General features: G+C 35.1%; 1 pseudogene; it reads right to left on the reverse strand.

Moving 5' to 3' along the window:
* Nucleotides 1-15,235: 15,235 nt before the first annotated feature.
* LOC126008576 (protein ELYS-like) lies at nt 15,236-33,652 on the reverse strand (annotated as a pseudogene).
* Between the last annotated feature and the right edge of the window lie 38,437 nt (nt 33,653-72,089).

Consider the following 72,089-nt stretch of genomic DNA (forward strand, 5'->3'; position numbering starts at 1 on the left):
AAATGTGAATGAAAAAAATCTATATGTGAATTCTAGAGAAAAGAGCAAAAAATAGTGAAGTGAAAACTGTATAAATCCAATGAATTAGCAAAGCCAAGAAAAGCAAAGAGCAGAATAAATATCACTAAATTTGTTTAATATTTCTAAGCTTTTATTTTTAAGAGAAAATATATTTCTTATGCAAAGAAATACCGATGACAATATAGAAAAGTAAATTGTTCAAATGGTCTTTCTTTCCATGTTATTCAAGACTTCTGGCAGTGTAAATTACTACAAATACTTAAAAGAAAAAAATGGCAACACTTATGAAAACTAAACATACATATCACTTGGGAAATGTTTTATCCTGCCAACATATCCATTAGAAATTAGTGTTTAATTTCATCCAGAGAAATAAGTAAAAAATGCTCCTTTATATCAACTCATGGTAAAATGGGTCATCAAATTTCAGACTAATCCTAGAATCAGACATTCAAAGCAATGAAAGAACAGCATCATTCTATGCAATATCATGGAGAAATCTCATAACTATGATATTAAGAGCATGCCATTTGCAAAAAAGGTAAAGATCTATATTTCTATTTGTAAGAAATGTAAAATTACATTAAACTAACGTATTGTAATTAGTTTAATCTAGAGGCCAGATTAATAGCCATGCTTGAAAGGAATGATTGACTATTAGGGAACATAAGGAGACTTTTGCTTGAAACGTTCTATGTCTAGATCCTGTTGTTAATTACATGGTATATACTTATATAGATTAAAATTCTACTGTTGTCCACATAAGATTTTTGACTTTTACTGTATGATCAATAATTTCAATTAGGAAGTAAAACTTATTGTGGTGGACTCTAATAAAATATAATAAGAATGTGAAAATACTATAGAGTTAATGGCACTTTAAACTATTATAATATTTGAATAAAATGCTACCAAAATTTTTTCAAATTAGCATTTCTGGATTCAAAAATTCTGAGTAATGCCACTTAAAATAGACCCCTACAGCACTCACTGTATATAAATTATAGTAATATTATTATCTAATAGTTAAAGTTTATCATCAGAAATTATCTTTTTAGACATTGATTATTGATTTGAGTATGCAATGAGTCAACTATTTAAAGTTTTATGACAATTTGGGGGCCGAAAGATAGCACAGCGGTAAGGCGTTTGCCTTAGACGCAGAAGGACGGTAGTTCAAATCCCAGCATCCCATATGGTCCCCCGAGCCTGCCAGGAGCGATTTTTGAGCATAGAGCCAGGAGTAACCCCTGAGCGCTGCCCGGTGTGACCAAAAATAAAAAAAAAAAGTTTTATGACAATTTGTGTTTTTATTTTTGGACCACACTAGTTACTTCTGATTCTGTGCTCAGGAAATACTCCTGGTGGTCCTCAGGGGAATATACATCAATTCAGGGATCAATCCAGGGTATGCCACATGCAAAGAAAGTATCTTTTTCTCTGTACTATCACACCAGCCCCAAACAAATTAAGAATTTGGAATCATTTCAGAATCTAAAGAATATGACTAATGGCATTTATATTGTTTAATAATCTGGCAAAGTTAACTTAAAAACAAAAGTAGTTATATTGTCCGGTTAGAAAACTTATTTCTATAGTTGATTTTAAAATGTTTCCCAAATTATGCAGACCATTCTTAGTATCAAGGTAGAATGTCATTAATAGTTTACCAAAGCCTAATGTATTTTCTTCTTGTTTGGTTGGTTTTTATGTTGTTATTTTGGGGTCACACCTGGCAGCTCTCAGAGGTTATTCTTGGCTCTGAACTCAGAAATTCCTTCAGGCAGGCTCGGGGGACCATATGGAATGCTGGGTATTGAACCCAAGTCCATCCCAGGTTGGCCAATGCAAGGCAAATACCCTACCACTGTGCTATCACTCTGGCCCCAACCTAATGTATTTTCATAGAGAGAAGGAACTAGAATATTAGAATAAACAGATATTCAAATCTAAAAACTAATTAGCTTCATATTTATTTCATAAATTTCTACAGATTTATCATTACATATTCTCTTTCTAATGAAACCTGCAAACTAATTGACTATAAATGACTGAAATAATCCTAGGACTTTTATTTCTAATTTAAAGGTATATTATCTCTCTTTTGAAGAGAAAAAGCTTTCTCTTTACTTTCAGGAGCAGAGTTTTAGTTTTATAGATACAATATAGAAGTAGCTTCATCTACAGTTTTTCCAAATCATATATTCTGCTTAATTAACTAAATGCATATCTTTACTCACATCTGTGGTGATTCTCTTACTCTTCTCATAAATCCAGAAAGCTAATATTTCCATTTTACTTTTTACATAGTAAAATTGAAAGAGATGGCTGATCTTTCTAAGTTTCAATTTCCTTTTTTTTTTCCTTATAAAATGATGATACTATAATATTATCTTGCCAGATTGCTGGGAAGTATTTATGGAGCATTTCTGGCTAAAGATCAAAAGAAAATCCCTTCTCTTTTCCAGTCCCTACATTAATTAATCTGCTCTTTTTATTAACGTTGAGAAAACACTTTAGAACTCCACAATGACATGAAAAGGATTTTCTCATGTTATTTTAGCTTTTGTTCAAGCTAATACTTGATATTATTTGTCTTCTTCTTACATTTGAGCCTTAGATTTAACTGTTAGGAGAACTTTTTTTCTTTTAATTATATCTAACAAATTATAGCAGTAAAGAGTCTCAAAAATATGATACAGGTACCATCTGGAATTATTTCTCTAGGGACTGAATGACTCACTACATCTTTTATTTTTGAATGACTAGCAGTGATTCCATTCAGTTTCATCTCCCTTCTATCTAGGGCCCTCAGATGAGAACTTTCTTTTATAATAGAAGTACAACAAAATACCAGCATGTAACAATTCTCATGACATAACAAATTATACATACTTTGATATACCTCTTGATTTCATGGTTTCTCTTTTATAAAACTAATATAAAGCATTTCTACTGCTGGAGAATAGAAGGAAGCAGTGCTCTCAAGAATATAATATTTTTTATTTCAGGATACTTAGCTAAACTATGTTATAGCATGTCTTTAATTTCCTGGGCATCTATATATCCAGGTCATCAGCTCAGAGACCACTTATCATTATACCACTTTTCATTATAAAGTTGCTTGTACATCTGTGCCTTATTTTTTAGAAGATTAAGAAAATCTATTATCTCTCCTTGCATTAGTTTCTTTAACAATATTAAGATTCATTCATGTTATTTTTTTCTAAGTAAACTCTACGCACAACTTGAGAATGTCCTATTTTGCCACCTCCTTTGAACATTTCAGCTATTACAATCCTCAAATCAAAACAACACATGCTGCTGTATGCCATCTTCCTTCCTATGAAAGTAAAATAAATGTATACTTATAGCTTTAAAAGCTCTAATAGGTTCTGAGAGACCATTAATGGGTTTAATTAAAATTGCACACATATAATTACCTTGATGCTGAAAGTACAATTTTTATACTCAAAACAGTGGTCTGATATAACATGTCATAATCTGATATAATAGACATCATAGCAGAAATCCTAAGATGATCCCAGATTTCTATTTGCTAGTTTTATTTTTTTATTTCATTTCTAACAAGAAATATAGTAGTTATAATTCTAGGAGTTTAGTATAAAGTAGTAAAATATACTTCTTTTTTTCTGCTCCCAGTAAAATATATTTCTGATTTAAAAACAAATACGAGCCGATAAATTAATCATCAAACATAACAAAATAATAAACTATAACATAATAAAAGGCAATGGAACTAAGACTTGTGATGATTGCTATTGAACAAATGAGCATTTTCTAGAATACTCACTTTTTCAGAGAATTCAAACACTTTCAAGCATATTATCCAATAAATCTGTAGGTACAGTTTTGTTTTACATATTGATTGTCTAGTGAGTATTAATTCTCTTTCTGGATGAACCTGCAAAATAAAAACTATGTTGAAGAACTTTTGTTCTTGTGTCTTATAAGATTGATCATTACTCTAGTTATCTGCTGTTTATGCACATTTTAACTTTTTTGAGAAACTATGGCTTTGGATTGATTACCCTATCATTATGTCACTGGATATGAAAGAGGGGGTACATTAAAATACGAGGCCAAAGACCTCCTCCATATCCCCATCAATACTGGGATGGAGCCCACTTTTTCCAGAGGAAATTATTAGTGCTTTATTTATTAAGAACCCTATTTATTTTATCCAGGGCTAGGAATATAGCTAAGAGGTAGAGCACATACTTTTGCAAGTTATAGACCCATAATTCATCACTACAATAACACTTCCCCCCCCAAAAAAGTTTTATTCATAAACTTAAAAAATTTGAACTATTATTTTACTTTTCAAGTGTCATATTTCTTGATCTCCAAAGGGCTCAAACTATTGATTTCTTTCACTCATAAAAATAGTCTAAATATCCAAGATTAGAATTAATGAAAATTTCCTTTAACTTCTTACTAAATACTTCACCATGTTAAAAGAAATTCTTGACATCCAACTAGCATTAGCATTTGTTCTAGTTCACTGATTACATAATTTAGTTAAGAGGACAGTTTTTTTTCCAAAAAGAGATTGTATTACCCTACAGTTCAGACTGTATTTACAGATATTGTCCAAGATCATAACTTATTTTATAGAAACATATATTGGCCAGATATGACCCCAAAGAAACAAGCAAAAATATAGTTAGGGAAAAACATATTGGAAGTCCATATCTATGCTATGATTTTATTTGCTTCAAGACTCCTCAATTTTCTACAAAAGTTAAGATGCAAATTGACTCAGTTTCCATAAGAGACTAAATTTTAGTTTCTAAATAATATAGAAAGACTGAGTGATTCTTGTTGTAACTCCAGTTTTTAGAAGTAATACTCCATGGAAAATGAGATTATGGAAACCAAATTAGAAAATGCTTGACTGTAGGTCTTAAGACTCCATGTCCCTCTGAGTTGTATTTCATTTAAGAACAAAAGACATCTAGTGCCAGAAAAATAGTAAAGGGATTAAGGCACTTGTCTTAAGTATAGCCAACCCCAATTTGATCCTGGCACTGTATATAATCCCTGAACACTCCTACAAGTGACTCACTACTACAGAGGAGAAAACGTTGGCATCACCAAAACCTTTGGTGTGGCCCTAATAATAATAATGATAAATAATAATTAAAAATAATAAAAGTGTTGTAGCAACTAAGTCTAGATAAATGCCATTCTAAAACTCTGTTTAGCTGGACACCTGAAAAACTTTCAAAAGTTCTATATCATCACATTCCATTAAGGACTATACCTTAAAGAAGTTCTTCTTGACTTGAGTGATATAACAAGTAGATATGAAGTTTAACAGAATGCAAAGGCAATTGATAGAACCAAATGAAAATTCTGATTCTTGTATAATCTCTATTCTCTTTTAGCAATAGTTAACTTTAAAACTAAAATCTGGGAAAGATTTAAATTGATGGTATACCACCTTTCAGACTTATATTTGATAAAAGAAAAATCTCCAAATATTCTTGCCTTTAACATTTTAGATCAATATGCATTTGATATTTTAAACAATATTAATATGTTAATCAAGTATAGGAGATATGCTTAAATTCCAGCATAAGGAGAAGGCACATTTAGAGATTAATTAAGAACCCAAACCAGGAAGGTTTGGTCCTCTTTCTTTTCTCTCAGAAAACATAACAGAGATCATATAAGTTTTTGCTAATTATGTAAAGGCACATCATTGAATAAATTGATATAAAGTCATAAGCTATTATGTGCTGGAGTGATAGCATAGTGAGTAGGGTGCTTGATTTGCATGCGGCAGAACCAGGTTAGATTCCTGGCATCCCATATGGTCCCCTGTGCCCACCCGGATGATTCCTGAGTGCAGAGCCAGGAGTAACCTCTGAACACCGCCAGATGTGGCCCCAAAACAAAAATAAATAAATATCATATTATTTTTTTTTGTGGTTTTTGGGTCACACCCGGCAGTGCTCAGGGGTTATTCCTGGCTCCAGGCTCAGAAATTGCTCCTGGCAGGCACAGGGGACCATAGGGGACGCCGGGATTCGAACCGATGACCTCCTGCATGAAAGGCAAACACCTTACCTCCATGCTATCTCTCCGGCCCCAAATAACATATTATTATCCTGAGCTTTTTTAATTAATTTTTTTATTTTTAATTATGAGAACAAAGATGCAAAGAAAGAGGACAAGGTAAAGTTACAGTGGAAGGACAATCACCCATAAACAGAATTCTCAGTAGTCCCATTGCCGATATCTTAACTTTGAACTTTCAGCCAAAGAACATTATTAAGAAAAATGAAACAGAACTTATGTACAATTACTTTGTCCCTCAAGTCCCCAGATTGTAGTACATAATATTTCTTAGCAGCACACAAAGCAATCTAAAGACATAAAACTTATGTAACTCCTTAAACATTGAAGGCAAAGTACTTTTTTACATTTCCATGCACATGCATATTAGTTTAAGTTAACCTCAAAAGTTTAAGTGGGTTGTTTTTCTTAAGGATTAGAGTCAAAGGAGCACAGTAAAAACGGTGTGAGAGTGGCAATTATTGTTTGCATAGGCCCACCAAAATATGAGGGACATGGAAAGGAAAAGCCTTGGCCTAAATACAAGGAGATCCTACCCCTGAAGTTTCCTGTCATAAGACCAACTCTAGGCTCCAGGCAAACTAGTTTGTCCAATTCAGGTCATTGTCTGTAGTGCCAATACACTTTTATTTTTCACACAGTCTCTGTTGTTGGTTGTTGGTATCACGTTTCTGTATTAAAGATCCTGGAATCTGCATATCTTATATTGCAGTCAGGATGGTGCAGAGCGTCCTCTCGTTTCACCTCACAATTAAAGGGCAATGCAGAGAACCCTGTCCTGTAAACAGGTCATTGTTGTTGTCAAGTCTTCTTAGTGTTAAGGGAAGTCTCTATTGAGCAAGTCGATGTCAGAGCCGTGGTAGGGTCTTCCCTAGTAGAGGATTGCTTCCAGGTTGTTGTTATAAAAAACCTTGGATGTTTCGTAGATAGCTTCCCTGGTTCAGGGGTGAATGGAGGATGACCATTCTTCTGAGGCCTGTGCCAGGTCATTATATCAATGTTCAGGGTGTAAGGCCCCATTGCACTACGAGATTTGTGTGTTCCAATCTCTATTAGATAATAACTTATTTGTATGTATAGTATTTTCCCATTTTAATGTGCCTATGCAAACAAGGAACAATGCCACATGGCGTTATCGGCACATATGGGGCCATAAGAACAAGTCCAACAATCCCCATGACATGGTTCAATCATAAGCATTAAACTGAGGGAGTCTTCCACCAAAATTCCTTATTGAACAGCTCACAAAGAGAAGACAAGATAAAAAGTGGGTAGAATCGTCACGGTAAAAGAATATTTAGAAAGAGTTATAGTTGTTAAAGAAAATACACATAAAATATTCGAAAGACATATGTGTCCATTTTATGTCTTTTGAAATAGTTGTGGGTTGTTAAATCCAATGCACAACTTTGGTCTGTGATTAGAACTGTGTTGTACTGAAGTTAAAAAGGGTAAATGTGAGGTATTGATGGTTGGGAGTGAGAGAGTTAAGGAGTGTTAATGAGCTTTGTAGGGGTGTGCGAAAGGACAGAATCTGTTGGGGCAGGAGGTCGGTCTTGGTGCGTAACAAATTAAAGAACTGAGGGTAAAGAGGGTTAATTAAGGGGAAGATAACAAATCCGGATTGGGAGATGTGGGAGTAGAAGGGGCTCTGGTGTGGAGGAGGGGAAATATATCAGAAGGGTTATATACATTATATAGATGAATTGTTTATGGATTAGGCTTGGCAGTCAGAGAGGACCACTGTATAGGAAGTCACCTCTACATATACATTGATTTTAGAGACCTATTTGAATATTATCCTCCAAATCTAGGGAATTCCATTTTTTTCCCTAAAAACAGTGGAGAATTAAGAATATTTTGGGATGTTGTTAAAAAGTATATATGTCATGCGGGCACATTTGTGCCTGCGTGCTTTTGAAAATGAATAATAGTAAGAAGAGAACTCCTGAATGGGGTCCAGTCTGGCGTGGGGGGATCTCAGTCCCCTAGCGGCCAGCCCAAGGGGCCTATGGCTAGCTGTCCTGCCCAGAGCCCCCAACATACCAGCTGAAGAGAAACAGAAGAACTGGCATGTGGAGTCTTCTGGGTGCAGCCCCTGCCTCTGTAGTTTGTGGATGCATAGGGGAGGAATTTCTCTCCCCCAACTTCCCCCCAGTGCCTGATTAACCAGGTGTGGCCCTGAAGACCTGTCTGGCATGGGGGGATCTCAGTCCCCTGGACTAAGTGGTCAGCCCAGGGGGCCTATGGCTAGCTGTCCTGCCCAGAGCCCCCAACATACCAGCTGAAGAGAAACAGAAGAACTGGCATGTTAACCTGAGCTTTTTTGTAACACTCTACTAAAATAATATGAGTAGTTGTTTACCAGTTTGCTTGGATTCATCAATTTCATATACTATTTAAGCAAAAGTTTGTTCAGGAAAACATGTGCATTAATGATCTGATATATATATATATAAAACTTATAAAATTGATGTATAGGGATGTTCATCAGTACATTGTATATTTGTAACTTGAAAAATTAAAATTAATTTTAGTTGTCTAGCAACTGTCTACTGGTTAAAGAAAATTATGACATAATTTTAAAGCATGGTAGAAATTCATATTTAATATAGTAAAATAATAATGATTTGTTTCTAAACAAGAAAATTTAATTGCAAAATAATAGATGAGGCATTATAAAGCATTACAAACATTAATGTAATGTAACCTGTGAAGGTTGTAAGTTGGGGCCAGAGATATAGTACAACAGGTGTGATATTTGTCTTGCATGCTGCTAACCTGGATTTGATCCCTGCCATCCAATATAATCCTACAAATCTACCGCAGAACCTGGAGTAACACTTGAATACTACTAGGTATGGTCCAAAAGTCAAAAATCAAGCAAAATTTTAAAATGATACATTTTTTGTTTTAGTTTTGGGCCATATCTGGTGGCATTCAGGGGCTTACTAGTGACTTCTAGAAAAGGTTAGTGGTGGTGAACTGAGGTGGTCAAGGGATAAAAACAGGGTTTGTCACATATAAGGCAAATGCTATATAGCCCAAAGATCTGAAGGTTTTACAAAAAATAAAATAAAAAGGTAAAATATAGATTTACATTTTTAACATCTTTACTGAAAAGTAAACTTTATCATCATTAGTACACATTGTTCTAGATAAGAAAAAGCAATTATTATGGATGAAAGGAAAATTAGTTAAACTGTTCATAAGATATTCTATAGGCAAGACACCTAATGACTGGATTTTTATTTTGCATCACTTATAGCTTCATTTGCCATTTTAGAAAACCTAGGAAAAAATTTATGTAACAGTAGCTGAGGTCTCTATTTTTTCCAATAGGTCCACTATTTATTCTTTTCATGATTTTTCAACCCAGAATTAGTTTCCAACTCAAACTATCACTTAATTCTAGGAAGGATTGCATGAACGTTTGTCATAGAAGTAGATTGGTGGTCTTAGTGGTAAGTGGTCTTAAGAAGATATCCGAGAATTCCAGATGTTAAAAATGATCCTTTATATCCTTATAATAGGGAAAATGCAGCCAGAGGGAAAAAAGTTCAAAGACAATTCCTACAGAAAAATACTATCCAGTCATCTAAAGAAAAATTCCAAATCATTCTTTGAACATCATAGAACTCAATACTCTAAACTAGTAAATATTAAATATCTTTTCTTTTTTTTTTTTTTTGTGGTTTTTGGGTCACTCCCGGCAGTGCTCAGGGGTTACTCCTGGCTCCATGCTCAGAAATTGCTCCTGGCAGGCATGGGGGACCATATGGGACGCTGGGATTCGAACCGATGACCTCTTGCATGAAAGGCAAACGCCTTACCTCCATGCTATCTCTCCAGCCCCTAAATATTAAATATCTTTTCAATTTCCTTTAAGTCCAACTGAAAATGAAAATATTTTGAGACAGTTTAAATGTTAAACTGAATATTCCTTGATCTTTATCACAGGTGCAATTATTAACATCATGTTGAGGTTAATTGACTGAGGCTTGTCCATTGTATTTGCTTATTATTGTGTTGCTCTAACTATGTGAAATACAAAAATAATCTATAACAATTTTATAGTAAACATTCATACAAAATATGTAATTTATAAAATGCATAGCCACAGATAATGAGAGGGAGATTTCAATGTATCAAAAAAAAACGGGCCCTACTTCAGTGGCTTGCTTGCTGCTTCTGCAGACAGGATGTCAAGGAGGTATGGAAAAGTTACAGATTTATAGGGAGAAAATATTTCTTCTTTCACATCAAAAATACTTTTTACATCAAGAAAAATTACAAATTAAATAGGGAAAATATTTTCTTCTCTCACTATTTGTTGTCTGGCCTAATAAAATAAAAGTTATATTAGACATATTGTAGGAATAAAACATTAATTTTATGCATAAGGAGAAATTCAAATTTTTGTGACTTAGCAAATAAAAAAAACATTCAGTTTCTATACCTTTTAAACAAAAGAACTAAGAAAATATGTTGTGTTTGCAGATTTAAAAAAGCATATTTGTTTAGGCAGCCTTCTCAGTTCAAATTTCCTATCTCTGGCATTCCTTGTATATTTTTGCTATATTTTTGCTATATTCATTGTATATTTTACTATATTTTACTTTTAAAGACAATGAAATTGCAAATAGTTTTTCACAGATGTTTTCTTTGGTAGTTTTCAAATAATCAGCACAGTAATCAACAACAAAGTATACAATTACTTGGTTTGCTTGCTTTAAATTTCATTAGTAGACAAAGACTAAAGTCCATGGTATATGGATTAAGGTCTGTCCCTGAGTGCTAGAATGGAATTATATTTTAATGCAAATTATTAAGTATGAAGGGACAGATCAAAGTTCATTGCTGTTCTATTATTTACAGAGGCAGCAGGATATAAACTACTCCCATCTACCCCAAACAAAAGTAAATATGACTTATCTCTGCTAGCTAATTCTGGGAAGTAATTTATTTTTATGATGTATAGAATGAGAGAAATACTGTTCTTTTTATGCTTTTCCATACATGACAGGTAGTAAGCTGCATATAAATAAATCCTTGTGCCACTTCTGTCCCCAGCAGTCTTGATCTTTTTTTTTTTTAATCATATTTCCCTGAAACAATGAATGGAAATGGAAACTGGGATGGGTTGGGGAAGGACTTATAATAATGGAATATTTATGCCTGAAACCTTATTGACAGTATTGTAAATCAAGATAACTAAACTTTTAAAAATAAATGTATGTTTCATTGAATCCCTGAACATTTTTTCATCTTGTAACGTTCATTTATTTACTACTCCTTTTTTTATTTTTTCATTTAATTTAATTTTATTGAAACCATTGTGATTTACAAAGTCCTTGTAGTTGGGTCTCAGTCATACAATAAATCAGGGTCTATTCCACCACAAGTGTCGACCTCCCTCCATCAATGTTCCCCACCAAAGGCTGGCGAGGTGGCGCTAGAAGTAAGGTGTCTGCCTTGCCTGCGCTAGCCAAGGAATGACTGTGGTTCGATCCCCCGGCGTCCCATATGGTCCCCCAAGCCAGGGACAATTTCTGAGCGCTTAGCCAGGAGTAACCCCTGAGCATCAAAAGGGTGTGGCCAAAAAACAAAAACAAAAACAAATGTTCCCCACCAGTGTCGTCCTCCCTCCATCAATATTCCCTGAGTGCATCCATACCACCACCCTTTGCCCCCAGCCTATCAGTATAACAGGTCCACTTAAAATTAGATTGTTAAAGTTTGGGTCTCTTTGGCTTGGACATTTAGTTCTGACTTTTTTTTTTATCTCTACCATTATTCTAAGACTGGTTGGCCCCTGTCCCCATCTTTTCATATTTGTGTTTATCCTCCTCTATTCAGTTTCTTTCTTCTCCTTGCTATACTCTCAGCCCAAATTAAACTTACCAATATATATTCAGAAATTATTTTACATAACTGTCTTTTGAAAAGTCTATAAATGCTAATTCAAACCCTATGTTTTTGTCTTCTATGAGTTGACATTTAACACTGTGGATCAATGTTACTTATTTTATAATGTTATTTATTTTATAAATAAAATACTATACTTTATATCAGAACTTACTTGCCTAGCACCTAATTATCAAAAATCTTTTAGGAAAATAATATTTTAAGATGCTCAGTGGTCTTCATTTAATGTGTTGTGTGTTAATTTGTATTTATAGGAATATATGGTTTATTAATTTGTGTTTTACTTATTACTACTGAAAAGACATGGGCTCTATTTATATTTTCTTCTCAATATTTTTCTTCCAGACTTTGTGAAGGAAGTCAGACCTTCACCTAATTTCTTTTCAGGTGCTATTTCTTTTTTTTTTTTTTTTTTTTTTTTTTTTGTTTTTTTGGTTTTGGGGCCACACCCTGTGACGCTCAGGGGTTACTCCTGGCTATGCGCTCAGAAGTTGCTCCTGGCTTCTTGGGGGACCATATGGGACGCCGGGGGATCGAACCGAGGTCCGTCCTAGGCTAGCGCAGGCAAGGCAGGCACCTTACCTCCAGCGCCACCGAAGGCAGGCACCTTACCTCCAGCGCCACCGCCCGGCCCCTCAGGTGCTATTTCTAAAAGCAAAATTTTCTTGTAAACAATGTTTCTTCTGTATATTGTGAATAACTAAGCTTATTGTTGCACTAATTCCGATTGTTATTAAGAAAAATTAGGGGATTTTCCTGGGTGAAAAATGACTGTGGATATGCAGGTTGTGGGATCCCATGGCTATTTCAAGGACTTTATCTCTTACTTGGTGTAGAAGAACTGGGATTTTTTTTTGGACACGAAAATGGCATGTTTGAACTCATTATAACATTATTACTCTGTATTGTCTCAATAAGGCAAAAAATACAATGGAGGAGCAATAGAAGCTACTGTAATTATCTGGGCAAGATATACTAGTTACTCCAACCAAAATGGATGCTCTAGGATTGGTGAGAAAGTGTCAGTTCTTGGGAGAGCAAGGCTTTTTTTTTTTTTTTTTTTTTTGCTTTGTTATTTTCGGTGTTCTCAAGGGCTACTCTAGTGTGGTATTTGGGTGTCTCTCCCAGTAATGTTTATAAAACTGTGTAGGAGAAACATTGTGCCTTGTCCTCTTGCATGCAACACATGTCCTCAGTTGTTGAGTTGTTTCTATCTCAATTGCATTTTTAAAAGAATATTTTTAGGAAAAATAAGGAATTAAGTGTTTTCACTCATCTAAACCCTATGTATTCAGGCCCTCTTCAATATGTATTTATGGAACGGGTGGACTTTTAGTGTACTTTGAAAATATGAACAAAGCTAAACTACTGTCCCACCAAGTATTGAACCTGTTACCCTGAGCTCTTTAGATTCTTTTCCTAATCAATAAAGCTAATTGTAGACCAAGATCCTCAGCTCTACAAAATTCTTCAAATTGTTACAATTTTTTCCCAGTATCTCTGCCTTTGTTTTAGATATAGTAATATATGGCTCTACCATGGATTTATAAATTAAAACAAAATTCGCACTGAAGAAATAATACAATGCACACATCAGCCCCAGGTTTGATCCTTAATACATTATATGATCTAGTGAGCACTTCTAGGAGTGATTTCTGAGTGCAAAGCCATGAGTAACATCTGAGCATTGCCAGGCATAGTCCAAAAAAGTCACACACACACACACACACACACACACACACACACACACACACACACATATTTACAGAGTACACTAAGACAGCAAACCCTATTTATATTTGCTATGGACATATGTTGATATCTTTACAATTTTATCAATAGTCTATGTTTTGATAATTTTATTTAAAAATAGTTAAACTTTCTGAATTTTCCCACTTTGCCACAAAAAATTAATTTACCACTGGGCACACAATTGTATATTCTAATAGGCTTACACAAATTTAAAAGAAAAAAGAAACATGTATTATAGCTCAAACACTATAAAAGAGACAGAGATAATTACCTCTTGAATTATAATTTTTATATCCTTCACCCAAGGCACATGTTCCTTCACAGGAGAATAGTTACATGGGAAACATGCCAATTATAAGGCAATTGGTTTGTTTTTATAACAGGCTTGCTTTATTAGGAGTTCCCTAATGTGTTACACATTCTGTTACAAAGTGTGACGATTCATGGTACATTCCAAGGATTTTAGAAAAGGGAAAGATCTTGAAAATTATCTGTGACAGAATTATAATTTTACAAATGATTAATCTCAATCATCCATCTCTTTTTCCTCTTGGGTTAAGCAGGAAAATTATATCCTACAAAATTAACTGTCAAAATTCTGAGCCTGTGGCTTTGGAGTATTCCTACATCAGAAAAATGAAAAGATCTTTATTAATAAGATGGATTAAATAAATAAAAAGGTTATTTTAGAACTCATGCTGTTCTGTTGCTACAATATGCCTCCTGATTTCTTAGCAGTCAGATAATATTTACCAAATTGGATCAGAATTCAATATGTCTATTATTGTTTCCAGAAATATCCCATTATCTAAGCATGATATTTTTACCTGTGTCTGAGTACAAAAGGCAACGAATGTCATTTACCTTTGTTATAAAATTACAATAATTAAAGGTAAATATTTTGATGACAGAGCTTTAAAAAAGAATCTCAGGATGGAACATATCACATATCACCAATCAGAGCTGAATTTGAGAACAGAAGTTTATGGAAGAGAAAACTTAAAGAGAATCAAGAACCGTAAAACTAGCCATGGAATCTTGAAATCAGAATTTTTGCAACTTCAGTTTAAATAACTTGAAATAATTATCCTTCTTTTTAGTTATTTTTTATTTTGGAGTCATATTGACACATTTTAAAGTATATATACTTTATTAAACATTCCATAAAGCCATATTTATAAATATATGCATATTACATATTTATATAAATATTCCATATTTATATAAATGTATGTCATAATATTAAATAGAAAACTATCTAGACTAAAAGAATCGTACTCCATATAGAGTTCTATACTTACTAAAGACTTTCTGTTTTAAAAAAATTACTATAATTTATATAAATTAATTTTTTAAAATAACATATTTTATTAATCCACATAATTTAGATGATTGTACAACTAGGTGTGCATTAAAGATTTTGATAAAATTATAGCATTTTTCTGCATAAAACTTGCTTTGGAAAAGAAGCTATTTTTTTCCTGTTCCTTCTTAGAGCTTTCCCAGTTACATATGCATTTTTTCTCTGTTTGCTCTTTTCTCCATCAACAGGCTCACCATGGCAGAAATTAATTTGATTTCTACTGGAAGAGGTGACCAAGAACTTTGTTTTTCTGTGTTTTTGCTTGCAGACCTGGTACTTGTCAGTTTTTCCTTTTCCAGAGTTTCTACTGACTGAGCTTCATCAGCAAACAAGTTTGGATGTATTAGTTATATTTTTCAGTCTGGTTCTTAAAGCAGGTGAGAAAAATTGAGAAGATAAATCTGAAACCAATTCTTCCCATTTTGTTAGAGTTGCTGTATTGTTAGCTTTAGCTTTTCTTGGAGGCTTTGATATTGTAGAAGCAAGACTCATTTTGTGTTTTATAAAGGTGCAGCAACAAGATGGCCTTACTAGATCTAGCCTTTGTGCTGCAATGATGAAGTTTTTGTTAAAGCAACTGTGGCAAGGAATTTTTCTTCCTGATTGCTTGGTTCTTCCTGTATGTGTTCTTCAGATAATGAGCTCAGTGGATGTTTTTGGCTTTGATTTTCAGTCCCTTTGTTAACTATTTTCATGGGGCTCATCACGGACTCACGTTCCTCATTTGGCACTGACACTGATTTCTCTAAAGCTCGTCTTCCAGCATGAGTATTTTTTGTTTTAGTTGGTGTGTTTCTTGTAGATCTCGTGTGGATGCTGAGTCATCCTGGGGATGACATCTCTCTTCCTTATGAATTTTAGGTGTTACGTCTTCAGACTTTATTTTTCTTGGTCTACCACTTTTCCTAGGTGTAGCAAACATGGCAAAATTTGCCTGGAGTGTTTTCTTTTATTTTCTTTTTTCTTTCTTTCTTTTTTTTTTGTTTGTTTTTTTCGGACCACACCTGTCTGATGCTCAGGGGTTACTCCTGGCTAAGCACTCAGAAATTGCCCCTGGCTTGGGGGGACCATATGGGACACCGGGGAACAAACCGAGGTCCTTCCTTGGCTAGCGCTTGCAAGGCAGACCCCTTACCTCTAGCGCCACCTCATTGGCCCCAACCTGGAGTGTTTTCTAGGGTGACTTTAAAATCTTCTATTGCAATTGCTCCACTAATTTTTTTTTTGGGGGGGGGGGCACATCCAGTGACGCTCAGGGTTTACTCTAGGCTATACGCTCAGAAATTGCTCCTGGCTTGGGGACCATATGGGATGCCAGGATTTAACTGTGGTCTATCCTAGGTCAGTGCGTGCAAGGCAAACACCCTACTGCTAGAACCACTGGCCTCTCCACTAATTTTTTTCTTTTATATTTAATTTTTTTACTATGTATAATAAACAGTTTATGCCCACTGGACTTTTCATCTTGTTTACATTCTATATTTTCAGAAGCTTATAGTTTAGCACTTCTCAATTTCCTTGTACTCTTTCTAGGGCTAGCTGCTTCAGTAACATTGCATCATTTATCATTTCAAGATTTTCTTGATTTCCTATAGGTTTTTATGATTCTTTTAGAAATCCTCTCTGTAACAAGTTAATTATCTTTTTTGTTTGTTTGTTTGTTTTGTTTTTGGGCCACACCCGATGACGTTCAGGGGTTATCAGAAATCGCTATTGGCTTGGTGGACCATATGGGACACAGGGGATAGAACGAGGTCTGTCCTGGGTCAGCAACATGCAAGGCAAAGGCCCTATCACTACGCTATCGCTCTGGCCCCTATCCTCTTTTTTCTAAACGAAGTTTTATTTGCTGATTCCAAAAGCAGAGATGTTTTTAACCTTGTTGAATCCTTGGATTCAGTAACTATAGTTGCATAGCATTAGTACTTTCTGATACATCTGGACTCATTTGTCTTCTTCCTCTTACAGGAATAACAGACTTTTGAGGTACTTGCTGATTTGGAGACATTCCTTTATCAAAAGAGGCGCTTTCAGAAACCCCAGAATTTTCTTTTGTTTCTTAGTAACATAAAGCCCTGATATTATATTTGCAGTAACGTCTGTTGACGATTCCTGTTGTGCAGATTTCACGTTTTCTTTTGGACACATGCTCTTGTACAAGTTCTGGAGGAAATTGTGTCATTGGCTAGGCTGAAATTATTTAATTTGCTTCCTCAACAATCAGAGGTAGATTTGACTAACTTGGTAGAAAAAATTTCTACTTACTACAAATGTATTTTCATAAATGGACTATTTCACTATGTCTGAAGTAATTTCTTTACTTTTTGGTTCAGACACATATGGTAATGTTTCTACCTTACGGGACTCTTTATCACTGGCTGTGAAAAATGACAAACTTGCAACAAGTCCATGATTACTATTGATCCCACTGTATATATGGTTTTCCTCAACCACTGTATTAGTTGCTCTAGCTAACACATTAAATGCTGCAGAATCACCAATCTCAACCTCCTTCTTCACCTTCTAATATCAAGGTAAAGTTTCTCTGAGCCATAAAAAGTGCCCCATCTACTTCAGCAGTGCCACACTTAGCAGAGTATTTAGCCTCAGACACGTCACAAAACTATTGCTCAATTGTATCAAAAATTAGACTGAAGCTTAAGACTTCCTGAGATATACATCTCTTACATGAAAGAGTCCTAGCCCCTTGTTCTGAAACTTGAATTTCAAGCTCTTCATGTTCAGTCCCATGAATTTCTTGAGTTTCAGGAGGAACGTCAGATATTGGAGGCTTTTCTTCTGGTGAGTCAACATTTTCTATAAGAACATCAACTTCTTTTTTTTTTTAAGTTTTTATTTTGATCATATTGGCTTACATATCTTTCACAGTAGTATTTTAGGTACATATTAACATCGAATCAGTGGAATACCCATCACCAAATTTGTCCTCGCCCCATCTCCATTCCCCATCATCACCCCCCAGTCTGCTAGCGTAGGTGGTCCCCTCTTTTCTAGCTTACTATTGGTTATCATATACCTGTTTGGTTCTGGTACCCTCCCTTGTTTCCCCTTCTATTTGAGAGGTGGAGCTTGATAATTCGAGTTATGTGGTTTTGTTTGAAGGAAAGAAAAGCAATAAAATGGAGTAAAAAATAAGAAAAAAAATAATAAAATAAATTAAATAAGCTGAAAATGGTGGAGTCCTTCTAAAAGCTTTCAACCTCAGTTTGAGCTAGGACATTGAAAAGGTATTTGAAAAACCACATCAATACAGAAAGAAATATCAAATTAAATATCCAGTGAGCACTACAGCAATAAAGGCAACCACCACACAATAGTCTCGGTTCTGAAATCAAATCAAAACCGAGTGCAAAAAGAAAGAGAAAGAGAAAATAAAATAAAATCAGAGACATCAACTTCAATATCTATACCAAAATAAAGATGTCAATAAAAATTGATCAATCAATAAATTTATATGTGGAAACATGATTATTTTGTGCTTCTTTTTTCTTTTTCTCCCTGCATAGGCACAGTAACTATTGGGGATATTATAGAGGGAATTCCCTTGACCTAGGAGATATAGGGTTTCTGTATCCCTGAAGTATACTGTCATGGGATTAACTATGAACATGCAAGGAGTCTATAGTTAATCCCATGACAGAACATCAACTTCTTGATCTTTTAAGTTCAATGCTATTTCCTGGTCAAGTTAATGTTCAGAGACAATAGCACTTTCATAATTTAAAAGCCCTGATATCCATTATAATCAAGGACATTGGCTACAACTGCTCTAACTGAAGAGATATAACTTTCAACAGATACATTTAAAACTAGTACCTTGGAATTCAAGGAGTTTCCCATTAATGGACTGATGGCACATAAAGAGAAGCTTTAACACCATGGGTGGGGCTTAAGTGAGTTAGTTCTGAAAGTGCCACATCTACAATCAAGAACTCCTTTGTTTCTGTATCTTGTGAAGTGACTATTTGTCTCTCCAGTTCAGGAGGACTTACTTCTGATTCAAACATATTTCGATTACCATCTTGTACTTGTTCAGCTACAACAGCAATTACTTCAGTAGAAGAGCTCACAGGTTTGAAGGCTATAAACATATCTCCAAAGTCTTCTCGTAATGGTGAATCCTGATATTCCAAAGTACTCTGGTCTGTTGGGCATTGCTGCTTTCTTTGCTCATATCTGATTTCTCCAAGCAATGTAACTATGTATCATGTAGCCTTGTATTCGATTCTTGATGGTCTTTTTAGGATTGTTGTGAAGAGAAATGCTAATTTTAGGTTCACTGTTTGCCCAAACCTCTCCACTTTGGACAACACATTATTGATGAAAACAGATCTTGACAATATAGTTCCCTTTACAATTGGCTTTAGAAATGCTGATAATGATTTGGGTCTAGAATCTTCTCGAAGAATGGATGTTTAGCTTGGTCAATTGCTAATTTTTGCTGAACTCTAGGAAGGATATTTTCCCAAATTGGTCTAATATAGAATTTCAAACCACAGATCTCTCTTGTAAACAAGGATCACTATCATTCATAAGATTAATCTTCAGAGTTTGGTTCAGTTTCAAGGCAGGGATGTAATTGGCATGCTGTAAGTGGTGAACTAAAAGGAATTCATTATTCTGAACACTGTTACTGGACTGCAAAAATCTTACTGAACATTCCTGTTCAGTGTTAGTCAATGGTAACTTTAGCAAATACTCCATTAAGCCCACTTCCTGACAGACTTCATTAGTGTGCTTTAGAAAGTCCTTATATTTACCCTATTAGAATATTGCCACAGTAAACTCCAGGCCTCAACCATGCACCTATTAAAAAGCAAAATGGTGAGGTGAAGGATAACATCACTATCTGTGTTCAGTATTAGCTTCATAGTATGAATGTATCTGAGAGCTAGTCTATGCTCATCCTGACACATGAAGGCTTGAATAATCTTTGAATGTTACCATGGCTCAGGTTTTACAGTGGCTTAGTAAAACAGAAGTTCCAAAGCACTTTTATAGTTATTATGATCTATCAACCAAATTCCTTGAATCAGTTTAATATAGCTCCAAGAAACCATAGGAAATGATTCAGTGGCAGTATCTGTGTTACTTGGAAAAAATACAGAATATCAAGTAGCATGGTACTTGGTACATGGTAACCTCATGTTTGCTTGTTTCAATAATATTGTCTAATAGGTATATATCGATCAGTGCATGTAGACTTGTAGGAGGATACTTTTTGGTGTCTTCTTCATCTCATTTAACAAACTCTCAAGTCTATCTCCTAGCTGAGAATCAATTCTATCAATCATCAAGCAATCAAGATTTCATTTCCCTCTTGATAAAGGCTCACACTCTGTTGACAACTGGTGTAGTAGTTCTGAGTTACAGGGTAGTTATAACATAACCTTGATAACTGCATTGCATCATCTAAGCCCTCTGGTAAAGCCCAGAATGACAGAACCAAAGAACTGTACATATTGACAGATGAGTTGGGTAACCATACATTTATTGCTCAAGTTCATAAGGCCTGTTTCAGTGATCTCTTGGTTCTTTACTGCAAAACAGCTTAAAACTGTATTAAGGTTGCTAAGAAGCAAATGACAACATTGGAAAATATAGTTTCATGTGGATCAATAAATTTGTGAAAAAAATTATCATTACTTAAATTTATGAACTTTCTTAACATTTCTTGTTATATATGACTGTGTTATAATAATAAAATAAATATATCACAAAAAAATGGTATAAACCATAAAATAATGGTACTCACAGTTTTTCAAATTTCTCTTTTGCTACAACCACTTTATTCTACGTCCATTCAAGAACAAAGCACAAATCAGTTGCAGGATTTGGTCATTCTGACGTCCACCTTTTGATAAATCTAGCCAAAATCTTAGGGAATCTGTTTGACTGCTGCAGACAATATAGCTTCTAATTATTCTTTCTGATTTAAATTGCAAGGTTGACTTGATATCAAGAAGTCTTGGTGAGAGAAGGCCAACCATAAGATTTTGATTATAACTATCAGAAATGACGTCATTGAGAGATGGCCCTAATTTTTGTAAAAAAGTCAGTCTTCTAAAATGCAGTGCAAATTATATGAACAACTCCTGAGTTTAGCAAACAAGTGGCATCAAAATTAAAGGTGCTTGGATTAAAAAACTGCTCAGAAAGTGGATAAGGAGAACTCCTCGACTTAAACTTTTCTCGTATACTAATATATCCAAGATTTAATGTGAAGTTCTATTTACAACAGAATCCAGTGACCACAGTGGAAAATAAGAACAACTATATGGATATTCTCGTGATTTTAATGAATCAGGCATTTGTGCATGATACCAGTGATTTATATAGAAAATCCCCTACATCATGCAAGGTAAATTAATGCCCTATTAGCTGTCCCCTCTCTCTGATCTTTGGATCAGAGAGATAAATCACCCTTTACTTTGATTTCGAATTGCATCGGTATATGTTCTCATTTCTCAAGCTAGGCTATAAATTAAATTTCTGAAATATAGTAGATGCTCAATAATTTTTAATTATATAATTTTTGACGTATTTATTTTTGAGGACAATATCCAGCTGTGCTCAGTTATTAATAACCCTTGGCTTTATGGTCAGTGTTCACTCCTGAATCTGCCTAACAATAGATGACTAGATAAAGAAGTTGTGTGATATAAATATATATTATTGAACATATATTAAATATAAAGGTGAAGGAATATTACTTTGCCTTTTAAAATTTAAGGCTACACCCACTGGTGTTCAGGGATCGCTCCTTGCAGTAATCAGACCAGAAGCAGTTCCAGAAAACCTGTTTTGACTGCATGCAAGACAAGCACTCTGTCTACTTACTGTTTTTCCTCCTTCCCCCAAATAATTTGCCTTTTAAAAAGGAGACATTGTCAAGACAAAAGAAGATATCTTGAGGTGTTGTGTTCTTTGAAATCACTAAGTGAAATACTTATTTCAACTGTAAGTGAATATAATAAGTAAAATTCTCAGATGTGGGTTAGGATAAATAAAGCTAACAAATTGGCAAGAAACAGAATAACTAATTTCTATACTAATGACCTAGGGAACTAATGGGAGAGGAGAGGAGAGGAAGTTGGAAAAAATTAACTTAGGGTATTTTTTTTGAAGGGATAGTGATAATTATACACATACAGAGTATGAAGGTATGGAGCTGAAGCAATAGCACAGCCAGTAGGTTGTTTGCCTTGCATGTAGCCAAACCAGGTTCAATCCCTATCATCCCACATGGTCTCCCAAGCCTTTCAGGAGTGATTTTTGAATGCAGATTTAGGAGTAATCTCTGAGTGCTGCTGGGTAGATCCAAAAATAAAAAAAAAGGAAGGAAAAGTGAGAGAAAGAAAAGAAAGAGAAAGAAAGAAAGAAAGAAAGAAAGAAAGAAAGAAAGAAAGAAAGAAAGAAAGAAAGAAAGAAAGAAAGAAAGAAAGAAAGAAAGAAAGAAAGAAAGAAAGAAAGAAAGAAAGAAAGAAGAAAGAAAGAAAGAAAGAAAGAAAGAAAGAGAATAAGAAAAGAAAGAGAATGAAAGAAAAAAGAAAAAAAGAAAGAAAGAAGAAAGGAAGGAAGAAGAGAAAAAAAGAGAATGAAAGAATACGTTGACCTTTCATATAATCCATGAAATTTTTATAAATAAATGCAAATTATGAAATGGAATAAAACATTTTAAAGCAGGACTTAATGTTGGACTGTACAGACACCCGATATTATGATCAATGACATAACAATCCACCTCATGTTGCATCTTTGTAATTTGCAAGAGTGAGGATCTATCTTTCAGGAAAGAGAACTACTGCACAAAACTGAGTTGATGATGTTTACTCTGTCTTCAAATAAATAATGTATTATAGAAGCTTTTTTTCTCCAACATTGTTTGAGAGTCACGCATCATTCCACAAAACATAAAATATCCGAACTTCACCTATGAACTGCTAATCTTCAGTACCAATATCTTCAGTGTACCAATATTTTTCCATCTGTATATCATTCTCCCCCACCCCTTGGTTTTTGGACAACGCCTGGTAATGCTCAGTTCCTGACTTTGCGCTCAGAAATCACTTCTGCAGGCTTGAGGCACCACCATATGGGACACTGGGGATCAAAACCAGGTCAAATGCATGCAATTCAAATGCCCTACCAGGTGTGCTACTGCTCTATCCCCTTCTATTGTATAACTTAAAATGATATTTCAGAGTTGTATGACCTTAAAGCTCAGAGCCAAGGAGTCCTGATTATGGAATTCTGCTTCCATTGTTTCTTAGGAGAGCTAGGAATGTCTTGACTCCCTTTTTCTTTATCATTTTTGTTTTAATCGGGATCTAGATTTGAAAGAACAGAAAACATCACACAAGGAAAGAAGAATACACATCTGCTAGCACTGCAATTTACAAGATGATGTAACCCAAATTTATGTCCACATTATTATTGTAAAGCACAATCCTTTCCCTTTTTCCCTTTCCCTACCCCACCTCTTCCTTTCATCAGATCTTCCTCTAAAACTCCCTACAACTCAGAGATATCTGATCCCCAACCCCCATGCTTCATGAAAAGCTTCTAAAGCCAATTTGTTTTTCATTATAGTCTCTATTTCTTGTTTTCTGCTTTCTTGGCTTCTTTTTCTGCTGAGACCTGAGAGCATCCCAGACTCCTGCTATAAGAACCTGTGTCATCATCAACTCTCTCTGCAAATTGCTTCATTCCTTGACTCTCTCCATTCATTGTTTTACTAAAGGGCACATTTTGGTTGGTTAATTAAATACCTTTAGGTCAAGCGTTACCTCCAATGCACTCAGGTGAGGCTGGGAGTGGTGATCACGTTTGACAAAATAATCTATTTAGGGAGATTAAAGAGATTCAGAAGAATCCCTTGAAAGAGACTCTTAAAGAAGACTGGATGTTACAATATATGGGACCTACCTTCTTAAACTGTTGGTCATAACTCCAGATGGGTTTGTGGAACTCAATGTATAGGTCACAAAATTTTATCAAGTAAAGTATTTCTGAACAAGCAATGAGTAAAAATAACCTCAAACAGTCACATAATAAATCTGAATGTTTGCTGGCAGCATTTGTTCCTATTGGATTTTTCTTGCAGAAAAGAGTTGGGAGTAGAATGAGTTTAAGAGTCCTATCTATTACAGAGATGGTCTCAAAACAGCCCTATTTAGAATTGCTTACAAGAATTTATATTCATGACTCATCCTTTAGTTCTTGCACTCATGGGAAGATGATAAGCTGATATATTTTTACACTGGCATATATAATATATATAAAGTACTACTATTTAAAATATATTTAACTACTATGTTTGAGTACTAATATATATATATATATATATATATATATATATATATATATTTTTTTTTTTTTTACTCTTTTTAGGCTTTTGGGCCCTATCCAGTAGTGCTCAGGACTTATTCTTGGCTCTGTACTCAGGAATCACTCCTGGAAGATCTTGGGGGACCATGTGTAATGCCTAAAATTAAATCAGGGTTGTCTGCACGCAAGTCAAGAAACTTAACCCCTGCATATATATATATATATATATATATATATATATATATATATATATATATATATATATATATAAAATACTAATGAAGCAGATATATATTTCAATCCTATATAATTTAAATAGCAGTGAGGCTGATACACATTAACTTTACTAACAATAGTATTTGACTAGTTTACTTTGCGTTCTTGTTTCATTGACAAATTTATATATATATATAGTCCTTTTTCCAACTTTCTTTTTTTAATATGTTTCTTTCCTGTCTTTCCCTCTCTTCATCTTCTCTTCTCCCTTTATAGATTTCTTTCCTGATTCTACAATATATATGAATGGAAGATGTGAAACTCTATGCAAAGAACTATAATATAAAAATGGAAAAATATTTAGTCTCATGAAAATGCTCACCCTCTCATGAAGAGCAGCTGTCTATGGAAATGTCATGTTAAAAAACAACATGTGGTGGTCCTCTTCTGACTTTCCCTTCCTTTGTCTCATATAGCTTACTCATTCCTTATTACCTCATTGTTTTGGGAATTTTTCCAGAACAGAACACAGAGAAGCAGATGTCAAATATTTCTTATATTTTGTAAATGCCTACACTAATAAAGGGGCATTTTATGTGTCCCAGAGGAGAAATTATGAGAGTTTGTTCCTTTGAGAAAACAAAAAAGAGGAAGAGTGTTTTCTACTGCCCAGAGGAAGTTTGTTTGGGGGTTAACATTCCCAGGAGGAATTATAATCATGCCCACTCTGGACAGCATGCCAGGGGGATAGTGGATCCTACAACAAAGGGTTTGAGGCTGTATCCATAGGACATTTCCTCCCCAACAGCATGGGAAGAGGAGAGTTTTATCTGCTGTGAACATTTGCAGTGGTATGGTAAGCAAGGTAGATGTCACTTGTGTCCAGAGAATCTTCTTTACATCCTCTGCAGACTATCAGACACAAGATCTCCTGACAGAAATAGGCAGAGTATTTTCCACTAAGGAGTAAAATAGTGGAAAAAGTTGGTTAGCCTAATGTAAAGAAAAGTGGACTAAATTATTTGCTATCTGAGTAAGTCTAGGAGGAGTTCATTGTATCTACCAATATAAGGCTGTTATAAACTAAATTAAATTGCCATTTATAAAATACTCTGGGACTATAAGAAGAGTAATTAACTCTAACTTATGAAAACATTTAATCCTAGATCATTACAATGAACTTGTGGAACATATCTTTGACTAAAACTAAAACTATAGATTGATACCAGTGTTTCATTATTAAATTCTAACAACCAGAGATCAGTGCCATTTGAAGACTGTTTACATTTTTAATGAGAAAACAATGCTGTTTTTTTTTCCCAAGTATATTGTTCTGCCAATCATTTAACCTCTTAAAAATCTCATTTAATTTCTACTTGTGAGAAATGACATATTTTTATAGATATGTTTGGAATATATTGAACTACTGTATAGAAAATCACTTGTAAGTTAAAGCACTTTGCAAAGGATAAAAATTATAAATACTCATTTCTGTTTAAACATAAAAGGGCAAGATTTTTTAACACATCAAAGCAATAATTCACTTAAGTATTATATAATGACAAATATTCATTAATAAATATGTAACTGGGTTCTATGTACATATTTTGTACACAGTGTAAAATTACAGGCATCATATTTTTCCAAAAAAAAGCAAGGGAGGTAACTATTATAAAAGTTTGCAAAATTATTCCACTAAGGTCAAAAATAAGTGTTTTAAAGAATCAGATGGGTAGATTTTTGATAAATGAGTACAAGAAATTTTTATCAGAAAGTGAACAATGTGGAGATATTTAAAAAAATGGAAATTGAGAGGCCGGCACAGTGGCGCTAGAGGTAAGGTGCCTGTCTTGTTTGCGCTAGCCTAGGATGGACCTCAGTTCGATCCCCCGGCGTCCCATATGGTCCCCCAAGCCAAGAGCCACTTCTGAGCGCATAGCCAGGAGTAACCCCTGAGAGTCAATGGGTGTGGCCCCCCCAAAAAAAAGAAAAGAAAAAGGAATGGAAATTGAGCTACCATATGATTTAGCTATACCACTCTTAGGGATATACCCTGGGAACACAAAAATACAATACTAAAGTGCCTTCTACACACCTATATTCATTGCAGCACTATTTACAATAGCCAGAATCTGGAAACAACCAAGATGCCCTCTAACAGATGAGTGACTAAAGAAACTGTGGTACATATACACAATGCATATACACAATACTATGCAGCCATCAGGAGAAATGAAGTCATGAAATTTTCTTGTACATGGATAGTCATGAAAACTATTATGCTGAGTGAAATATGTTAGAGGGAGTGAGATAAACACAGCATAGTCTTATTCCTCTAGGATTTAATAAAAATAAAAAGCATTATTATAACAATACCCAGAGACAATAGAGATGAGGGATGGAAGGACCGGCTCACAATATGAAGCTTACCACAAAGAGTGGTGAGTTCAATAAGAGAAATAACTACACTAACAACTATCATGATCCAGCTATACCACTCTTAGGGATATACACTAAGAACACAAAAACACAATACAAAAACGCCTTCTGCACACCTACATATTAATGTGTGAGAGAAGTAGTGTGCTTGTCTCAAATACAGGCAGGGGGTGGGTTAGGAGAGAGATGGGAGGCATTGGTTGTGGGAATGTTGCACTGGTGAATGGGGGCGTGCTCTTTTTACGACTGAAACACAACTACAAACATGTTTGTAATCATGGTGCTTAAATAAAGATATTATTTTTAAAAAGAAAGTGAGATGAGTTTAATTTTCAGAAAGACAGAGAGAAAATTTTAGATATGGTAATAATATATGAGGCAAGAGTATATTCAGTGCCCTAAAATATTTAAAATAGCACAGACATTGTGTATCCCTGGTTCTTAAATGCCTCCCTTGTGGAGTCATTTTTGACAGCAAGAACATTTTTAAAGGAATTTCTCAAAATATTCAAAATAATAATAATTATTATTATTAATACTTTCAAACAATAATAATGTATATATGGCAAAAGGGTCCTAGTCAGTATAAACATGAACATTGTGTATGTCTCTGATTACATGAATGAGCATATAATCATGTCTCTGAATTAATTCTAAAATTTTGTATATCCTTTCAGTGTGAAACAACACTATATTATGGTTGTTCAAAACATTACATAGATTTTGGTAATTAAATTGTAACTTCTTTGATGATTAATGTAATTTTTAACACTAATAAAAAGTTCATTGTCAACATTTCTATCCTTTTTTGTTCATAAAAACCAGAAAATTGCCATTTTTTATGACATCAAGTTTTCACACTTGACTAGCTCCCTTCTCTTAATGGTCTAAGAAAAGTACTGTAGGGGGGGGGGAGGAAAAAAAAAGAAAAGTACTGTAAGTTTTTATTTTTGTATGTTTATTGTCATATTTACAAATGTTATTGATTCTCACGGTATAATTGTGAATGATATTAAAATCAGAATTTGTTTCATGTATTGCTGTGCTAATATTTCTCATCGATTTAGACAGATGTTCTCTTCACAGAAAACTTGTCATCAGTGGACCTAAAGTCTCTTTCCCAAGTGATTAGATACAGCCAAGCAGAATCAGTTCCTCACTGTATAAAATGTTACACTTTAGATTACCTTCATTAAAGGAGCAAACCACCATGAAATGCAACTCTACTTTCTATCAATACTTATTTGTACAGACAGACTCCTGACTACCAATTTCATTTCTAGAATTTTGCTGGAATTTTCTTTTCACTCCACTTCAGTAATTGAAATCTATGAAAGACACTTTTAAAATGTCTTGCAGTTGGTGTGAGTAAACCTATTTTTCTCTGTGGCCAGATTAAAGAAATATGAACAACAAAATAATTCAGTATTAAGTTATAACCCAGAGCTAGAAATTTATTTTAGTGGTAGAGTGTATACACCATAAGAATAAGAACCTAATTTCAATTCTCCACCCCCAAAGATTATAAATATAAATATAATATCTGTGTGAATACCCCCAAAGATTATAAATATAAATATAATATCTGTGTGAATATATACACAAATGGGGGAAAAGGTACAAATCTTAGAAAAATTTTCTAAGTATTTTTAACGAGACTCCAAATGATGATGATGGTGGTTGACTTTCCATAAGTTTGATCTGGACTTCATGGCCAGCCTCCCCAAAAATCAAACTGAAATAGAAAAATAGTCACTTATAATAAAGGAAAAATAAACCAGAAAGATGTCACCTTACTGAAGTAATCTATCACATCACTAGCTGAAGGTTTGACAATATCAGGTTCCTCCTTATATATCAAAAGAAAAAGACTCTTTCACACCAGTATTTTTCCCTAAACCAATGACCCTGATCCCAATCATCAGGAAAACATGACAGCAAGTAAACTTTAGAGGCAATAACAAAATAAAGGGTATTTTTAAAAGAGTTGAAATTTCACACTGTCCAAGTTATGAAAAACTGATAATTACATAACCCAGAGAAGACTGAGGAGATATATTGACTAAGGGTGAGTTGACATACTGATAAAGATCCTGGGATAGAAAAAAAAGAAGTGGAGGAGAGGGAGCATTTGTAGCAACTATGTTAAATTTAAAGATTGTCTGGAGTTTAGTTTTTATCTATGGTAGCTACACCTCAATTATGTAAGAAGTTTATACTGTATAAGAAAATCATAGACAAAATATGCAAGGAAATGCAGTAACACTAAAAAATTGCATGAATTATTATTCAAATATATCTATTGAAAATCTTTTCAAATATCAAGAAAAGGGTTAATGTTAAGAAAACACATTTCGATGGCTGGAGTGATAGTGCAGTGGTAGGGCATTTGCCTTGCACACAGCTTACCCAGGACGGACCTCGGTTTGATCCCCAGCGTCCCATATGGTCCCCCAAGTCAGGAGTGACTTCTAAGCACATAGCCAGGAGGAACCCCTGAGAGTCACCTGGTGTGGCCCAAAAATCAAAAACCAAACCAAAACAAACAAACAAACAAAACCAACAAAAACCCCACATTTGGGGGACCGGAAAGATAGCACAGCAGGGAGGACATTTGCCTGGTATGTGGCCAACCCAAGTTCCATCCCTGGTATCCCATAATATCCACAAACCTACCAGGAGCGACTTCTTAGTGCAAAGCTAGAAATAACCCCTGAGCACCCCTGAGTGTGCCCCACCCCCCAAAATAAAAATAAAGAAAATAAGATCAAAGAAAACACATTTGACTGCTCAGATTACTCAGACACTGCTATGTCTATACAATCTTGCTTACTGATTAAATATAGATATAAGAGAAATACTATGATCATTCCTATCTTATAGATGAGAAACCACACATATAGTCACACGCCTAGAATCAAAACACACACACACACACACACACACAGCTTCCTCGCAATTATTTTAGTATAATTGCAGTGTTAAAATATTATAGGTCTTCGTTTTTAATTAAATAAATGTTTAACTTATTGAGCAGTTTGCTTACTTTTAGGTAGACAGGAGATTTAGTTTTCAAATTATTATAACTGTATGTACAAACTTGCATTCTATAAAATTAAATATATGTATTTTTGATTTATTTTTATTTTTCTAGCATCAGACACCTGCTTTTTAAGAGCAGGATGGTGACTACTGTGCATATGTTCAATGAGTAATTCAACCTCATCTGCAGATATTCAGTATTATATACTGAATACACTGCTTCAGTAAGTTTGGTCCAAATCAGTCATTCCTGATGTTGAAAATTTACATTTGTAAAGGCTCTTTCTAACTACCATAGACATCTCTATGAAAAGAGTTTGCCCATGAAAATGTCTGGTGTTATTGCTGTTGTGATAGTGGTGGTTTATTTTGTTTTTGGTTTGTTTGTTTTGTTACAGGAGACTAAATAGTCCATTTAAGCATTTTTATCTTGAGCTGATGCAACTAATTAACTTTCTTATCTTTGTACTAGAAGCTCTAGAGAAGAAACAACACAAAATTGGAGTTTGGTGAGATAGAAGTGTATCTGTTGTCTATGTAGATGAAAGAGAAATAAAGGGGGAGAAATGACAATAAGGCTGCATATTAGAACAATAGATAAAAGCATATTCACATTTAATTTATTCCTTTCTAATATTCCACAAACTCACATTTTTTTATTAATATTTTCCACAGCTTCTGAATGTGGGCATTGAGCGCTTAATTTTGGAGAAAAATTTAAGGATATTTTAAATAGGTCCCTGCTATTTGCCTTAACCTAAGTAGCTATTTACATAGCATGTAGATAAATAAGCCGCTCTTACTTCTACTGGCAAAGGATTAATTTTGATAACCATGTTGTTGTCATATTTCCTAAAACCATAATATCTATACAGAGCGTTAAGGAAGGACATAGCAAAGAAGTACAGTTTGTTTAATAAAACACTATCCCCAGGAATTAAAAAATGCCTCTGCATGTGGGATGCAGCAGCTTATCACTAATTCAGAATCTCTCTTCAGCTTCACACATTTTTCTTTCTTCTTCCTAGTAGCTGCACTTTCAAGAGTGATGGCTTGCTTTGTAGTCTTTCCACTCTGGACTGAAGCTCAGAGGAAATGGCACACGAGAGTTCATTAGAGATATTTCAGTCACTCAGATCCCGGGGTCTGTGTCTCATCTTCCCAGATCACACTGTTCATGAAGAGTCTTTCTTTATTTGTGACTTATCCTTGTACTGCCAGAAGTCTACAAAGAACGGGCTCTTGCCTGCTTCTATTCACATCTGTGGAATGTGAGCACAGTTCAAAGTATGTCTTGAGCTAGTGATTATTCAATGACTGAAAATCAGTATATTGCATTTTTTAATTCCTCATTTTCTTGAAAACATATTTGAAGATGCACAAAGAAAAGAAAATGAGATAAGAGAAAAAAGCAGAAAGAGAAAAGGAACAAAGTAAACCCAAAGACAAATGGACAAAGAGAATGACCAGGTAGAATTATGTTTTGAAAAGTGACCTAGGCAAATCAAATTTTGTTTAAGGATTTCCCCCACCCCAAAAACTACCCCTCATATATCTTTCCTAATATATTAGTGTCTTTTCAGTCCTGAGAAGTCAAACTGAGCCAACATTATTAGCACTCTGCAGAATCAAAAGAGTTAGGACCATTCTCTGTGTAATGGTACTTTTTCTCTCTAAGCTTTCTAAATGTGAACCCTTGATTACAGCACATTCTCCTAATTATAAGATGTACTTTGAACTCCTTGCTTTATTCCTAGAAAGTCAATGCCCATTAATGATATCTTTTCTATCCATGGTTACCAGTAGGCATTTGCAGTTTTAACATGAACTGTCTTTTAAAAGAGAACATGCTTGATATTATTTAATAGGGTCTATACATTTGTATGGTCCCATAAAAGAATTCATCTCATTTTTTACTGATGAAACAAAACTGCAAGTTTCAAAGAACACCAAGATAAAAAAGTGAGTTGAATCCGTCTACAAAAAAATTCATATATTCTACTTTCTACTTAGACTACCGTACTTGATTCATTAAATATATATTAATTAAATGCTTACTAATTCTAAAGTGACCATTAGGACAGGAAGACTTTTCTATTCATTTAAAAATTAGCTGCATAAACCATCCTTCAAAAAAACAACTTTATAAATATGAGCAACCCTATTTCTTTGATAGTTTGTTATATCTATAGTTATATTTTAATTAGTATCAGAATGTTTATATAAATACTACTTTGCATCGAGAAATAGACACATGTACCACTTTTCTCTATATTTTAGAATCTAAGGAGCATTATTTAATATAATGCCAACAGAGTATTTAGGAAATTTCACTTTATCTAGTCCATTGAAGCATTGAAGCAATCTAAGGCATTTTTCCATTAAACAACTTGCCTCAATTTTATCAATTAAAATATATTTAGATTGTGTACCAACTAAGGATATATTATATAGCTTCAGGGAGTATTATCAATACAGGGTGAAAAATGCCTTTGGATTTAGATATGTGGGTACGAGTGCCAACTATGTGGAAAGCACTGGGGATGGATACAATAAAATAAATAGTACTAAACTTCAAACTGGCTTAGAGTATAAATGGAGAAAACATCCTATATGTAATTATAAAATAAAAGTTTAGAGTCTAGTTACTACATATGAGAACATAATTTGAATCAAATGATACTGGAAAGTTTTTTGTGAACCGTTTGCATAAACAATGATTCAGATAAATAGAAAAGCCCCAATTAAACACTATATATTGGAAATAGTAAAAAAATAATCTTTATTTCTAAGCAATGTAATAATTTCCTGTGTGAATAAAGTGTATTCTGATCACTTGGATAGATGAGTAAAATACATTGGTGTCACGTTTCAGTTTTAATATGCTGAACCACTTTCATTTCAGCTCTGCTGCTTATTCTGTAATATTCTTTTTTTTTTTCTCACTTGTATTTTGAAAACCTGATTCTAGACATTGCGCTTTAATATTCTTCATTTCCAATTCTGTTAGTTTTCTCTGAAGCCAAATGTGTTTACATGCTAGTTCACCCAGTATTAATAAAAAAGGATGTTTGCACAGCAGGGAATCATAGACTTGCTATCTTTGAACAGAAATGTGAACAATAGAATGGCCTGATGGTCATTACCTTAACCCTATGTCATCGCAAATATTTTGAAGTAGTAGAGGAGACAATTGTGCCACAATATACACTTTTAAGTCTGTTTCTGTCAGCACTAGACAGAGCTGATTGAATCCTCAATAACATTACTTACATAGGAGTTTTTTTCTTGTTATTTGTTGTTTGGCTTTCGGGAGGCAGTAGGTAAATATAAGATCATTTTGTATCTGACCATTAACAAAAAGGGTCAACTCACCTGAAAGACTACAAAACTCCTTAGCTGAGAGTTCTCAGTGGAAGTTAGTTGGTATATCATTCTCTGAAATTCCTTGTATACTACTAAAGAGAAACTTTAAAGGTTATGACAGTATACATTTATTGTGTTCCTCTAGCAATCATCTGAAAAACAAAGCATAAAAAACTGTTTTCATTATTTTAAGTGTGGCAGGATTTATAAACAACTTGGTGTAAATTATATTTAAATGTAAGTAAAAGGAAAAATTGTATATATTTGTCTACCCCCTCAAAGAAAGTTTAGTTTTCTTTTATGGATTTTTCTCTTTTGAGAAGGAGCTGCTTCCAATAGAACTTGACCTAGTGTAAGCATGGAATCTCATCCAGTGTTGGTTGGGACCACCAGGACTTTATTTCTATGGTACTCAGGAATTAGTACTCAAACTTAGGGTCTTTCATATGCCTAAAGTGAATACTACCATTTGAGCTATTCTATATATTATTATTTCTAAGCAAATTACAGTCAACAAGGAATAATTTCAAAAATCTTTAAATATGAGCTCTTACTAAATATTAGTTCTTTATTCAAGAACTTTCCAGTATATTTCAGTAGACACATAAATTTAATAAATAAGTGGTAAATCCTTTCTAACTAGTGATTCAGCATAAATTAATCTTACTATAATTATAATAGTACAAAAGGAAAATATGAGAGATATAATCACTTTTTACTGTCTCATATTCTTGAGAGACATTTGAGCAATTTTTGAAAATTCCAAACAGTATTTAGGAAATAAGATATCTTAGGAGTTATGGTTCTTGCCTTGCATGCTGCAGACCCTAGTTGAATTTACAGTACATAATATGGTACACCAAGCAATAACAGGGGCCATTCCTGACCACATAGCCAAGAATGGGCCCTGAGCAACCTTTGGATGTGCCCCAAACCACCAATCTCTCCAAAAAATCAATATAGAACACAAACAATAAAAATATAGAACACTAATGAAAGAAAGTAGTGTGAACTTTCTAGGAGGTTACTTGATGGTACAGATAAAGAATGGAAAGGATCTGGAAAATAACACTATTAGAGGAATATTTTAACAGAGATAAGATAGCTGGAGTAGAGCTTTGAAGAAAGGTCCAATGAAGAATAATCATGGAGAGGTAAAATTGTGGGCTTGAGTTAAAGTTCTCAAGCTCATTATTTTAAATATTATTATTTAAATCACTCCTGGGCAATTGAGATATAGTAAAGTTATGGGTTTTCTGATTTCACTTTTTCTGTTAGGAATATTGATTCACTTCCCCTTTCTACTCCAAAGTCCCTGACTTTGAATCTGGGTAATGAATTTAAACACAATCCTGTCCCCTTAAATTCTAATAGCATAGTACCACTCTGTTCTGAGTCAAATCTGGAATAATCCTGTTTAAAAAAAGAAAAGAAAAAACTCTTAAAGTTCTGAATCAGTGCAATGAGTAAAAGGAAGATTTTAGATAGAAGTGCCTAATAAAAGGAATGGGTAATTTAGAAGTATCAAAAATGATCATTATTAACCTAAATATGAGTATCTGGAGTAAAGGTACAGGTACTTATATTTCACATGACAGAACTCACTTGGATCTCTATTACCATATATAATTGTGAAAGAACCACCAAGAGTGACCTCTGAGCACAGAACTAGTAGGAAACATTCAGCCTTAAAAATAATCTGGGTATGATGTTCTTTACACAGTCATACATTGAGGTCTCATCTGTTTAGGAAGTTTAATGGAGCACCAACTGTTAATTCAGGCATAACATTTGGTTTGCTACATTTACCCTTGCTTCTCTGAGGACTAAGTTCAAAACAGAACAGATTGTAGATCCACTATCAGGCAGTTTCTAATATGTGGCAGCCATTGTAGTAGTCACAGCCTTCGTCAGCATTCCTGGGTTTTGAGGTGCTTAAGGATGAAAGATTGTTTTAAAAGGGTTAACATACACATATTAAGGAATTGTGAAAAGGCAAAAAAAAAATGTGGCCTGACCGGTTATCTGAGTTCCAAAACAAACACCTCTCTTTGGTGGTTCAGACTATCTTTTCATCCCTTTCATGTTAGGGTTTGGCTTTAAACACAGAGAAGTGCAGCAGAAGCAATGGCAGATGTTGTTCTCATGAGATATCTGCAATCTTCTAGGCCACTCACTAGTCATCTCAGCATCCAGACATTTGCATATTAACTCACAGCAAGGAGCTTGGCACAGAAACTTTGATAGTGTTACCTTGGACATGCACTTAAGCCCAGGTTCTGAGCAGATGAGAGCTATTTCTCACACCTTTTCTTTGTTGCTCAGCCTCCATCCTGGGAAGGCCAAACATTTGTTAATGATTAGGAAAACATGCTTTGAACTGGGCTTCTTCCCCACAGTAAAAGGTGGGCTCTGAGCCTTGGCACCCTGAAGTGTGCTTAGGAATATGAGCTAACTCTTTATTACCCTCTGTGAAAAATGGAGCAGATCCACAGATAAGACAAAGAAAACAAACAAAATTGGCCAATTAGTTGTCATGGCCTCAAAAGCTACAAAGTGAATACTGTGACTGTCCTTCCAAAGATAATGAGAGCAGACTGACCTTTAAGTCTGATTGAAGTCCCAAGCCCAGTAATATCTATTCATAGATTAATCTTGTTTCTTCATTGGATGGAACATAGATAACATAATTAAGAAATATGATTTTTTTCTAAAAAATGTGATTTATTAAAAATAAGATTTCAGGGGCCAGAGAGACATAATACAAGTGTTAAATTGTTTGTGCTGCATATGGGCCTTAAAGCATGACCAGGAGTCACATCTGAACAGAGTTAGCAAAAATCCCTGAGAATCATCAGGCTACAACACGCTCTCAAAAAAAAAAAAAAAAAAAAAAAAAAAACCCTGACAAATTCCAAACAAAATTTGTATTAAAAATATTTCACATAATTATAGCATCTTATTTTAAATTTGTATTAACTTTACTAAGAATTTTTCTGGAAATGTTCCAGTTCTATTGTCACTCTTGAAAATGAAAAGTGTCAGGGCCACTTCAGAAAACTTCCTCATTGGTATAGATTGTTTCCCATTTTATAGTTGTCCTTAGTCTAGTTATTTTTATCTAAGTAACAAATATAAATTGTTAAGAAAATATAAATATATTACAAATATAAATTTGTAAGAAAATATACACTTTACTGTGCAGATGATATCCGGGTAATTCGAGTGCTCAAAATAAAAGTCAGACTGTGGTAAAATGGTAGGTAATATCCAGATCCTCCTCTAGCTGTTTCTTAGTTCATGGCTGTTCCCTGGTTTAAGAGGAAGAACAATAAAGAGCTTGTCTATGACTGAAACCCAACTACAAGCATGCTTGTAATCCTAGTGCATAAATAAAGATATTATACAAAATATAAATAAAAGAACTTCTCTTTTAAGCATGGGAATTTTTATGGAATTTGGTTGCGACTCAGCTTAATTAAACTAAGTGCTATGTCTCCTCCAGCATGTTGGTTGGGGTACACAAAGTTTACAAGTGGAATGAGGAAGTACTGGCATACTTGGCTCTGGCACTCAATCCACAGTATGTCTGTCTAAATTTCTTAAGCCAAAAGGTATTGTGAGCAGTAAAGGGGTGAGTGAGTTCAGTCTGACTGTTGAAATGACAAAACTGTTTTGTCTGCTTTATCTGTTCTAAGAACTGGCACAGAGAGAAAAGCTGGTGATGTTCTAATTGCAAGCTCAATGCAGCATGGGAATGAAGGTGTGTGTTCATTTACAGCCCAAAGAGAAAAATGATATAGCAACAATGCAAATAAAAACTTCAGAAAACATTAGAAATAATCATTTTTAGTTAATAAAGAACACTTCAAAAAAAATGACTGCCTTGAGACTAGTATGACATATATGTTCTCTGAAAATTCAGATTTGATCTTGACAGACTAAGGAGATATAGTTCAACATGCTAGAGTACAGGTATTTCTGTTGTTTTGTTTTGATGCTGCCTCTGGCTTTGCCAAAGGCTTACTCCTGGTTCTATACTCAAGAATCACTTCTGGTGGGGCTCAGAGGATCACATGGAGTGCCTGAGATTGGATTGGCCACATGCAAGGAAAACATCCTATCTATTGGCATAGTAGCACATGTTTTGCTAGTATGAACATGAACACACTCCCAGTCTCCAGTCCCAAACAACACAAATTTTATCATGACCATAGTGTCTTAATTTGCTTCACTTGGAATAGTTCCTTTGACTTCATGTTAGTGATAAATATGATGTTAAACAGGATGTACTTTGATATAAATGAGAGTACCATTAAGATGCTCATGATTCCCCCAAAAAAACTTGTCTTCAAGAGGACCCCTGAACTTATTTAAACTTCCTCATCAAATTGTTAGATTTTGTGGACAGAAGGGTGCCCTGAGAGTAGATACCACCCACAAAGTTAACTGCATTTACAACTCCCATTGCTTATTATCACTGTTACTTAAGGGAAAAATTTGACTGACCTTGTGCAAATTGCAACTGCCTCCATATGTGACCACAGAAACACAGAGGTGATAACCTTAGAACAGTAATGCTGATAATGAATTCAAATTACACACATCAAACAAACTGAAACCAATTCCTTCTTCCCATTTATTGGGATTCCTGGAGCTTAAAAGACTCACAAAGCACTTCCTTTCCAAATCTAACTAATATCACTCATACTGAGAAGCAGTGTATATTAATGTGTCAATTAAATTATAAAATAAAATAGAACACTGTCTGGCTGCAAACTATTACTTTAACTTCAAAGCTACAAAATACAGGCCAAATTCCAATGTCACAGCTTGAAAATGAGAAGTGTCAGGGCCACTTCAGAAAACTTCCTCCATGCTATAGATTGTTTCCTAGAATCTAGCACTTCTGATCCAGAAACAGCATGCAGTTTTTCACTGACTCACACCTGATGAGTAGTAGTGAACCATACCAAAGCAGCAAAGCAATGTTGATCCACAAAGAGAAAAACAGTTCCATCAATACCACACATTTCAATCAATTCTATTCTGAGACGTCAAGTCCCACTGATAGATCTACAATTGACCTGAGTCCAACCAAATCTAACTCTCCATTTGAGAATTCTCTTCTTTTCTTGTTCACAAAGAACTCTATGGAAGTCATTTCTCTCTTCCAGTTAGAGTTAGCTGATTCTCAAAGTTGAATGCTGATCCAGGCAAAAAGAGAGCAGTGAAGTTTGGTTGGTGTCACAATTGGTATTGTATTGTATGGGGGGGGGGGGGGAATGCCTGTGCAAGTGTTTTAAATTTTATCTATCTGCCATTTTTAACCAAAGGTAAAATACTGGAAGGAAAAATATTAAATTGCTTATCTTGAGTGAGAGCACATTTACAGTTATTCTGTTTAATGTGTAAAATAAAGTGAATTTCAATAGTTTCTCTAGTGTGATTTTACTTAATTTCCCACTTCTTTTTTTAGTTTCTTTATTGATGATTGATCGATTGGTTTTTGGGCCACACCAGTGATGCTCAGGGGTTACTCCTGGCTCTGTGCTTAAAAATTGCTCCTGGCAAACCCAGGGGACCATATGTGATGCCAGGAATTAAATCAGGTCTGTCCCAGGTCAGCCACATGCAAAGTAAATGCCTTACCGCTGTGCTATCTCTCTGCCCCAATTTCCCACATTTTGTTTTCAATATGGCCTTCATGAGGGTCAGAATGATAGTACAACAGATAATGTACATGCCTTGCATGTTCTCCCTGACACACTGGCCTCTGAGCACTACCAGGAGTGATCCCTGAGCACAGCATCAAGAGTAAGAACTGAACACTACTGGGTATAGTCCCACAAAATTATCTTCATGAGTAATTCTTACTTTTATATTTAGAAAAAAGAAACACTATTCCAATCCCAGTATCCTAAAGTCATTCTGGATTTAGTGAAGTGAGTGGTAATGATGTTGCAGTGACCTTTTAGTAAAGACACGATTCTAATATATTTTAGCTTGAACAGGTCTTTTATTTGAGAGAGATGTGTGTGAGAGAGAAAGGAGGTAGGGGAGAGAGAGAATGAGAGAGAGAGAGAGGGGGGGGGGAGGGAAGGAGAGAGGGAGAGAAAGGGAGAGAAAGAGAGAGAAAGAGAGAGAAATCCTTTAGCAAAAAAGCAGAAGTGACAAAATATATGCTTTGAATTTGTGGACACTCAGTCAATATATCTTGATTAGAACTAGGAATCCTTCCAATATTTACATTGGATTTGCTTCCAAATATTTGCCTTTTTAATGGATTGTAAATAAATTGGTAAGCACACAGCATTGGAGCATAATAAACACAGAGGATGCTAACATTTGGAGAAGGGAAAAGAAGAAATTTGTATAAATGAGACATGTTTAGTTCCCTCAAAAAAGACATAATTTGGATTTCTCTGATTTTGTGGGAGCCAAAAGGAGTGAAAATACCAAGGGGACAAGAGAAGAACCTTGAGCCAAGATCTGTGCTGTTCATTCACTTGGCTTTCAGAGAGATCAGAAATGCTACCTCTAAAATATTTAACATGTTACTCACAGTTTGAAGCCAGATCAAAATCAAACTGCGTACAAAACAAGAACTTACTCATCAGAACAGCTGATGTATAAGGTCTGAAAATAAGCAACAACAACAACCAAAAAAAACAAAAACAAAAACAAAAAACCATATTTATCATGTGAGCTACTGAACATTTTTGAATGAAGGAAAAGTTCATACAAGTAGTGGGTGTGGCTGAAGATGAGCTTGAGGTAGGAGTTATAAATATCAACATTTGATTTTCAATTTTATTCCAATTATTTTATAAATTTATGTATTCAAGTTATTTGTTTTAAAAATTCAGACAGGACTGTATTTAAAAGACACAATGGTTTTCTTGTGTTTCCTACCTATTTTGTTTAAAAATACACATGCTAGAAAAGCTTAGGTCAGATAGCTAGGAGAGAATGGAGTAATAGAAGAGGATGGTAGCAGTTCTTATTTTGTTCATAAATTTCAATGTATAAGACAAAATAAATTTTCAAGCAACTTCCCAGAGAAAAGTCTTAGCATACTTTTATGTCAACTCTAAATTTTTTAACCTGAATATATAACAGAATATAAATTTTAAAATATATAAATATGATCTCAAAGCTGCAAATATATAGGTATATGTTTGCTAAATTTACTCATGATCTTTCTTCTAGTCCCTGCAAGAATTTATTTTACAATAAAAAAAAAGGTATTTAGTGTTATTTAAGCTGCTTATTTTCCTATTAAACTGAATAAAAATTAAGTGCTCTAAATGTTTATTTGGAATCTTTAGTATTGGTGTCTAATTTTTTACCTCAAATACAAATTTTTTAATCTGTGCTTTTTTTTACTTTTATTCTTCTGTTTGGAGGTTAAAAAAATAGAGCAATTGATTTAAGTTGATAGCTATCTAAGTTTTCCACTTCACTGACACAGGACAAGTATAGGAAAATAGATACAGGAAAATGCAGTTGTTTCCCAATGTTCTTTTATTGATTATTCTTGTTTACCTAAAGAGAAAACCTAGACAGAAAACAGAAACACATCTATTCCTACACATATTTTGTTTAGGTGGCTAGCTTTCATCTTTTAAATCATAGTATTACCATTTGCTATAAACACTCTGCCAGAGAGATAATACAAAAGATAAGACACTTTCCTTTCATGAAACTAAACCTGGTCTGATCCCCAGCACTGACAGGAATGATCCTTGAGCACAGACTAAGAAGTTAAACCTGAATACAAGTTGATGTGCACCATCTCCTCAAAATTAAATCAATAAAAGTAGTTAAATAAATTAAAAGGGAGCCGGAGTGGTGGCACGGAGCTAGTGCCTTGCTGGCATTAGCCTAGGACAGACCCCAGCATTTCATATGGTCATTCCCCGGGCATCCCATATGGTCCCCAAGCCAAGAGCAATTTCTGAGTGCATAGCCAAAAGTAACCACTGAGCATCACTGGGTGTGCCCCCCAAAACAAAACAAAAATTAAAAATAGAAAAGTAATTAAAAATAATTTATACTAATATCATGTTTCTACTATTGATTTCTACTAACTTCAACTTCAAAAACATCATCAAATACTTACTGATACCAAGTAACACTGAACAAAGATATATTAAAGATAAAGGATTTTGACTTTTTTTCTATGATGTTCACCATAATAGACTTTTTATTATAGTATGTTTCTTTGTTTTTTTGTTTGTTTGTTTGTTTTGTTTTGTTTTTTGGGCCACACTCAGTGACGCTCAGGGGTTACTCCTAGCTAAGCGCTCAGAAATCGCTCCTGTCTTGGGGAACCATATGAGATGCCTGGGGATCAAACCGTGGTCTGTCCTAGGCTAACGCACGCAAGTAGGTGCCTTATCACTTGCGCCACCACTCTAGCCCCTCTTTTCTTTTCTTTCTTTTTCTTTTCTTTTCTTTTTTCTTTTCTTTCCTTTTCTCTTTTCTTTTCTTTTCTCTTCTTTGCTCAAGACCCAGTGGTGCTTAGAGGTGTCTCCTGGTTAAGGTTACTTCTGCACTCAAAAATTACTCCTAGCAGGCTGTATCATATAGGATGCAGGAGATGAAACCATGATTGAGTGTATGCAAGGCAAACACACTGTTGATTCTGAGTGTTTACAACATTTCCGTCTAATAAAGGTAGTTGGTGACTATAATTAGGAAAAATAGTTTCTTCTTGAAGTTCTAGATCTAAAAGTCAAAGTCATATGACATGCTTTTTTCTTTTCTTTTCTTTTGCACTGATTAACAGGATAAAAGTGGGGGACAACTACAGATAGATAATTTTATAAAGAAAGGCCAATGTTCAAATTTAAATCAGATATTGGAAAATTAATTTTGAAAATAGCATTAAATAATTCTGAAAATAGCATTAAATCCATTTCAGGAGACTCAAAAAACAACAATGTTACATTTGGGAATTAGTCCTCCTCCTCCTCCTCCCAATGCCCACCCATTTTTTAAACTTGTCTCTCTCAAGAAAATTATCAAGAGACACTAAAAAATAAATGTGAAACAATCATATCAACTGCTCACAAGGTAAATTATATTTGGAGTGGCCCAGGGTTTGTTTTTTCTTTCCTCTTGATGTGGCAAGTTTTATTCCTTTTAAATCACTTGTCACTTATTTTCAGTGAAAGGTAGGAAAGAGAGAGGAAGTGAAAAATTAGGCAAATTCCATCTAAAGGAACTTCAAAGACCCAACAGGGCTGATGTTTATTTTCGCCTCTGAGAATTACTTCTCCCAGTGACCCTATCACCCTGGCCAACAAGGCCTCTCCCATAAGATCACCTCCCATGGATTGCTTTTTCCTCTTCTCAGGAGAGTCAAATTTACTCTGTGTATATAAAAAAAGAAGTATTTGAGATTGCAACAGATGAATTTTTTGGGTGCTAACAATATATTTTAAATATTCTGTTGAATTTCTACAAATTACAGAAATAGCCACTAATGGCTTTTTTAAGCAGGAAGTAAAATCTATTTTTAGATAAAAACTTACTACAAATTGTTGCTAGAGATGTAAACATATAGAATTTTTTTTTCCTAAATGGTATTATATGCCTTCAACTACATTACAATGGTGTTAAGCATGAGCTTTTATGTTTGAGAGCAAGACTATTTTTTTTCAACAACAGAGAAGTATGGAAATGCGATGCAATTACCTTGATTGAATCCCTTGAAAAGAACTACCATAATGAAACTCACACCTTCTCTTTGGTTTGACAGTTGACTTTTAAGGGAAGGAAGGACAACAAGTTTATTTTCACCTGTTTTTCTGCAGCATCCTCCAATTACATCATTGGTCTGTCTACTGACTGGAGGACAAAGAAGGTTAGAAATGAACCCACTCTGAGAACTGATTATGCCCAGTTCTCCCATATGTATTGTCTTTGCAGTCAGTGATTTGAAAATGTGAGTCAGAATGACTCATTTGCCTTTCTGACTTAACCAATTATCTGACTCACCGTATTTAATACAGTTACCTGAACTGGTTTCTCTGATCATTTGTGTAACATCATGGATTAACATTTTCACTGCCAAAGATTCATATACATTCCCTGGAGTATTAATATACATCAAGTCCATTGATTTCTTTGGACCATACGGACAAAATAACTCTTTGGACTTTAATTTTACAGCTAAAATGTTTTCCTGGTAAACATCTTTGATATCCATATTTTGTATTTAATTGGCTGGGACTCATAAAAGTTCTTTAAACAACCTAGTTTCACTTCACCATAGCCTAAAGTCCTGAGAAAAGGGTGAGGAGGATTATGTTGTTATACCATGAAATCATAACCGAAGCCCTGTTTTCCACTCTCTTCATTTACACTTTCCTATTCCTAGATTCATACTTTCCTTGGATTAGTAAATTGTAGGAAGTGAAGGATCTGAAGCATCTCTTCTAATACATTTGCTAAAAGAGGTATCTGTAGCCAAGAATAGTGAGATGCCTGATATTTTGTTTGTTTGTTTGTTTGTTTGTTTTTGTTTTCACATTGAAATCTGGTTGTAAACCTTGTCAGATTTAATCATGGAAATTTGAATGATGTTCAGTGAAGCGATACTTCAGCTTTCGGCATGAGGAAAAGCTGGGTAAGCTGTACCATAAGCAAATGAGAAAAAGCTTTCTAAAGCAGAGAAAAAGTATTTCTATAGCCAATTAGACAAATCACCCTTAAGGGGAAACATATTTCTAGATTAAAGCCTGCCAGCAAACAATATTTTCCAATTAGTTCAAAGAGCACAGACACAGATGTGGGCCAAAATATGTTGTATCCTTTAGATGTTCTTATATCAATGGTTAGAATCTCTTTGATTTTGTGAATGAGTTTCATGATGTGTATGTGGTGGTATTTCTTTTCCATAAAAAGAACAGACTTTCAAGCTGAGATATTTAAACACAAATAACACCCACTAAAAACACATTGAAATCATGACAGATGTTTCACACCACCATAAAAAAATGAGCAAAGTAATAAATACAAGTCCAAATAATTGGTATTCTAGTTTGCCATATTTTTGACCCAAATCCTACTCACAAAATGAGAACAAAAACCAAATAAAAACCAGGAGATAAAAAATGTCAAATTACAGGGCTAGAGCAATGACACAGCAGTAGGGCATTTGCCTTGCATGCGGCTGATCCAGAACAGACCTTGGTTCGATCCCCTGGCGTCCCATATGGTCCCCCAAGCCAGGAGTAATTTCTGAGAGCATAGTCAGGAGTAACTGCTGAGCATCACTTGGTGTGATACAAAAATAAAAAAAAGTCAAATGTCAAATAATTTTTCAGTATATATATATTCCATATTATTTTAGGTACACTAAATTTATCTCTATATATTAAAGATTCAAATATGATATATCATATGTATAAAAACATACTCATTGACACTTAGAGTGCACTTTACAGTTCTTTACAAATTTCCTTAACTGAAATTTGTTAAGATGGGACCAATCAGGGCCAGAGAGATAGCACAGCGGCCTTTGCCTTGCAAGCAGCCGACCCGGAACCTAAGGTGGTTGGTTAGAATTCCTGCATCCTGCATCCCATATGGTCCCCCATGCCTGCCAGGAGCTATTTTTGAGCAGATATCCAGGAGTAACCACTGAGCGCCACAGGGTGTGGCCCAAATTAAAAAAAAAAAAAAAAGACGGGACCAATTACCTAGAGATCTATAATTAATCACTATCTGGAATTTTTTTAGGATACCATAAGTGTGTTCCCTCAGAGAATATGAAAAAACAGATATTACAAGAAAATATTGAAGAGCAATGTAGAAAAAAATGCTTTTTTTGTACAGCTTCTTGCAAGTTTCTCTGTACTGCTAAGTAACCAAATGGTATTTTTATTTTTATATTTGGCTCAAGTCCATTTAAAAGGCCTGCACTGATCTTGGACTCCAGCGTTGGGCAGATGACATCAGAGTTTGCCACAGTACATGTTGCAAATTAATTCCATGTGCTTTAAAGGATTTGTTCTCATATGACCTATAGACTCTTGGAATGTGAGAAAATTATCAAATTTATTTATATTAAAGATGATTTAGAGGAACTGGAGCAACAGCACAGTGGGTAGGGCATTTGTCTTGCACATATCCAACTCAAGTTTGATCCATAGCATCACCAGCCTATCAGGAGTGATTTCTGGGCACAGAGTCATGTGTAAATTATGGGCACAGCCAGATGTGCCCCCCCAAAAAAAAAAACAATAACAAAAAATAGATGAGATAGATACTTGGGCTCAAGGAACACAAATTACTGTCTCAAAAGTCAGTGCAGGATCTAGGACAAGTACGAGGGATATTAATTTTAAATGTAAATCAGTGTTCCTCATCACTTCATAACTGTTATTTAAAACTGGATTCATCATGTGTGGCTACAAGTATGTAATAATTCAATTGAGTACTACTTCCAATATTGAACCTTCTTATTTGTTCAAAACTTTTACTATGTACACATGGTAAATAATAGCACCGATGGTTGATATTATACTATTAATTTGCAATAAGCCTAATGCGTAGCTTACGAGCTTTAGGTTCAGAAAAATCCCATTTGATTTCTGGTCTGACCTCTCAACAGTAGTAAGGATTTGGGAAAGTGAGAAAAGTTCTAAGCCTATAAGAACTTCTTTCTATCTGTGGAATAGAGGTAGCCATTGAATTATAATAAGGAAGATATGTTCTAAGCCAAGACCTGGCACACAGCAAGATGGACTTTGGACAGTGTTTTAAGTCATGAACTGATAACAACATCTTGTTTTCATTGGGTTCATATTTCAACCTAGAATGACACATATAGACTTCCCTACTTAGACAGAAATATGCTAAATATTTCCTCTTAAGTCCAGGCATAATATTACGTAAAATAAACAGATTATTTGATTAATTAATTAATCACCAAAGTTAGAAAAACAATCTTATACCTATTACTCAGAATTCAATAGTGTCAAACAGTCTTATGATCAGCCTGGGGATTGGGCCACATATTATAAATCTTTTTTTTCTTCCGCTCCTCTGATATATTTAAATGTGACAGGACTGATTTTATTTAGACTATTTTAACAACTGCATCCAATTACATAACTGACACACTTAAAGATGATTGAATAGAGCAAAAGCAAAGTTACCAAGTCAGCAGGTTTTTTGGTCAGAATCTCCTCACATTTCCCAACAGTCTTTTACTACTCCACATCCTGATAATTCGGTCTCTCTCTCTTTTTTTAAACTCTCTATAAGCATTCTTATATCAAACAATCTGACAGAGCACTAGGATCAAAATGATCTTCCCTAAATGATTCTCTCTACCCCTAACCCTTATGCTAATTTCATTTTTTCTTCTTTCTCTAAGTTGGTAGATTACTCTAGGCATTTTGAGGAAAACAAATTGAATCAATTCATTCCAAAGTATACATGACCGATGGTCTTGTTAACTCAGCCAGTTTGTTGTTGTTGTTGTTGTTGTTGTTTAACAAAAAGTTTTAAGCAATTTTTTCTGAGTTGAGGTCTCCTTTAGTAAATGAAAAGAGTTTTAAGACAGGTGACCTAATGATAAAATTCCAAAGTTTCTATACTGCAGAGACTACTCATCTATTTAATTCCAATTAACATGGAATGTGGCTTGTCCTAACCAGCATTCACACATTAGCTTTCTCCACTGTGTATTTTCACAAGTCCTAAGAAATGGTAATATATCAGAAAAACCCATTCTATTGTGATTTGTTAGCTTTGCAGAGCTTTACTCACTGTCCTTTTCCATAAGACAATATTGAGCCAGGTTGCTGGGTTTCTGCTTGATACATCCAACCACTAAAATAATGTTCTCTCTAAATTTTAAACACAAGCACCGTTATTTTTAATGAAAAAACTGATTAATATTTTGGACTATCAGTCATGAATTACAATAAAGAAAAATCAAACTATTATTCATAACCTTGCACATGAATATGAATATTTCAATCTCTTGCTCTTTTCAAAACGATCTCCCATCTTTCTTTTTAAATAGGGAATATCATCAGTGGTGCTAAAGAAGCCCAACATCTCACTCAGAGATTCCCAGACCTGGTAGTGTCGTGGTCAGTCCTATTGGTGATGCGAACCACCAAAAGTCATACACAGAGGTGCTCAATGAAACTCTGCAGTGTCAGAGATCATGGTCTTGACTCATTCTGAGATAAACTGAGGTTTGAGTCATCTCCGACCCTCAATCTCTCTTTAAAACTCTCCAGTCATTTTATCCCCTGACCTCGTCACTATGTGTCAAGATTCAGATCATTTACAGTAATTAAAGATATAGACAAGGCAGATTTCAATTAACATTGCTCAGTTCGTGCCAGACCACTATACTGGGATAAGATGAACTGCAGGTTGAAGGATGTATCACTGAACCAAGAGAGAAACTTACTTGTGCCAGCTGTGTGTCACTAACTTCTTTGAGAACTAAATTTCCCTTGAAAAGGAAAAGAATTGCAGTTTCATTCCTTCCTCCTTAGCAGTGGCTCTGCTCAACAAAATGCACCTAGTAAATTATTGCTGGAGAAATGAAGGAATATGTACATGTCTCAGAATAGTGCAAAAGCTGTGAACTGAGAGGAAATAAAGAGCAGTATGGTTGGCCCTGTGAGGAGAAGCTAAATCTGATAAAGATTTTATTTTCCCAGTTAAATGCATTTTTAGATAAATCCCTTAAGATCTCTATTTTTCTCAGCTGAATATCATTCTGAGAATGTATTACTAAATTACCCTTGTGTCTCTGGGTTCCCAAAACCTACAGACATACAACAATAATATGTGTCTGGACCAGGGATCCTACTCAGCTTTGGATACTGTTCTTTGTCCTAATTCAACTAGATATCAAAACTGGTATTCATCATATGTAGATGTAAAAGTGCACCAACATACTGGATTAGTATATACATCACTAAAGTTCCTGCCCTATTGTTTTTTCAGTCATTTTACTATGCAACTATGGAATATTAATATCTATTCTACTGATCTACAGAGCAATATAGCCTGATGGTTACATCAGAGATTTTGAACTCAATCAGATTCATTTAATTCTGGTTTAACCCTTTACTATTCTTGTTGATTTGGCAGACTGAATACTCTTTCATCTTTTAAGGATTTAATCACTCTGGAGAGGCTGGAGAAATAGTACAAGGCTTGCCCTAGGTTTGATCTCCAGCATCTCAGATGGTCCCCTGAGCACAGCAAGGAGTGATTCCTGAATGCAGAGGTAGGAGTAACCTCTGGTATTGTCTGGTGTTCCCCACAGTGATAACAACAACAACAACTACAACAACAAATAGTCACTCTAAAGATAATGAATAAATAAAACGAGGTGGGAAGACAAGTAACAGATAATCATGATGATAAGAGCCAAAAAAAAAATAGAGGGGAAGAAAGTGAAAAAATTCAAGAAATTATAGTCAGAACTTGGTGAAGGTTCAGACAGGGATAAAGAGAAATCAATGATTCTACGGAGTTGCCAGAGAACCTTCCTTCTAGCATCTTGAAAATGATGAGCTGTATTCGAAAGAACAACTTCCCAGAACCATATGTTTCTCCTTCATTTTCCACTCTGTCAGCTCTGTCGACTATGCTTGAATAAGATTGTTTAAGCAAAGTTTCTGACTTGCCAGCTGTGTGGATATCAGTTTTCTTTACTCTGTTGGAAGGAGAACAGGAACAGGTTTCTATGGGAGCTGAAAGAAGAATCAAGAGTTCCATTCTGGCTTGTGAGCCCCAAAACTAAAAGGATCTTCCCAAGGGCAGGCTAGAAGGACAGCTGTGTTTTGTGCATCTGGACCTTAGAGGGAGATCTGGGATAAATGTTAAGGACCCTTCTCAATTCAGAATTTTACTACTTCATTCTAAGGAAAATCAAAGGAAATAATAAACTTACCTTTTGAGAAAACAAATAGGTTTTAAGTTTAAACATGCTCATAAAATATTAAGAAGTTTTTGCACAGACTGTTACTGTTTTCTATTGACATTCCAAAGGTCAGATGGTAACCAGAAGCTCTATAGGATTTTTCACTTTATGTAACATCTCCCAAGCTCTGGCAGCAGCGAAAATACACATCAGGATCATGTTTTAAAATCACGATGGGCCTGAATTTTATTGTTGTTCAAAACCTCTCAGAAAACCACAGTAAATTGTGTGTGTGTGTGTGTGTGTGTGTGTGTGTGTGTGTGTGTAAATTTGAAGTGGTTGGGTATTTATATAGGCCAAACATCAGGGCAACTATGTCTTCCAAAACTTTTCAAAATACAATCAGGAAGAAACATCCCAATTAAGCATTTTAAGACCTAATGGATATGGTAAGTTATGACAGTGATTTACTTAATTTGTGCTGTTTACCAACCACTGGCAATACATCTGACCAAATATGTCATTTTATGACTTTTTTGCCTTCCTAAGATCGCTTTCATAGAACAATGACCTAACTGCAGCTGATTCATGACATGATGTTTCCTCCACAAACTTTAAAAAGGTAAATATTGCTGGATAAATTTTGTGATTAAACATTTTACTAGTAGGAATAATATATCTAGCTAAAGTAGCTAAAGCTACCAATTATCTAATCATGATACAAAATCAATTTTTGCCTGGAGAAATTCACCTGTACTGGAAAAAGATTAAAATAAAAGTTGAAATTAAATATAAAATTTAATGTCTTTATGATTAATATCTTACTGTAAGAATATTAAAGTTTTCTTTCATCATCACTTGTTTATTTCAGGACACCATAGATATTTGCAATTATATAAATAAAATAAATAAATAAAAGAAAATACATATTTAAAATTTCTCTTAAAAAGATAATTGCAAGGGGCCAGTGAGGTGGCGCTAGAGGTAAGGTCTGCCTTGCAAGTGCTAGCCAAAGAAGGCCCGAGGTTCAATACCAGGGTTCGATCCCCCAGCATCTCATATGGTCCCCCCAAGCCAGGGGCAATTTCTGAGCACTTAGCCAGGAGTAACCCCTGAGCATCAAATGGATGTGGCCCCCCCAAAACAAAACAAAACAAAAACAAAAAAGAAAAGATAATTGCAAAACATGATTCAAATAATTGAATGAATGTTGATGATCACTAGAGGAAAATAGTTTCTCTATTCTAAAATGGTATACTTTTAATAGTTGAAACTTTGACTGTTAGATTAAATATTGTTATGTAATATAAAAATTAATTTATTATAGGAATGAGGTTCGGCATAGTGAAACCTGTAGTAAAAACATAATACCCGTTTTTCTTTTACTTAGTTTGATATAATAGTATAATCACTTTTAAATCTATAATTTATTAAGTTATTCATCAATTCAACAGTTATATTGAGTATCTACTTTATACTAGCCACTGCAGTAGGTTCAAAGATGCAGTTAAATCTAAGTAAGCATGAAGAAAATAGTTCCAAAAGCAGTGATACAAACTTCATGGGAAAAAACAAAGATTCCCTTCCATTAAAAGCTGGGAAATACTAATCAAAGCAACCGCACTGGCAAATATTGTATGTCCCATCAAAGCAAGTACAAGTTTTTTTGCATAATAAAAACATGCCTCATTTATTAATTAACATGCTATATATATTAAGTTATGAGCTAAAAGTTTTATGTCGCTGTGTTAAGCCTCTTTAAAATAGGATGAAGTGTACAATAAATTATTTCCATTGTACTCATAAGAGAAGTATGTGATGCCATTTTCTCAAGGCCACATGCTCTTAGGTGATAGTTTGGATTTCAACATAGACTTGGAGCTCAAGTCTGTGATTCTAAATACTTTGCTCAATAAATCCGAATTAATACAAGAGATTCTTGTAGCACAATAAATTTCTAGGAATAAAGAAAGCCATATGGTTTAAAGGATGTTGGAAAACAAGTACTATTCAGAAGGCCTTTATCAGAATGGACCATTTGAAAATCCCAGAAAGTTGCAGAATTAGCACTTGCATAAGAACTAAGGGTGGTGCAATGCAATCTCAGGAACACTGTAATGCTTAACACATGGAGAAGCTGGGTGGCCCAGATAAAAATCATTGTTCAAGAGGACAAGAAGAGGGCACAGAATTCCTGAGCTCTGTTTCACCTCTGTTTTCACCATTCTATAGTCTTGTTTTATGATCTGTTTCAGTACTTCAAATATTTGATTACACAGTGATTTTTTCAGTCTCTTTTCTGAGAACCTCCCATCAGGTATCTCCACTTCCTATCTTAGTAAATAAGTGGAAATAGCCTCATTCTTTTCAAGTCTTGGAAAAGAATGCTAAATAAGGAGTTTAGTAATTCAGAGGGCATGAGGAAGTGGAGTACAAACAGCAGGTATTTCTTGAGTAACAGCTAGATTTCAATCAAGAATTTTATTCTTTATGATGGCTTAGTACTCATATCTTGATAAATTTTACTTTTTACACAAGACTTACATTTTGGTCACTTTTGACAACCTTTAATATAGGTTCTAATGTTTCTAATTTAAAAATAAAACAAAAATGTTCTCAGCCATCATAAAAGCTGGAAGCTATAATCATCAAAAATAAGCAGAAAACCAGGAATCCTAGAAATTATACAAACTTTGCTTGTATCTTTCAGTCCAGAAATTTGAAGAGCATATTTGAGTAGATACTTAAGGGTAGAATGATCAAGAGAAAATACTTATGGCTGAGAATTTGTATTCTGTCTAGGAGAATATGTCATGAACAAGTTTTGGGATATCTTGTTGCTGTTCTTACTATTCCTCATTTTTTTATGTTAGTTGTCTAATCAGATAGCAAAGAGACACATGTGAAAACAGAAGATGCAGCTCTGGAAAATGCTTTTTTCCTCCTTGCATCTGGCTAGTAGAAGGAGATACCTAAAGATTATGTCTTCTTGACTTTCTTCAAGTCCCTCAAGAATGGATCAAGTTTTTTGTCAAATGTACTGCTACATTATAGAGCACATATTTGTTTCTAAAATAAACACAGGGGGAAAATGTAGTCCTACTCCATCTTCTGATCTCTTCTTTCTATGGTCTGAGTCAAGACTTAGTGCTTGTCTTTAGAACAAGAGTGAACCCTAGGAGGGTGCTGGTGGTTAAACTTATTTGTATACCAGCAGTGAATTTATTATGTCTCCTACAGATCCAATACAGCCACTCGGTACAGCTGTCAGGGTACTGGCCTTGCATAAGTTGTCCCAAGTTTGATCCTTAAAACCTTAATTGGTTCCCCCAAGCCTACCAAGACTTTTCCCTTGAGTGCAGACACAGAAATTAGACATAAGCACCATGGGGTGGAGTCCTAAAAAAACAAAGGTTCCTGGTACATTTTACTTTAGGATGTGTAAATTATTCAGAGACAAGAAACAACCCATAAACCTATTTGGATCAGGGAGGATGAAAAATGGATAGCTGGATATCTTCTCCTAAGAGGAAGGGGTTATGCCTATGTTTCTACAAATGACAACCCTCCCAAGAAATTTTGGGTTCCCCTTATCTTCATGTTGTGGTGGACACTTAATCTCATTTTATGTGGGCAATTCCCATGTCTTCTCAAAAATCTAAGGCTGCTTGTAGTTTTCTTTTACAATGTTTTTCTGTGATGGGTATTCCATATTCTATAAAAACTGATAATGTGCCAGCCTATGTTAGCAAAACTTTTGAATTTTTTTGTAAAGAATGGCAGATAAGACATCTCAAAGGAATTCCTTACAATTGTAGGGGACAGGCCATTGTAGAAAGGACTCACAGAACCTTAAAAACTCAATTGCAAAAAAATAGAAAAAGAGGTTTACCACCAACGAATTTGCTATCTTTGACTCTTATCACACTAAATTACTTAAACTTACCCCAAGGGGAAAGTTACACTGCAGCGGAAAGACATTTTAAAGAAGATATTCAGAAAAAAGAAACAACCCATAAACCTATTTGGATCAGGGAGGATGAAAAATGGATAGCTGGATATCTTCTCCTAAGAGGAAGGGGTTATGCCTATGTTTCTATAAATGACAACCCTCCCAAGAAATTTTGGGTTCCATTATGCCTTGTTAGAAATTGGGCTAGCACAAATGATCAGGTTCAGACTATAAACTCCCCTTCAGAGCAAAAACAAAATACTCCAGACACTAACAGCAGTTATATTGCTGAGGTCTCTGGGGCAGGGAACAACGATTTAGCTGTCACACACCATACATTGAGTGAGACTGATGGTAGTGATAAACCCTTACACTCCGAAATGCAAAAGGAAAGACAGGAACCTGTCTTAACTGGGCTCCAAAATATAGGAAACTCTTGCTACATGAACTCAATATTGCAATGCTTGTATAATATTTCAGACTTGAGTCAGTATTTTCATCAAGATCATTATAAAAAGGAAATTAACAAGAAAAATCTGATGGGGCATGAAGGTAAATTAGCCGAAGAATTTGGTCGGCTCATCAAAACCATGGGAAATGGATTTCATAGATATATTAACCCTGAAAGCTTCAAAGTAACAATTGGTTTACTTAATGACCAGTTTCCTGGACACAATCAGCAGGATCCACATGAACTAGTGATGTTCCTAATAGAGGGACTACATCAGGACTTGTTTACTCTAAATCTAATGATAGACAAAACTACACATCTTATGGAAAATGAAAATTATGAGCAATTTAGTCCAGAACACCAAAAGGCTCACAAATCTATTATTTATGATCTCTTTCAAGGACAATTCAAATCTACACTACAGTGTCTCACATGCCACCAAAAGTCTGAGGTTTATGAGACATTTGTTAATTTGTCTCTGGCTGTTACATCTACAGATAAATGTACATTACAGGAATGCCTCTCTGAATTTTTTAAAGAAGAAGAGTTAAGGGATGACAACAAATTTCTGTGCAACAGCTGCAAAACTAGAAGGGATTTTGCAAAGAAAACGTACTTATGGAAACTGCCACCAGTACTTATAATACACTTGAAACGTTTTGCTTTTGATGGCAAACAAATAAAAAAATTGCATACTTATGTAGATTTTCCTTTAGAAGACCTCAATTTAGTAGAATGCACTTCAGAGAATAAAAGATTAAGAAATACAACTTATCATCAGTGTCAAACCATTATGGTAAAGTTCACTATGGGCACTGTACTTCATACTGTAAAATTGCTGCAAAACAACACTGGATCAATTTTGATGACAAGAAGATCAAAAAAGTCCCTAATACTTTAGTGAAATCCACAGCAGCATACATCCTGTTTTATACTTCTTAAAGATCTACAATGAACACCAGATAATCATTTCACTTCCTTATCAGTTGCTATTAATGCTCTAGGATTCTTTCCACAGGCATGATCAATGAATATGGATTGAAAATCCAATGTGTTTCCTCGTATGATGAATTTATGTCTTAATTTCATTATTGCTCTAGGTCTCAGTTAATCATGAAATTTTACAATTTAATTTAGTCAAGGTTCACCTGAAAGAGAAATTTCTCATCATATTAATGTTGTTTTTCTTTCTAGGTATACTCATTTAATGACTTTCACTCTTTTTATTTTAACATCATTGCTTTATTTCCCTCAATTTAGGTTTTAAGACGCTGACGTAATGATAATTTAGGTGGACTTTCTTCACAGTGCTTCTTGCCTATGATTGATTATCATAGAGTTACTGTTATACAATAACTTGGTATATATACTGTTATACACTTATAGTAGAGTTTTCCATGTTTGTGTTACTCATGAAATTCTCTTTCAGATCTGCTCTGCTCTGCCATAAAAAAATTTTTTTTAATTTGAAATGATTTATCTAAACAGTTGCTGGCTATTACATTTTAAGGCGCTTTTTAGTTGATCCAGCTAAATTCTCTTTTCTTTTGCTCTATTTTGGATTCTTTCCAACAAATATTTTTTAGTATGAGTGAGTGTTATGGCCATATTTTTTGTGAAGTCTGTATGTATATGTCTTGTTTAGTGTCTGTCTGTTCTGCATATTTTGTATATAGTTCCCTTTTTCCTAACTTTATCTTCCCCAATTTAGTCTTCCTTATCCTTCCTTCTCTCTTCCTAGTCCTTAACATTTAATTTTCAGGATTCCCTTCACATGTGCAACTCATCTCCTTCACCCACAACTACAAACCTCCTGATCTCAGCCTGAGGAAGAAATCTGTGACTGTTGGAGTTTTGTACCATGTTTGCTGCAACCTTGTTGGAAATGAACCACCTGGAATTTGTGTCACAATGAAACCCCAGAAAAAAGATCCATGGATAAGACCCACAATCTCTGGATCCCAGTTAAACTGTGTTATCTGAATCTCTGGTTTTCCATCCACATACACAGTGCTATTGTTGACCATTTCAACAATGGCTACCCCAAGATTGCACCGATCCCAAAGGAAATGCAGAAGCCCAACCAACTCATGATGATATAAATGATGTAACGCTTGGGGATACCCCAACACATGGATGACTGTACTGGCCTTCCTTCTTCATTCAGCTTGATGTTATCTCCTGTACAAGGCTTCAATCCGCTTTTCCAGACCCATCAAGTGTCTTTTGCCGGTCATTTTGGAGTTCCAGACCCCTCATCTTTACAGATTGGTATTGGACTCTGTAGAAATTTCACCTTTTGTATTTTTCTTATAATTGTAATCCTTTGAAGTTATATTTGGTACTACACTTGTTTGACTATTGTAATTAATGTTTTTCTATTTTAGTTTTTAATCTTAGAAATTGATATTGTATTACATTAGGGTTTTGCTTTCTTGACTTTAGGTTTGTGAGTTAGATATTGTTGTCTATAATTTCCTAAATGATATTTATGTCTGTTCTCAGGTTTTTTTTGCGTGGGCGCATCATAGGCAAAATACTAGGTTTATAGGAGGTTCCATCCATTTTGGATGGGCCCTCAAGTTGTTTATTTACACAGGGAGGGTCTCTGCCTTAAACATTTTGTTTTGGTTGTGACTTAAGCTCCCATCTATAAATAATCGACATCAATGTCAGACATCATATGGACTTCAGCCTGGATTAAGAACATGGATTACGTTCAGATACCTATTGATCATCATTGCAGTGGCTCCCCACTGTGTAGGGGGTGTATGTGTCTCTTCCTCTGAAATAAAGGTCTAGTTCAATGCCCTCAAAAATAGGCTTTCTGGTCTACCTGGACTTGAATGAAAATGGGACCGGAGAGATAGCATGGAGGTAAGGCGTTTGCCTTTCATGCAGAAAGGTTCAAATGCCGGTATCTGCCAGGAGCGATTTCTGAGCGTGGAGCCAGGAGTAACTCCTGAGCACTGCCAGGTGTGACCCAAAAACCAACAACAACAACAACAACAACAACAAATAAAGAAAAGGTGCTTCTTTTTGCCTGCTACACAACCTTTCTGGCGTCTCTTCAAAGGATCTATGTATGTCTTAGATTTATCTTCTCAGGAGCTTGTAGTTGATTCCTTGATACATGTTTCTGGTTTTAGACACCCTGTGTTTAGGTTAGAAGTTTTTCTTTACATTTTCCTGTGATGCGCTTATGTAAACAGCCGCTCTTTTATTATTGACTAGTTTTTCCTTTTATAATTGTAGACAATATTGTTTGTTTACTAAAAACAAATGGGGGAATTGTTGTGTATGTAAATATTTTAGGGGATTATTATATTACTGACCCTAACCTGATTGGTGATTGTGCCCTACCCTTGGGTGTGACCTGGCATTCTGCCCCCACCCTAGGGTAGTACCTGATTCTGCTTCCACCATTGGGTGGTATCTGATCCCACCATTGGGTGGTACCTGATTCTGGGGGATAAAAACAAGGGTCTGTGGAAGGCAGGGGGCTTTTTGCTGGAACTGAGGCTGAGTCTTTGGACTTCAGTCTTGTCCACTGAATAAAGCTAATATTTCCACAAGCCTGACTATCTGCGAGCAGTTTACCGACCGTTTCACCTCAGAACCTCGGCTAGACAGGGTTGCAGACGCATGCACCGAGCTGGAAGAGAAAGGCCTCATCCTCCATCCTTCCATCAGTCAACCTCTTCAGTGGCTGACTTGCTACAGTGTGTTACTGACTCAAGTGTCAGAATGACTCTGATTCTCTCTAGGTAACTACAGATGGATGGTAGAAAAAAACTAGTAAAGCTAATTGATGCTATTTACTAATTCTTGACAATGCAGCTTGATGCTGAAAATTTGAAGCAAGTTCTAAGTATCCCCATTTTACCCATGTTGAAACTGAGGCTTTGAGAGGTCAAGGAATATACAAAATTACACAGATAAGAGGTGAGTAATTAAGAAGACACTCTGTCAGACCTTACAGCTTATACTCTGCTAATACTGTGCACAGCTTCACCTGAACAGTCTGCCAATTGTCAGAAGTTCTGCTCAGAACCTGACATTGAAGTTACCATAAAGCTGAACAGAGACCGTTCTTAGGAATAAATATGCCTGAACCTACACTTCAGTAATGGCAAAGAAACACTCTGAGTGTCTCAATCTAAGACTTAAATTCTAGCATATAAAAGTGTTTTGAATATATTAGAGAAGTGAATTTATAAAATTATAAATTATATTGTTTCTATTTCATCATTAAGTTAGCAGTTTAACTGTTTTATGAAAATGACATAGATACAATCACCAGAAGCAAACTACTTCTCCGCTTGAAAAAACACAGTATGCAGTGAGGTGAGAAATTTCTAAGGCCCCATGTTCTCTTAAAGTTTAGTGATTGACAGACCCTATAATTCAAAATTCTTTGAGTCCTATATATAAACTTATTTTGTCTTCTGATTGGGTAAATACTAATTTTTTTTGAGGGTGGAGGCACACACAGTGATGCTCAGGGACTACTCCTGGCTATGCACTCAGAAATCGCTCCTAGCTTGGTGGACCATATGGGACACCAGGATCTAACCAAGATCTGTCCTCGGTCAGCCACGTGCAAGGCAAACACCCTACTGCTGTGCTATCTCGCTGGCCCATACTAATTTTTGTATGTAAGAATATAGGTCAAGGATTTGGGTTCTGGATTTCATGGAATGTGTTCCTAAAAATGCACTTATTTTTATTAGTCATCTTTTCTCAAAAAAATAAGCAAGCAAAACATTAAGATGGCTTGAATATAACATATTGAATTATAATTGGAGACAGTGTTGATAGAGCCAAATTGAGAATCCTCAAATATCTGTGTGTCACCTGCTGTGTGTTTCTGAATTATGCCATAATAAATAAAGTATTGCCAAGAGTTTCTCAGATAAAGTGTCAAAAGTGTCTGAATTGTTAGTGTAAGAATTTAAGATGCTTTCCCCCCCTCAGTATTAACACCTCTCATTGATTCTGGAGCATTCCTATTTGTTGTTGAACAGAACCAGACCTGGTATTTATAGTCCTATCACTCTAGAAGAGAATCATTTGCAATTTGCACATTTACTTTTGACTCATTTTTCTTTAAACACCCTTCAACTGGGTGTTAGACTTTAATTCAATGAATGCTTTGTAAGCTTTAAGGAGCAATTCTCGTCCCCAGAGGTGAATGTTTAAGAAAGTTCCCATAAACCTATTCTAATTGAATTCTAAACTGATGATCCTTAGTTAGGTTGAACTACATATCATAAGGATATGTGGCTAATTTGTGAGTTTGTACATTGTACACACACCTGCATGCTGCAACAAAGTTAGATTGCACTATCTAAAAATGAGTACAGTACATACACAGAGATATATATTCCATTCCACATAGTTTTAAATGAAGTCATGTCAGCCTTAAGACATGAATTCCTTTTCCTTCTCTTGGAATTAAACAAAATTTTGTAAATTTTGACCAAAATATGTGCTACAAATCATGTTACATGCTAAGTCATGGAACATAACACATATTCTTTCTTCTTTTCTCTCTCACATGCCACACACACAAACACACACACATACTTCTCTTCCCCCATTCTTCCCTACCTCCTTTACATCTGCTATCTTTATATTTAGTGACCATGTTATGAAGAATTGTTAATCACTTGAAAAAGTCAGAAATGAATGAATGAACGTTCTAGCCTACAATCTAACTAGACACTAACATGACCTAAGTTCTTCTGGGAGACCCTGACCAAAATCAAACTGCATGTCCACCCAGAGACACTGAGAGATAATGAATGATTTGTTTTAAGCCATTTCATTTTGGGGAGATTTGTTATGTAGCAATAGGTCACTTTTTTCCACCTTCCAGGGTAACTAGATCATGTCTCTGCCTGCCTAGAGGGAAACCACTGTGAATCTCATCATGTACCCCACTGAACTTGTTTTCTCTTATTCTGATGAGTCATCATAAACTTTGTAAAAGAGTCAAAACTAAGGCGTTCTCTACTCTTCCCTAACACAGCAAATGAGAACACCTAATGTACTGCAAATCCCAGGGGGGAGAGAGAGAAACTTCATCAGCAAAGCAGTAACAACTCCATTTTTTTGTTAAATGGGAAAAGAAAAGACTTGGGCAATAATTTCTGATTGTGAGAGGTAATTATATAGAAAATTGAGCATAAGAGGCATATCTGCACAAGGACAGGATAATCAAACCTAGGGACACTAGAAAACAATTTGACAGAATTGAGGAGGGAAAGAGAAAAATCCAAGGAATCTGTTGGTTACTTTATTTTACTAAGCAGTCCTGATGAAGATTTTGAATTAAAATATTCAAAACCATTCTCATTTTACCTTGGAAAGAGTACATATAGAACGGCTGGTTTATGTGAAAAACAAAACAAAAATAAGCAAACAAACAAAAATCCTACTGGTTGAATCTGTTACCCAGTCCAACTCAAGAACAAGAACACTCAAGATGTAATCAAGCAAAGAGCAACTTATTGAGAGTCACAACCAGCATGCTGGGGTCAACCAAATGCAGTTGACAACCACAGCCCAACTTACATTCTTACTTTTATAACTAGTTTAGAGAATTTTCAAATGGGCTAGATGACTGTTGTGGGGATTCTCTCCACATTACATCATTGCTTATAGGGCAGTAGATGATTTGTCAGGGTGGAGGAAAGCAATCTTTAATAAGGGCTTTATGGCGATTGTACACAGGATGTAAATATTAACCTGGGGATAGCATAAAGAATGTAAACAAGATGTTGGCCTGGGGGTAGTAAGATAACCTTGTGGTATTCTAGGAACTTGCTGTGTCATTTGCAGTAAGAGGCTTACTGCATTTTTTAAAACCCATCATGGCTGTCGTTTGGTCCTCTCACAAACCTTTTCATTTCATTGAGCTCAGTAAATTAGTAAAATAAATGAAGATACTAAATGAAGCTACTATTTAATCACTCATGAGATAAAGTGATATGCAGGATACCCTGCAGTAACAATATTTCAATTCACAATGTCTAAAAATAAAAAAGAGTGGGAGAGGTGAGAAAAAAAGTGGGAGAGTGAGAAAGAGAGAGAGAAGAAAAATGTCTGCCACAGAGGCAGGCAAGGAGAGGGCTGAAGGTGGGAGGGAAGATAGAGGAACATTGTGGCAGGAAATGTATATGGTGAAGTGTAAAATCACCCTACGTGCCATATTTCCAGCCCCTGGCGAACAGGTCTGAATCAAGGTCCTGTATGAAATAAAAACCAAAAGGCTGAGTGAGGGTGAAACACAGGTAGAGATGTAGTAAAGGATGAGAACCAAAATTAAAGCTAATGTTAAGTATCAGAATGAAAGAGATGTAAGGAAAGCTACTCATTATCTTTCCTTATTGTAGAAATTGTAACTTCTCAGTTCTGACTCTATCTGTTCTACATTTGGGGAGAGACACACCAGTAGGTGTTGGAGGCTAGTCATGTCTTTGTGCCTGGATTCACAACCTGCACTGATCATAGACAAGATGGTACAAGGGATAAAGCCCTGGCCTCCTACATGGAAAGAATGTTTTTGGCCTGTCAAGCTATCTCTCTGTTACTAGATCTGCTGACAGTTTTGAGAAACTATAGAACCTCAAAAATCTGGCAGGTAAATAGTAAGACATAATTCCCTACTATGACATCACAGAGTTGTTATCTGAAAGTTGTTTAGTGTCCTCTTCCCTCTTTATCCTCATCCTACTTGAGATCTTTGAATTTTGATAGGTTACTTTCAGACTTATCAAATGGAATTCTTTCCAAGAATTTTTTTCCAAGAATTTTCTAATGCAAGGCAAGTGTCTATAAAAGGAACAGGTGTGGTCAATAGAATTGTTCATTCAGTTTTTGCAACTCTGTAATATTCTACATCATAAAAGTAAGATGAGCCCAAATTATAATATAATTCAGACCAGGGCTTTAAAAAAAGAAGAGAAACATGGAAAGAATTACATAGAAAAGGTGCATTTTCACCTTCAAAAAGTTTTGTTTACATATGGAAAGTTATCAGTAAACTCAAAATTGATCTACCATATGACCCAGCAACACTTCTCTTGGGTATCTATACACAGGTTAGAAAAACATTCATCCAAAAGTATGTTATCACACCACAATTCATTGCAGCACTCAGTACAATAGCTATGACTTGGAATAAACCTAGATGTCCAACAACAGATGAGTGGATCATGAAGATGTGGTACATATACAATGGAATACTACATAGTGGTAAGAAATTTTACAGTCATGTACTTTGCAGCAACATGGATGAAACTAGAAGATGTAGATTAAATGAAGTGAGTCAGAAGAAGAAGGATAAATACAGAAGAATATCACTTATAGGTGGTATTTAGAGTAACTCCACAAAAAAATATAATGGGCTAAATGGTAGATACTCTGAAAACCATAGGTGCCAGGGTATAGCAAGAAGGAAACAAATCAAGTGGAAGAAGAGAAACACAAAGACTTCACTTGCTTTTATACTATGAAGTAACCTGTAACAATGAAAACAACCATTTAGATTGAACAGGCATTCAATCAACTTCTCACTACAGAGGCCTATAATAATCTGCTAATGTTTTTATCCACAGAAACAGGTGCAGAATGCTATTGGAAGCCAGAACCTCCCACTGCAATGCTCACTATTGATGTATTTCAGTGCCTTAATTTTATTATGTAAAATAACTCTTCAGCTTCTTTGTCCACACAAGCTCTTGGAGATTTAACTTGGTCGTTCTAATTTTTGCATTTCAGTGCTCTACCATATTAGACTCCAAATACAATGTTCATTATGACAATGTATAACAAAATACTTCAATTTATCCATTTCCTTTTGATTACATCTGCTTTATAATCTAATGCTTATGTCCATAGAGATTACTAAATTAGGCAACTGCACACCATAGACTTTTGTTACAAGTCCTGTTTATTGAGTATGCTTTTTGCAACTTATAATCTTTTTTTTTCATTTTCTCCTTTTTTCTTTTGATACAAACTACATTACTATTATATCATAATGCCCATGCTGTCAGTTTCCTAAAATGTAAGGAATCTGGATGCACAAGACATAGTAGACGATACTACATGGGGCAGGCTCCTCTTATAGTGGTTACTACCAAATTGTTTAATACTCTGGATCGGGGTCCTCAAACTTTTTAAACAGGGGGCCAGTTTATTGGAGGGTCTGACTATAGTAAAAGCAAAACTTATGAACGAATTCTTATGCACACTGCATATATCTTATTTTGCAATGAAGAAACAAAACAGATACAAATACAATATGTGGCCCGTGGGCCATAGTTTGAGGACCACTGCCTGGATAATTATGTGTATCCTAAATGCTCCATGCATAATCTAACCCTGAAAGTTCAGTTTAGCTAAGTTTACCACCATCATTGGTGAAGTGCCTAGAAATTGAAAAACTTTTCTCCCTGATATGCCGACCCATTTTTTAAAGCATTCTGACCCATCCCATAAGGGTCAGTCCACCAACTATAACCTACAAATATAACTCCAATGCCTGTCTATAAGTTGGTATGTGTGTATATATATATATATATATATATATATATATATGTAGTCCCTGTTATATATTATTCCTTCTCCCCCTCACCGTTTACCACCATACAACAACCCTTCTATCCCCTCACCACCCCCTCAACCCTGATCCAGTATCCCTCCCTATTTAACCCTCTTTACCCTCAGTTCTTAAATCCTCAGGAACTGGGACCTTCTCCCTCCCCCAGCAAACTGTCACCCAGTTCCCAAAGTGAAAGGACACCCTCTCAGCACCCCATCTCTCGCCCCAGCAAGAATCTGCAGCTATAACCCCTGCTGACACATTCTATGCTGCCCTTTTTTCTCCCATCTCCCCTCACTGTGGACTGTTCCTTGCTACCAGATTTGGCTCCGAGGGAGTCCCAGCTCAAGGACAGTACCTGATCCCTTACTGCTGCAAACCATTTCTCAGTCTCCACAAGACCACAAGGCAGGATGAGAATGTCCCCTGGATTTTAAACCCCTCAGACTGTCTCAAAAGACCTGATGGGGATATCTATATTTGTATATTTCTGTAGACACATTTCATTAATAGCTTTAACTCAGTGTTTATCTCCATATGTAGAGGTAGCCTCTTCCATTCCTTATTTATTCTTTTCTTTTTTCTTTCTTTTTTTTCTTCCTTAGTAAGAAATTCTAGTAGAAAAGTTTTGTTTGGAATATGAGCTTAGGTCAAAAGCCATGGCATAGAGACTGTATAGCTTGTTATTTTTAGCCCCAAATGCACCAGTAATATAATATGTGATTAAACCTTTTTGCATAGGCACACTAAAATTGGGGAAATCTTATGTATAGACAAAAGTTTTTCACTGATAGAGATAAGAAGCCATACATTTTATAGTGAAAGGGTGTCTTCCATCCTGAACATTAATCATGGGGACTTGGCTTAGGCCTCAATCAATTGGAACATTAATCATGGGGATTTGACTTAAGCCTCAATCAATCAGATATTGATTGTCCACCAAAACTTTGGATCCCAACATTAGAACTGGCAATTTCCTGCAACAGCACCAGGAATCAAACTCCTTCTAGAGGAAGCCCTTATACCACTCAGGTACTAATTTGCTCCAGGGAAGTTTTATATGACAACCTGACTATGAGGAAACAATTCTATCTAAGGGCAGGTTGCCTTACCTCACTACAGTGAGATGAAATTGTTGCCTTACCTCACCACTAACAGTGAGATAAAATCAGAAGATGCTCCATCCTAAAATCTATGCAAAAACTAAGATCTCTTATTACAGAAAACTGACTACAACAATGACCACTGAGCAGAACTTTCCTGGGACCATAAAGAAAGACTTTAGGCTTCATCCTAGAATCTGTGCAAAAACCAAGGTCTCTAATTACAAAAGACTGACTTTGACAAACACAACTGAACAGAACTTCTAGGACTATAAAGAAATACCTTGAGGTTGGACAACTAACATGCCTTGGAGCCTGTAGTCAATTTCATGACAGTATACTTTATGGGTGGAGACACCGATATATCTTAAGCCAAGGAAATTTTCTTTCTAATTTCCCAAACATTTACTGTGCCCATGCAACAACAACAACAAAAAATCATGCCACACCTGCTCTCCTCCCTTTTTTGCTTTTTTTTCTTTTAATTTTATTTATATCTTCTAGATAGGGGCTCCTGCCTTTTCATAGAAACTTAGAATTTGAGTCATTTTGTTTTGCCTCATATTTCTATATCTTTCTACAAATTAATAAAAGGAAAAAAGTGGATGGGAAGACCAAGAAGCATTGTGGTCTTAGGAGCATTGAGTAAAACAATGGTCAGATTTAAATACCCAAGCCAAAGTCAACAATAATAGAATAAATAGACCCAAACTATAACAAGCTAAACACAAAAATGGGTATGATGGAAGTATGGGATGCATGCTTGGAACTATGATGGAGGGAGGTACGGTGGAGGGAGGTCAACATTCGTGATAGGAATGGCCCTAATTCACTGTCACTATATGCTTAAAGTACAACTGTGAAAGATTTGTAATCGCCGGCAAGATAGCATGGAAGTAAGGCGTTTGCCTTTCATGCAGGAGGATGGTGGTTCGAATCCCGGCATCCCATATGGTCCCCCATGCCTGCCAGGAGTGATTTCTGAGCATGGAGCCAGGAGTGACCCCTGAACGCTGCCGGGTGTGACCCAAATAACAAAAAAACAAACAAACAAAAAAAGATTTGTAATTCACAATAAAATTCAATAAAACTTAAAAAAAAAAAGTTTGTTTAGGGATAGATGAGCTCCTCGAGGTCCCTGACACTAGTTTCGATGCATTCAGCGCATTCAGCCATAAGACTTTAGTTAGTCATTGCCAGGTGTAGCTTCAGGTTTCCCTAAGCTCCACTTTAGAAAAAGTCTCATTGAGCAAAAATTTTTTTCTTTATTTGAAAGCACTAATATTGAACATGTTCATCACACAAAATCAATGTTATTCTTGGAAATGTGGATCCTTTCTAGATAACTTAAGGACTCTTCTGTTCTCTAGCTAGAAAGGTTCAATAGAGGACTTGCGTCCAAATATAGAACCTTGACCCAGTTCTCACAGCTATTTGGCTGTAAAAGCAGTTTAATAGATCAAAGGATGATTTATTATAGTTGGTGTGTTATTTGAGTGGGTGGATTTTTAACTGTTCTGTGAGAAATCTTCACATCTTAAGCAAGAAAAATTATATAGTACATATGGTAATTGTTTCACAAACTAATAATTTCCCGCTTATCCTCCTCTTCTCATCCTTCATTGAAGACTGTGACAGATTGAATTGTGTCCCCCAAAATATAGGTAGAAGTCCTTATCCACTTCTGCTCTTGGGAATATGTCTTTTACTGAAAAATAGGGTTTTTGTATATATAATTAGTTAAGAATATCAAAATGAAATCATCCTAGGTGTAGAACAAGCCACAAACATAGTGATTTGTATCTTTAAAGTAAGAAACACAGAGACACCATGTGATGACAGAGGAAGCGCTTAGAGCACTGTAGCTTCAAATCATGAAAAGTTAAAGCCTCCTATGCCCTGTGATAAATTAGCAGCAAATGCTTTTTCCTTGAAGAAAGAGATTCAGAGTTGGATTCCTTTTTCTGTTCACATGCACCATGCATGTCTAAAAATTTCTGCTGTTTGCAATATCTGACACAATTAAGAATGTGAAATTCCAGGTCTACGACGAGCAGGTGTAGGCAAAAACTCCAACTAAAGGGCCCGGAGAGATAGCACAGCGGCGTTTGCCTTGCAAGCAGCCGATCCAGGACCAAAGGTGGTTGGTTCAAATCCCGGTGTCCCTTATGGTCCCCCGTGCCTGCCAGGAGCTATTTCTGAGCAGACAGACAGGAGTAACTCCTGAGCACCGCCGGGTGTGGCCCAAAAACAAAAACAAAAACAAACAAAAAAAAAACCACAAAACTCCAACTAAAGTGTGAAATGCCCTGTGAGCACTTCAAACAAGATGCTTGAATACTGATATTCAAGTATTGCACAAACTCCTGGAGAGCAAAGTTTCATGAATACATAACTAAGAGTGTATTGTGTCAGGTCTGTGTTACATATCTCCAATGTGCAATGTGGCTAAAGTGTGTGAATACCTAAACCAGAAATTCAGGTACCTACTATAGTAATATGAACAATAACAAAAGAGAAAGAAAGTGGAGAAGGAAAAAGATTGTCTGGAATTAACATCAGTTAGGAAAAAGCAAGGAATATCTCTAAGACTTTCAGAGGAAACAATGTCTCAATAACACACTGATTCTTTCTCTGACATCCTGAACTGTGACATAGCCATACAATAAATAATGATTTGTTATGTCAGTCCCAGGAAACTAAATATTCAAATCAATTGTGTTAAACCATTCAGATTACCAATAATTAGACCATATACCAAAGCAGTGTCAGAGGAACAAAGCACAAAAATGAAAATTAAGAATGTTTCCTAAATCTAGCTTAGAGTAAAAGCGTAAGTATAAGTGATAGGATAGAGAAAAAGAAATATAGGTTGGTAAGATTGACAGTTGCTGCAATCGCTCTAGAAATTGTTGAAAGGTTATAGATTGATATGGTCACTACTGCAAAGGTGGAAAAATGCTGCCCAGAACAAGTGTTGAAGGTTTGTAAAAAATTTATTGTTCACAAACTGAAAAAAATCTGAATGTTTATCAATAGAATAGTGATATGACACTGGAAAACAACTGTTTCCTTGTAAACATCTTATTCTACAGTGAATATATATCTATGATGTGAAAGAAACTTAAGGACTTATTCAAGTATGACACTGTGTCAAAAAAAGAGGGCAAGAAAGATGTATAATAGTATAATGCTATGTATTAAAATAGTCCCTAAGACTAAATTATATTCTTCTGAGAATCATACTTAGTAAAATAATAAGGCAGAGCAAGAGAGTTATTACTTTAAAATAACTTAACTCTAAGAAGGAAACTAAGTGATCTTAACATGTGTGGGGATAAATACAATGCAAATATTATTTTTATTAACCTGCATAAAGGTTTCATAGATACTTACATATTTTTAGTTTTCTATGCTCTTATTTATTGTACTCTCTTATATATATGGGATCTTTTAACTATTTAAGAGACATGAAAAAGCAAAGGAATGAAACTGGTGAAAAAAAATATACTGAAGCATGAAATGTTCAAATTCACCTGGAAGAAATTTGTATATTTTCATATCTGTTCATTTACATTCTGATTCTAGACAGTAAGCTAAACATTGAGACAAGGTATTTCTACTGAAATTACCATTCTGAAAAGGAGGGAGTAACTTGAAAAGGCTACATCAATTTTAATTGTTGCCCTGAGGTCAAGCTGTGTGGAGAATAGGGTATTGAGTTTTGCCACAAACTAACTCCTTCCAAGCAGCCAAGGAGTGACTGAGCTTGAGCTTGATTAGAGAGGAGATGGCTATGGCTGTTAAGAAAGAAGCCAGCTGGCAAGGGTAGAACCTTACCATTTCCAAAGGGCATTTCCCATGTTCTCAGACTCACCCAAACCCCATGAACAGACTTCTTCCTGTTTCACTCATGGAATTGTTCTTTTTCAATAGGGACCTCCCTGTTATTTTTTAAATAGGACCTACCTATTTTTAAATAGTTATTGGATGTTAATGTACTGCTCAGCAATATGCTATTGCCACTCAGGCCTCTAGTGCTGGGAACCTGAAGAGCCCTCTTGAGATAGCTCTCTGTCTCCAATTTGAGAGAATCTTAATCTGAAGAGAACTTGAGACTTGTTCAGAGTCGAGATTAGGAATATTATATAGCAAGAATTGAAAACTAAGTATCCAACTCAGTAAATCTTTATGCAAATTCAATAACTTTTGATAGAGTTCTGAAGCAAACTTTCTTGACATCAACATATATACCATGCAAATATTAGTGATTGGCTAGTTCCTAGGTGTGCATCTTTGAATTACTGTATGTAAAATCAGCACACAAGACTCCAGACATACAGAGTTCAAGGTAGTCTTGAGTCCCCTAGAGTCCTATGCCCAGGTTTCATGCAGTCTCTCTCTAATTCCATCCACCAATGCCTCCATGCTCTAGATGGCTAGATTATCATTCATGCATTGTGGTCTGCCTCTCTTTTTTGGTGATGGTTCCTCTTTGTCCCTTGACTATCCGTTAATCTCCAACTGTCGGATCTGGTTAAAAAATAATGCTTTTTCTATCTTTTACTAGAGGACAGGTGCAGGGTTAAAGACAGGCTGCTTTCTGGGCATGAGCAAAGGGTCCATAAGGAAGTTGCCTATCCTGTGTTCTTCTTTTAAGTATTATTATTTTCACCTCTTAATAATTTCAATTCTCTGTCAGACTGGCTGCCTCTCTTATATCCAAGATTTTAAATAACCAATTGAAAAATACCAACTTTAACTAGATTATTTGGCATCTTTTTTTTCTTTCTCCAATAGCTCTATAACAGTACTTAAAATGTTGATGCAAATGGGCTCAGAAAATGAGCTGAGAGTCAGCAGCTTATAATGTGTAGTGCAGAAGGAGATACGGTTTAAATTAATCATAGTATGTGTGAGGTCATTTTCCTCTTATAAGACACTCATGACACAATCAAAAGACAAAAATAATATTGCTTGTAATGATTTGTACTATTAGGAAAGTTCTATATTGACCATCTGTGGTTGATCATCCAACCCCTACTAACTATTTACCCCCTCCCAGCTAAACTCCCATTCTTTAAAATCTCAAAGGAATAAATTACTTAGTAAATAATTTTAGATAAACTAACATAATCAGATTCCTGTTTGGACTTTATTCAGGAGTAAGTGACTATTTCATAGTATTGCTCTCCATGCCAGTAAATCGACCCCTTAGGTACTTCTTTTGCCAGGAAATCCCCTAACTCTTGTGTGATTTCAACCGAGGATATATAAAAAGACTAAACAAATATCATTGCTTTATCCTCATCCCATCCTTAAATCTTTTGCAAACATAACGGACCTATTTTTCACAATATCCTCAACAAACTGTGGAAGTCTACTACAACCATTCCTGGTGCCACGTCTTTCCACTTGGGAATTAAAAGATAAAAGATTGTATCTTTTACAAGGTTTGCTAAAGTAGCTACAATAAAATAGGAACTAAACTGGTACCAAAACTGAGATCCTGGTCAGCATAGATAAACTAGTTATCTAGTAATTGGAGATAACTATAATTGGTGATTACATTTATAATACATTCCCATAATACTCGTTTGAATATAAAATTTAAACTTACCTTATAGAATAAATAATAATAAAATTACTTGACAGTAATATTTTATTATAACTTACAACTCATTTTTTCTTTGTATTATTTACTACCTATAGTCACCTTGAAGCTCTATATTTCTTTATTTCTTATGAGAGAACCAAGGTCAGCTTCTGGGAGTTCATAAATAGCAAGAAGGAACATCATTTAGCACTTACTTTATACATTAATTGTTCCAAGAATTTATTGGACACACCTGAAAACTGGTTTCAACTACTAGGCCCTCCTAGTATATTTTATTTTACTTTATGAAGATTTTTTAAAATAAAAATACAGTATGCATTTAGCTATATGTATTTTTTGTGATGGTAAAATATTCTTTAATTTGTCATCTGACCACAACATCCAGAAAGAACCTATTTAAAAAATACTCAACAGGGGTGGGGAAAAAAAAATACTCAACAATACGTTCTTTTTGTGCCTCTTTTTAAAAAACATGAAATCAAAGGTATAAGTGCAAGCACAGGTCATATATGCGAAGATAGCTCATGGGATTTTATTCATTTGTTACTTCAAGATCCTTTTCCACAAGAGATGAAATAATGGTGCAAAAATATAGGATTTTTCTGCTTGTTTTCAACAAAATTTTTAACCAATTAACCATACAATAGGTTAATGTCAATTTATTAAGGAAATTGGCCCTATATCTATGAAGTATTGCTATTTTCACAGGAATTGTGTGATGTTTGAAACAATTTATAGTCCCTTAGAGTAGCAAACAACACCTATTTGTGAAATGGCAATGAAATCCTATGCCCTTTGCAGACTCTGTATCCTGCCTGCATGTTGGAATCACTCATTTCTGCACCTCACCAGGAGAGCTGCTGACTTAATTGGTCTGCTGTGGGGACTTGGATATTGATATGATGAGAGGTTCTCCAGGTGTTTCTAGTCTGCAATCAGGATTGAAAATTACTGCAATATTGCTGTGAAAGACAATATAAAACAAACAGCATTTAACCTCCCCTCAAGGAATTTCATATTCTAATTAAGGAACACATACTTTCAAAAGTCATTTGATGTACTTTTTAAATGTTTCAAATGGTATTAAATTTCATATCCCTATTTTCTTTCATCCCATATTCTTTTTATCTCTCTCTTTCTTGCTAGTAATAAAATGGTTGAAGGCCAGAGAGACAGATCAATCTTGGAACAAAAAGTTGAAAACTCAAGAACCACTTAATAATAGGCTCATTACAGATACCTTTAATCGTACAAAAAAAATAATTTCATCTTGAGAAATGAAATTCGCCTACCAACTGTTCAAGCATGATTATAGATGCTTAAAGAGTGTTAATTGTTGAAACCAACACATCAAGGAGTGATAGTGCTGCTTTACTCAGGTTCTGCATTCGAATGTTCATGTATTTGGTAATAAAAGTGAAATCCAGGGTCCAGTCATTAGCTTTATCTTCATCTCTGTCTTCCCTCCTAAGTCACTGAGCTCTAACCCGAGTTCATATTATTAAACCATGAGGAATCAAGCTCACTTTGTTAATAGGCTATGCTAAAAAACTGAAGAAGTCCCAGTGGAAGAAATCTGATTCCTATTTGGGGATGAAAGTATGATCTCTCCTGCCAGGTTTAAATTGAGAGCATATTACTCATCATTTAGTTAATTTCTCAGCCTGAGAAGTAATGTAGCACACGTGTGCTCTATAATGTTTCCTCCACCGCTTCCTTAGGGACCCTGACCTTGATGGGATAGTTGTAATTAGGGGAAAAAAGTTAATAAAGAACAATTATATTTAAACACCTTTTCTATGCAAGAAAATTCATGCATAAAAATGTAAAAGGGAATAATCAAAACCAAAA

The sequence above is a fragment of the Suncus etruscus genome, chromosome 5 (genome assembly GCF_024139225.1).
Source record: "Suncus etruscus isolate mSunEtr1 chromosome 5, mSunEtr1.pri.cur, whole genome shotgun sequence".
NCBI classification, from domain to species: Eukaryota; Metazoa; Chordata; class Mammalia; order Eulipotyphla; family Soricidae; genus Suncus; species Suncus etruscus.